This window comes from Lissotriton helveticus, chromosome 11 (genome assembly GCF_964261635.1).
Source record: "Lissotriton helveticus chromosome 11, aLisHel1.1, whole genome shotgun sequence".
In the NCBI taxonomy this organism is placed as follows: Eukaryota; Metazoa; Chordata; class Amphibia; order Caudata; family Salamandridae; genus Lissotriton; species Lissotriton helveticus.
Genome location: NC_136072.1, coordinates 1200019809 through 1200091897, shown reverse-complemented (window position 1 = coordinate 1200091897; position 72089 = coordinate 1200019809).

Sequence of the window (72089 nt, the reverse complement as noted above, 5' to 3'; positions counted from 1 at the left end):
ATCATTTCCAATTACTTTATTATCTTCAATTACGTCATGTTGTAAAGCCCTGCGCCACATGAAACCTGCTGTAGGTTTCATGTTGGCGTTCCGGCGCAGGGCGGGGGCGTTCCAGCGCAGGAAAGCCTCGTAAAAGTGATGCAGTGAAATCTGCAAGATTTCACACAGTCACTTTTAAGGCCATGCTGAGTCAAAACCCTGCACCTGCTTGAAGCAGGCATAAAGAGTGACGCAGCATGTTAGGCATAGGGCGCACCTGAGCATTGCTGGAGCCACGTCGCGCATGCGACATGACTCCAGCAATGTTCCACCTTTACGCCACAGGATGCAACACACATCACCCTATCCTTGCACCACAGTGCTCCGCGTTGTAAATGTGATGCATTTGTGGTGGGGCAGGGAGGGAATTGCGTGTCGCATCTGTTCTGGCGCATCCCTGCTGATTTGCAGAGATCCGCCAGAACTCGTAAATCTGCCCCAGAGTACTTACTTGCATGCGTTCACTTCAGGGCTGGAAGAGATACAGCTTTAGTTGCTTTATCATCATCATCATATTTTCCAAAACCATCATAGACTGAATGTACATGCAGAGAGAGAAGCCTTTGTTGTACCGTCTTTATGCAGTAGTCTGGTCAACCTTCTAATATCTTGCTCCTCTCCTCCCACTGCACACAACATCCCAATTTGAGTGACCAACTCTTTAGGTGTAGATCCATCTGAGGTAGCCTTTCAGGTTTAGAAGAGTGAGGCACTTGCATTTACCAGTGACTGGAGTTCCTTTTGAATATTAGGAACTCATCAGGGCTTCTAGGGTAACCTAGATATTTATTTATTAAAAACTGCAATATAAACGCATCATCATAAATCAGCTTTGGTACATTTATTCAGCCTTTATAAAAACAAGTGCAAATCATCAGAAGAGCAAAGGGGGTGACAAATGTCTATCTTGTATCCAAAGCCCCTCAGCTTGTGAAAGATTCTTCAAGCACTTGCATCTGACTCAAAAGGGATACTAGTAAAGACCGTGTGCCTCATTTATGAAAAGTGACCTACCGCTGCGAGAAAACAGCAATGCGTCACTTCTCAGTGTGCCCCCCTTGGGAGATGCTGGATGTGTCATATTTACAGTATGACGCATCATATCGCAAGGAGTTACAGATACGTCAGTATTTCTGAAGTATCTGTAGGTGCAAAAGTGACACATTGCTGGAGTGTTTCACAAAAGTGACGCAACTCCAGCAATGGGTCATTGCACATGGGCAAGCCCCATGAGACATGTGCCTGTGTCAGTCTTACGCCTGTTATGAGGATATTGACACATTTGTGTCTCATAGATTCCACTGCGTCACTTCTATGATCCTTTCTTGCATCAGAACGCTCACCCTGCATACGTTATACCTGGTGCAGGTATAATGTGGCGCAGGGGTTTACAAAGTGACGCATCTACTGAGGTTCTGTAATTCTCGAGTCTGACTCCATTTTGTTCTGTGCCACCATTTTGTGTTGCCCTCACGTAGGCCTGTAAAGGTAGCCTGGCGAACGAAGTGGCCTGGCCTTCTTAGCTCATGTATACATTACCTAGGTTTCTTTTTGACTCTGAAATGAACTGTAAGAAACTGACCTCTTCACCTGAAACTGACCTTGCAAAGCCAATTTCCCTGATCGATCTTTATCTGAGATTGCTAATCAATGTTCAGGACATCATTAACTTTTTAGTTTCCTTGCACATGCTTTATCTTGTTCAGCATCTGTTACTGTTTCTTTTTTTATGTTTCTTCATTACATGGGTTATGCTTTCAATTATAGGTTTGTCCGGCTTGTGGAGATTGAATTTGGGACATTCCTAATAATTAACTTTTGGTTTGGGATACTGTAAATTGAGTTTTTGCTATGTGATACTTTGTTTGAAAATGTATCTTATTGGCTAGAATTTTGTGCAGTGGGTGTACATTTATAATGTGAATATTGGATATAAAAGGAGACGTCTCGCCTTAGTAAAATGAGCGGTCTCCTGAGAATTTACACCGTGATGTATTTCTAGGATCACTGTTACTAGCTGCAGCTAATAAACTTGGTCTCTGATGCCATCCAGAAGTATTCCGTGTCTTTGAATACCAAGACAGGTGAACTCGAAGATCTTAGGCGTGTTACTGACACCGCTAGGTTAAACCCCGGTTCTTCAACTGGCACCCAACGTGGGGCGACTTCAGCGGTACTGGTCCAAGCCCGAAGATTGTGAGGAGCCCCGTGAGGAAAATCTGGAGGACGGCCGCCACTTCATTGACCCCTGCATGTCGATGTGGACCGAAGGTTTTTTCTGCGAGACTTCCCCTTTCCGATGGCTGCGAAGGACTGCTGCCCTGACTGTCGCCCTGTCTTGGACCCTCTTGTGATGATTTGTAAGGCGAGACGTTAGACGGTCTTCTGGTGGCGTGACAGACATTTTAGTTAAGTATAAGTGGGTCGCTCCCACGACTTTGTTGTTTCTTGGTTTTGATTCGGCCATTACAATAGTCGAAGCCGAGGGGTTTGTATATTTACGAGTGTATCATTTTTGATAACCCCTTGAAGTTTGAAGCAAGACTAGCGAGCTAAAGATGCCTGGTTTTGGCAAAATTAGGAAATGGTTTTGTTGTAGTTTTAATAAGGATTCCCGATTGGAGGACTCGTATCCGATACCTCAGGTTGGAACTCCAACCTATGAGCTCTATTCAAAGCATGGTGTGGGTCCCATTACCTTTAACGAAGTATGGGTCCGTTATACAAGGAAAGATGGTGTTTTACGATGGCCCCAACATGGTAGTTTTGAATCAGATGTTTTAGATAACCTAGAAGTTGCGCTATTTAAGAAGAAAGCCCGGCCGGCGATGTTTGACTGTTTCCGCCTTTGGCGTAAGGAAGCCAACAGCGAGAAATTTAGCAAGTTAAGAGAGATAGGAAGGAAAGGAATATGTTGGTAATGCAAGCTGCTAGGCAGTTTAAGGAAGATGAAGAAGATCGTGCGATTGAAGTGTCAGATAGACAACATTGCATGGCCATTGACAAATGTTACCCGGCTTTGCCACCTCCCCTTTCAAATGTGACTGAAGACCCTGAAAAGGATCCTTTGATGTCACATTTACTGAGATTACCACCCCCTTATGTGCAGGGTGATACTGCACCTCCGTTACCTCCAGTTGTTGCACCCCTTGTTGTCATTCAACCCCCTGCTGTTGTTCAGCCATCTGTTGCTTCACAGGTGGTTCTTCCTACCGCGGTGCAGCCCCCTCCAGGGCCGCCAGCTTTGTACCAGCCTTGCCTCAAACTCCTTTGCCTTACACTACTTTATCTTCGACTTCTCTTATTTCTGTCCCTACGTCTCTCTTGCCTCAAAACACTTTGTCTCCTGTCCTCATGTCAACTTCTTCTGCTCGGCAACGAATGACTAAGCCTGTCACTAGTCTTTTGTCTCCTTTCTTTGGGTCACTGAATATGACCCCTGTTTCTGAACGTAAGCAGAGACGTAGTCAGCTTCCTGGTCCCGAAGAGCGGGCAGTGTTAGATCTTCTTGCTCGTAGATGGGTTTCGAATGCCTCCAAGTACGGTCCACAAGTGGTTATGGATATCTTCCTACAGTGGGAGGCACCAAAACAAAGGTATGTTTTTGATGTCATGTGTACCTTCCTTCGTCAGGAGTGGGAAGATAATCAGTTGGGTTCAATTCCACTGGAATTGATTAATGTTCAGTCTGAATTTGCTAAAGGAACGATAGTGGGTTCAGATGTTGAGGTAGCGGTAGAGACACTACTCACTTTTAGGTCTAGACTTCCACCTCAGTTATTGTTCGAACCTGACCCTTCTGTTATGAGAAAAGTGAAGCAGTATCCTATGAGAGAGGTCCCCCCTGTATGGAGAGAGGCAGTTGTGGCTGATGCCGCTCATGGTATTGTGGCTGCACCGGCTCATTTTCAGCGAGTGTGGGTGCATGTCCCTTGGAAGAGAGCTGAGGTCCTGGCTCTTAAGCAGACCTTGCCTGACCCCTGTAAAAATCCTGCCGGTTATTACAAGGAATTGTCTCAGACAGTTGATGCATGTGTTATGAATTTAGCTGACATAGATATGTTGATGGGTAATGTAGTTCCTCAACCCTTGTGGGCGAACATCTGTCAAGAGGATCACGCGCCAGAGTTATAAGATATGTGGGTTAAAATTACTGCTGCAGATGGTCGGCAGGTAGGAGATGCCAAACCTGAACCCTTAGTTGCAGAACTACCTGGTAGAATTATTAATTTAATGAAAACTATGATGCCTCCTTTGCGGGTGAATTGGGACAAGTTAGCAGCATGCAAACAAAAGAAAGATGAGAGTGTGTCTGATTTCTTCACTAGGTTTGAGGAAACATTCTTTGATCATAGTGGTCAGGACATGAGTACAGAAGGTGGTCAGAGGTTGTTTGTAGATAAGTTTCTTTTTTAATTTACTTCCTGAACTTTCTACTAAGTTAAAAGATTCTGAGAGTTCATGGGCTGTTTCTTCTTCGGCCCAAATATTGGCTACTGCACAATACTATGAGAATAGACATAAAGATGAGAAGGATAAGGTAGAGAAGAAGACTAGAGAATTAAAAACAAAAGTTCTTCTGCAGCAGGCTTATCCGCCTCGCCCTAATCAGCGTCAGTTTCAGCAAACCCCACAGTTTCAAAAACTGTTGCAGAAGCCTGAGTCTTTTGCTTTGCGACTCCCGCTAGGCCCTAATAAGTGTGTTTATTGTAAAGAGGAAGGTCACTTCAAGAAGATTTGCCCGATCTTGCTACAGCGTGTGAATGGTATGTCTGGTCTGAGAGGTCGTGGTGGTTTCCAACAAGTACCTGGGGTAGGGGACGTGGTACGTTTTCCCAGAATGAACGTTCCTTTTCCCCTCAGAATTCTATAAATTATTTTGACCAACAGAATGTTCTGACCGTCCAGTCCGCTCAGTACTACACTGATGATTATTATGTTGGAAGTGAGAGTGCTGGTTTTAATGATAGTTAGGACAGCCATGGCCAAAGGGAGGGAGTATTGTCAGTTCCAGTAGACCAGAGTGGACCTTATGTTGAAGTGATTACATCAGGTGTGGCAGAACATTTTCTTTTGGATACTGGTGCAGCAAAGAGTTCTATCATGCACTCTAAACTCCCTGGCGCACCCTTGTCTGGCTTGACTAATGTTTCGGTAGGATTTTCTGGCGCCCCAGTTCGTAACCCGGTTTCTTGTCCTTTGCCCCTTTCTATTGGTCCTTGTGAATTGGAGGCTCCCCTTATTCTAACGACTGGCTGTGGCGAGAATTTGTTGGGTTTGGACTTATTGAAAAGATTGCATGCACCATTACATTGTTCTCCTTTGGGAGTACATCTTACGGTGGGTAAGAAAGTGATTTCCCCGATGTATCTGTCTAAGGATCGCCTTCCACTGGAACTGCGTTCTCTCCCTGATACACTTTGGGCTACAGGTCCTAATGATGTTGGTCTTTTGCAGATTCCACCCTACGTTGTTACCCTTAAGTCGAATGCTAAATTACCTCGCATTCCTCAGTTCAAAATATCCAGTGATGGTGAAAGAGCTCTTTTAGCGATTATCTATGATTTGGTTGAGAAAGGTATGGTTGAAGAAACGAGAGGCAGTGTGTGTAATAGTCCTGTTCTGCCTGTCCTTAAGCGTACTGACTCTTCTCAGCCACCTCTGTATCGGTTTGTGATCGACCTTCGAGAGGTCAATAAGATTGTTGTGCCACAGTTTCCTGTTGTTCCAGACATTACTGCTTTATTGACTATGATCCCTGCGTCAGCTGCTTGGTTTTCTGTTATTGATCTGAAAAACGCTTTCTTCAGTATTCCGATTGCTGAGGAAAGTAGGGATATTTTTGGCTTCTCTTTAGGAGGCCGAAGTTTCCGGTTTAAACACGCTCCTCAAGGTTATTGTGAGAGTCCCTCCATTTATAGTCAGGCTTTGAAAACTCAGCTTGATACTTTTGCATTGCCTTCTGGTGCTACTCTTATCCAGTATGTTGATGATCTGTTGGTTGCTGCTGATGATGAAGAGATTTGTAAAGAAGTTACTCTTTCTTTGTTGTGACACCTGTCTGACCTTCATCATAAAGTGTCACTTTTGAAGTTGCAGTATTGCCGACAAGAAGTGACCTACTTAGGTCATCTCTTGTCGAAGGAGGGAAGACGATTGACCCCAGAGCGTATTCAAGCGAATGACCAAATGACTGTGCCATGCACACAGAGAGAGGTGCGTGCCTTCTTAGGTATCACCTCATATTGTAGACAGTGGATTCCAAATTTTTCTTTGCTGGCGAAACCTTTGTTGGCACTTACTCTTAAGGACACACCACACCCTCTTCCTTGGTCTGACGAATGTCAGAAGAGTTTTTCTGAATTGCGTGATGCATTGTGTTCTGCTCCGGTGTTGGGTACCCCCGACTATAGTAAACCTTTTACACTTTCTGTACACGAGAGAGAAGGTTGTGCGTTATCAGTATTGACGCAACAATTTGGAGACAAGCAGCGCCCATGTGCGTATTTTTCAGCCACTTTAGATCCGGTAGCTAGGGCGTTGCCTAGTTGTCTAAGAGCTACAGCAGCAGTGGCTGTTTCTATTCGACAGTCTGCTGGTTTGGTATTGGATAATACATTGATTGTGATGGTTCCACATGCAGTGGATACCCTATTGAACAGAACAAAGACTCAACATCTTACCAGTGCACGTTTGTCAGGTTATGAGTTGACGCTTTTGGCTAGCCATGTGCACAGCAAGCGGTGCAACACATTGAATCCAGCTACATTGTTGCCAATTTTTGTAGAGACAGATGCTCAGGAACAGCATGACTGTTCTCCGGACAGAGGAGGAAACAAAGGGTAGAGTTGATCTGAAAGATACTCCTCTTTCGAATCCTGATGGTACCCTATGGGTAGATGGTTCGTGCTTTAAGCTTCCGAATGGAGAGACGACTGCAGCATATTCTGTCACAACTTTGCACACAATTGTTGAAACAGCACGTATTGCACAGAATTCAGCACAGGCAGCGGAGTTGATAGCATTGACTAGAGCGTGTGTGTTATCAAAAGGAAAGAGAGTGAATGTTTTTACGGATAGCCAATACGCATTTGGCGTGGCTCATAGCTTTGGTCGGTTGTGGAAAGAGAGAGGATTTCTTACTTCCCATGGTACGAAAATTCAGCATGGACAATTAGTGAGTGAACTTCTTGAATCACTTACTTTGCCGACTCAAATTGCGATAGTAAAGTGTAGTGCGAATAAGAAGGTTACGGATGATGTGGGTCGAGGGAATGCATTTGCAGATGAAGTAGCGAGAGAAACAGCGAAAGATGTGACGAGTCGGATGTATGTTGCAGGTCCTGCCAGATGGGTTGTGGAAGGAGGAATGTGTGAAGATACAACAGAAAGTGTGAAGATGATTCAGGCAGAAGGTACTGAGAAAGAATTGAGTATGTGGAGAGAGAGTACGGGAATGTTGGATCCGACAGGTTGTTGGGTTGAGTTGTCAGAGCACCGGTGATGGTTGTTGCCGGATGCATATGTGCTCCCGGTGGTTACTATGGCTCATGGGCTGGCTCACATTAGTTCAAAAGGGATATGTAAGTTGTTGGCTCCGGTATGGCAGAATGGTGGAATTCCTAAATGTGCTGAGAATTTGGTCAAACATTGCATGATTTGCTTGATGCATAATCCTGTAAAGGGAACACCAACTCCAGCGGGTCATTTTGCTCCTCCAACGTATCCGTTCGAGGTGTTGCAGATAGACTACATTCATATGGAAAGATGTAATAACTTGAAGTATGTTCTTGTGGTTGTTTGTGCCTTTTCCAGATGGATAGAGGCCTACCCCCTAAAGGATAATACTGCCTTGTCTACAGCCAAGGTTTTGCTGAAAGAATTCTTTCCCAGATATGGTTTGCCGAGGATGGTATGGAGTGATAATAGAAGTGAATTTGTGGGTCAGATTATGAAGAAAGTATGTGCGGGTCTGGGTATTAAACAGAAATTTCACACTGTGAATCACCCCCAGTCAGCAGGCCTGGTCGAGTGCTATAATGGCACTCTGAAGCTGAAGTTGGCCAAGGTGCAAGCGAGCTCTGGTCTTACATGGCCCGATGCCTTAGCATTGGCACTTTTGTCCACGAGAACGAAAGTACATTTTCGCGTGGGACTTAGCCCATACGAGATTGTTTTTGGACGCCCGGCGAATGTCTGGGGTGTGCCGAGGCCTAAGAAGTACAGTGATATCGAGTACCCTATGTTGGTTAACTACTTACATGATTTGACTGCTAAATTGCGTGTTCTTCATCAACAGGTCCATGACACTTTGCCTTCAGTTTCTGTAGACGCAGGCCACACGATTCAACCTGGCGACTGGATTCTAACCAGGAATTTCCAGAGGTCAAAGAACTTGGAAGCAAGATGAACCGGTCCATACCAAGTCCTGTCATCAACTCGGACTGCTATTAAGGTGTTCGGCAAGAAAAACTGGGTACATAGAACCCATTGCAAAAAGATACCTTTGCCCTTACCGTACGATAAGTGGGTCCGGGAAGGTGTAGCCGATTCCGAGAGTGAAAGGGTTCCAAGATTTGTACCTTTTAGCGATGCACATCTGGAATGGACTCAGTCAGAACGTGCGGATAATGAAGTTTTGCAAGAAGCTGTGCCGCCGTGTTTGAGACTTGATACTACGTATCCACAGACACTCTTTCAGGATCAAACTGCGCCTGGTAAAGAACGCTACAACTTAAGGTCTAAAAAGGACAAATAAAATCAGATTTTTTTTGTGAATTACACTCTTTCAGACAAAAGACTATTTTTCTTTTTCTTTTTTGAACCACCATCCGGGTTCAGCTGCAGGGTCGCGGTATAAGACTTAAGGGCCGTGTTTGAGACTTGATACTACGTATCCACAGACACTCTTTCAGGATCAAACTGCGCCTGGTAAAGAACGCTACAACTTAAGGTCTAAAAAGGACAAATAAAATCAGATTTTTTTTGTGAATTACACTCTTTCAGACAAAAGACTATTTTTCTTTTTCTTTTTTGAACCACCATCCGGGTTCAGCTGCAGGGTCGCGGTATAAGACTTAAGGGGTGGCCCGCGTATTGACGAAAGGTCTGCAGTTCTAGGGACGTCTAGGACGCCTGGACGCACACTTGAGTGAAGAAGGAAAATTGCCGCGAGCAGCACGTTAGAGGATGGAGTCTGTTGTAACTGAAAGAGATGTTGAGAGAATAGATCTTAAGACAAGATCATGTACATTGATATATAGCAAATGTTTTATAATATTGTGCTTTTTGATGTTTTTAAGTATCACATTAGCTTGTGTGGGTTGGATTGTCTATGTTACACAACAGACATCTGCACCCACCTCCCAACCTATGCTTTCTTTCACTACTGTTTCTTTGCATCAGTTTTATACGTTGCCTGAAAATGAACAAACAAGGAGATCAGAATTTGTCAACAACTCGTTCATACAGTTGTTGCATCAGCATCTGTTAGTAGTAAATACCACTAATTGTTGGGTTTGTGGTCTTATGCCTCATACAACAGATAAAGGTATGCCATATTTGGTTTTGCCTTTTTCTTTTAATGGGTCTGTGTGGGCTTTTCAGACCATGTTTATCTATGCAAATGAGGTACGCCCCTTACGTTCCCTTAAAGATAACTCCAGCAATAGTACCTTAATAAGGGGAATAGTAGCTATGATCCGAGATATTGATGCATATAATACTATCCCTAAGGATGAGGTGCAGGCTTATGTTGGTTGGAACGTGACTGGATATAGTACCAGCTTGACAGAGAAGGAGAGACAAAAAAGGGATCCCCCTATTTGGATTGTACCCCACCAAGGCCATTTTTGTCTGCAGGGTACTGGTCGAAATCCGAAAGCTCAGCTAGGTAAGAGTGTGTGTGCTCAAACCTATGTCTATTCATCCCGGACTTCTCCACCATTTGTGCCAGCTAAAGGCACATATTTTGTTTGTCATGACAGAGCCTACACATGATTGCCACCTGATTTTTCAGGAACATGTTATGTGGTGTTTTTGCTTCCCCCTACATACACTACTGCTTCAGACTATCATAGAACGAGATAGGGTAGAGGTGTCTTCAATAAGGAAGATACTGCAGCACACGAAGTAGGAGATTTCTTCAAGGGCTTCCTGCCCTTTTGGGGTCTTATGATCAATAGTAGGCATATTCGACAGCTCGTCCGCGTTGTTGAAGCTACTATTAATGAGACAGCAGGTGCTCTTAGTAATGTTACAGCTGAGCTTCAAGCGGACCGCCTTATGACTTTGCAGAACCGTATGGTATTAGACAGCATACTTGCAGATCGAGGAGGAGTATGTAAATTGATTGGATATAGTTGCTGTGTTTACATACCAGATAATGCCCCTACAGTGTACCAAGCCATCTCTAGGTTGCATAAGATCTCTGAGTCTATCCATGTAGATGAAGGAGACTGGTCATTGACGGGATGGTTTTGGGGACTGCTGTGGGGATGGAAGATTTTGACATTCCTTGGTATGGTTTTAGCCATCCTTTTCTCTTGTTGTCTTTGCATCCAGTGTGGTCCTGCCATTTGTAGTCTTTGTGCTACTATGTGTGTTCGGAGACCTGTCCCGAGAGAAGTAGAGAATAATAAAATGATGCTACAGCAACACTTTGATGACCTAATGAATATTGATATAGACCTAGATTCAGATTAACATGAGTCTTAGGTTATTGCCTACGTAATGGCAAAAGGAGGGTCTGAGGTTCTGTAATTCTCGAGTCTGACTCCATTTTGTTCTGTGCCACCATTTTGTGTTGCCCTCACGTAGGCCTGTAAAGGTAGCCTGGCGAACGAAGTGGCCTGGACTTCTTAGTTCATGTACACATTAACTAGGTTTCTTTTTGACTCTGAAATTAACTGTAAGAAACTGACCTCTTCACCTGAAACTGACCTCGCAAAGCCAATTTCCCTGATCGATCTTTATCTGAGATTGCCAATCAATGTTCAGGACATCGTTAACTTTTTAGTTTCCTTGCGCGTGCTGTATCTTGTTCAGCATCTGTTACTGTTTCTTATTTTATGTTTCTTCATTACATGGGTTATGCTTTCAATTATAGGTTTGTCCGGCTTGTGGAGATTGAATTTGGGACATTCCTAATAATTAACTTTTGGGTTGGGATACTGTAAATTGAGTTTTTGCTATGTGATACTTTGTTTGAAAATGTATCTTATTGGCTAGAATTTTGTGCAGTGGGTGTACATTTATAATGAGAATATTGGATATAAAAGGAGACGTCTCACCTTAATAAAATGAGCAGTCTCCTGAGAATTTACACCGTGATGTATTTCTAGGATCACTGTTACTAGCTGCAGCTAATTAACTTGGTCTCTGACGCCATCCAGAAGTATTCTGTGTCTTTGAATACCAAGACAGGTGAACTCGAAGATCTTAGGCGTGCCCCTGACGCCGCTGGGTTAAACCCCGGTTCTTCACTACCTAGATGCGTCACTTTGTAAATATGGTGCAACAAGGAACATTTTTTACGCTACTGGTGCGTCACAAAAAGTGACGCACCAGCGCCGTAAAAGTGACACAAGGGCTCATAAATAAGCCCCATGCAGTACAACATCTGGTGGAAGACTGTTTGAGTAGTTGAGGCTGAGGCGTAAGGACATCTCGTAATGTCTTGCAGGACTGCAATCTTGTGAAAGACTTTTCAAGCCGTTGCTTCTGAGGTAAGGGGGGTGTCTAACAACCTCTTGAGGTCCTGCAGATTTCTGGAAGACTTTTCAAGGCTTGACAAGGCACCTGGAGATCATTCGAGGCTGCGGCAGGCATCGCGCCAAAAGAGAGAAAAAGGAAAAAAAATGAGAAATAGTCAAATTAGCCCCAAAACACAATGAAAATTGCATTCAGTCTGAGTAGGTTAATACGTGGAAATTTACATTTAATTTCACTGCAGTAAATCCTGCATTATTATGCTGACATTTCCTGATATTTTACTGATTGCTTCCCACTGCGCTGCTCCAACACTACCCTTCCTATCCCTCCTTCTTTCCACTTCGACTGCTGGATGAACAGCAAAGAATCTCTCGCTTGCTCCACGGGATGAAATATTTGGGACCGACCGACCTTTAAAGAGAACTTTTGGTTTTGATTGCTTGACAAGGCCTGCGGGAGCGCCCACTTGGTGAAAATCACTGATCAAACGCTTGAATTTCTTCCTGGGGCGTGCTGAAAATGCAGACATAGCGGAAGAAACATTTTTTAAAAACTCTGCAATTTATTAGAATTTATCTTTTATGGTGTTCGAGAGAATACGCTCCTTAAGGGAGAGTAAGACCTGGGGGGAAACACACGGGGCCTCATTTATGAGGCTGTGCGTCACTTTTACGCCGCTGGTGCATCACTTTTTGTGATGCACCAGTAGCGTAAAAAATGCACCTTATTGCGCCATATTTACAAAGTGATGCATCTAGGTAGATGCGTCATTTGTAAACCCCTGCGCCACATTATACCTGCACCAGATATAATGTATGCAAGGGGGGCGTATTGACGCAAGAAAGCCTCGTAATAGTGACGCAGTGAAATCTAGGACGCAAATGCATCAATTTCTTATGCCTGCCTCACAGCAGGCGTAAGACTGACGCAGGTCCTTTCACACGAGGCTTGCCCCATGAGAAAGGAAACATTGCTGGAGTTGCGTCACTTTTGTGACACACTCCAGCAATGCGTCACTTTTGCGCCTTCAGACACGTCGGAAATACTGACGTATCTGTAACTCCTTGCGCCATGATGCTTCATACTGTAAATATGACGCATCATTGGTGTCGCAAGGAGGGCGCAGTGAAAAGTGACGCATCGCTGTTTTCACGCAGCGATGCGTCACTTTTCATAAATGAGGCCCACGGAGCGGGCGGTGGGGCGGTGGGGCGGAGGGGGCGGGAGGGAGCCTAGGACGGGTCGGGCTCCAGGGTCGATGGGGGTAGGGCACGGGGGAAGGTTGTAGTTGGTAGGGGGAAATTGTAAAATGTGCATCTGGGGTAAAAAAAAAGGAAAATATGCAGCAGACAGGAGGGCACAGAAATGCACCCTGCAGTGTCTTGTAATAGGTTAAGAATCGTATCATGATGTGAATGGCTCAAATAATAGATTGAAATGCCAAGGCTTGTTAGCCTGGTTCAGATCTTTAAATGCAGATATAACTCTTTTGCAGGAGACGCGCTGAAAAGATAAAGGCCGTCAGCCTGGCATTCCCTCGTGCATCCGACACACATATCTTGCCTCGTCTCAGGGGGTGCAGCCGTCCAGTCTGAGGTCCCAGGAGGAGATGGATTTGGGTAATATACTAATAGGGAAGGAAGTGTGTGATCTAATAAGCTAATATGGGTCCTCTGAGACCCCCTCCCCTTCCATATCCCTCATTCTCTTTTCCTACAGGAGATGCGCCATCGAATAGCAGGTGGGGATTTCAATTTAATTCAGGATTTGTTCCTAGTCAGCTCTCGCTTAAATACGCGTCAAAAAAGAAGCCTAAATCTATATGTGCCCTACAAACTCGAATCCATAACTTTGCTCTGATTGGCCCTTGGCGGGCTCATGACGAGTCAACACGTCAATATACATACCACTCAAATCAGCGCGGCACCGCCTCACGTATAGATTTTTTTCTAATATCACATTAGTCTTGTGGGAAGAGGCTGTGTTTTTGAATAATGCATGTTCTGATCACTCACTGATTAGCCTAGTAGTACCAAGACGGAGCTTCAATAAACCCCCCTGACAGATGACCCCTGGGTCACGCGCCTCTGAGGTCAGGCTCTCCCCTCCCTGGCCGCTCCAAGACAGGATGAGACCGTGCAGCCCTTAAAATTAATCGAGAGTTTGGACGAAGCCAAAAAACACACACACAGACCCCAGAAAAATACACAGATGGCTTCAGCTGGAGCGAAGGAACCTCAAACCTCCTGAAGAGATTTGAGAAATGTGAGTTTATAGGAAAAATCTCTTTTTTAAAATGTATACTTTTCAAATACACAAACAGTACCTCAAGAAGTCATCTTGATATCCATGCATAAGCATTCCATAGGTCACATTGGTTCAATACACAGGGTGGATGAGGACAGTTTATATTAGAACATGGAGGGTGCAGCATAGCACGTGTTCCAGTCTCCCTGCTGGGACCCCAGAGATGCTGTTAGAGGCCCCCAGCTGTCTTTGGGGCTCGAGCCTGTGGGGGCTCCTCAGCGTGGCACCCCACTGGTCAGGGCGGTACGCCACGCCTGGGAGCCCGCGTTCCCCCCCCCCCCCCCCTCCCCCCACAGTTTCATCCTCAGCTGTGGCTGGCAGCTTTAGAGGTGGAGATCTGTGCCTGGGTGTAATTGGTCTCACTGATTCATCCTCAGCTGTGGCTGGCAGCTTCAGAGGTAGAGATCTGTTTCCGGGTGGAAATGGTCTCACTGATTCATCCTCAGCTGTGGCTGGCAGCTTCAGAGGTGGAGATTTGATTCCGGGTGGAAATGGTCTCACTGATTCATCCTCAGCTGTGGCTGGCAGCATCAGAGGTGGAGATCTGTTTCCGGGTGGAAATAGTCTCACTGATTCATCCTCAGCTGTGGCTGGCAGCTTCAGAGGTGGAGATCTGTGCCTGGGTGGAAATAGTCTCACTGATTCATCCTCAGCTGTGGCTGGCAGCTTCAGAGGTGGAGATCTGTTTCCGGTTGGAAATGGTCTCACAGATTCATCCTCAGCTGGGGCTGGCAGCTTCAGAGGTAGAGATCTGTTTCCGGTTGGAAATAGTCTCACCGATTCATCCTCAGCTGGGACTCGCAGCATCAGAGGTGGAGATCTGTGTCTGGGTGGAAATGGTGTCACTGATTCATCCTCAGCTGGGGCTGGAAGCATCAGAGGTGAGGGTCTGTGTCCGGGTGGATATGGTTTCACAGATTCATCCTCCAGGCTGTGGGATCTTCAGAGTCCACTAATTCATAGCATCTTTGAAGAAAGTATCAAAAGTAAGTGCCTGTTTTATGTTCATGTTACATAACATTTACAGTGGAAAATACCCACTGAAAATGGATCCGGAATCCACAGTAATCATAAAACATGCAATGAAAAATCAAGACGTGGTCTCAACGCCACAGTCATTCCCCTAACAACTGGGACAAGTTAATGAGACAGTGACATTCTCAGCAGACAGCTACTAAATTGCATGAAAAAGAGATGAAAGCCTAATTGACTGTGTGCAAAGTGTTACTTAATTCACTCAAAGGTTCCAGAAATATGAAGCAGTGAATTAAAATGCTAATGACATCCTTTCCATCCACCAAGATGGAGGGGTTTCTGGACTGATGGGGGCTCCAGGTCACCAGGCTGATGTTACGAGATCTGAAAATGATAATCATGAACCCCTCTGCCTGTGGCCAGAGGACTGCAATGAAGCTTGATTTTGTCTCATTCCATGCCTGTATCTGCCCTCAGGTTTTTGCGTTGGAAATGGGGAACAGCAGCATTTGAAACAATCCAAAAATGACCATTTCTTATCACTCACTGGACACCAATGGAGTAGATTATCAGTTAAAAAGCAGGGAGGCAAAAGTTGAATGTTCATCTTTGGTTAAAGCAAAATCAAGTTTCCATCCCTGATAATGTAGAAAATCTATACTAATGTAATAAAGAGAGCCCAAACCTTTGAGGAGGGTAATCTCAGGAACCACATCACCAATCACAACACCCAATACAGCATTGGAAAGGACAGGTGCAGCAGATGGACATAGGCTATGCAGCTGCCCACCATATACATTAGAAACGTAAAAGAACCTTACCAGCAAAGTAGTCCCTTGTGGGCGTTCTGCTCCGGGCGTTGTGCTGGGGGCATGTGCATACAGCGATGGACGCGGCATTCCGACATTAAAACGGCATTCCGAAAAACAAAGCCTTCACACTACTTCCTTGTGGGCGTGTGCGTTCTGCTGGGGGCGTGGCCATACAGCGATGGGCAAGGCATTCGCGCAGCATTCGGGGAAAATGGGCCGCAAATTCTGGATACGTTATGGAGCCGCCACACACCATAACAGATTGCTACGGTGCTAAGGCGGGGGCTGAGGTGAGTCAGCGCACCAGCGGTGCTCAGGCGGGGGCTGAGGAGAGTCGGCATACCAGAGGTGCTCAGACGGGGGCTGAGGAGAGTGGGCGTACCAGCGGGGATAAAAAAAACCAAAAAACAGGCTGCTCTTTCATACACGCGCAGCATCGCGTGCACGCTCTTACGCACTGAACTCTCAAGAGGCTGAGGAGAGTCAGCGTAACAGCGGGGATACCCGTACAACGAAACGGGCGTGGCTTTCAGAACCGCGGAATTCACTCGGCGCCACATAAATTAGGATTTACTATTACAAACATTGCACACATTACATTTCATCCCCGGACAACGTCGGGACGGGCTTCTAGTATATGTATAAACTGAAAACCACACAGTTGCAACTGTGTAGTTATACTTAGATCAGTCACCATAGAAAGAAAGTTTTTTTCTTTGCTAATAAATTTAGAGCTTTTGATAAATCTTCACTAAATTTTCCCAAGAAAAGATCACCCACCTCTGCACCTTCATGGAAATGTACAGGGTGACCTATTGGGCATGAGAAAAAGGGGCGGTTCCCAAAATCATCTTCCCATGCAACTTCCCATAGCAAATGTACACACAACAGACAAAATGGCAGAACTGAATTACACCAACTTTGCCAGAAATCTAGACCTTTACCCGGAAAACGTGCACTTTGTGATTTGGTGCAAATGTGTTCAGGAGTTTTTGAGAATTGGCTGCCTCAAATTACAAATATGTTTGGCAGCCATTTTTGGTTGGGGAAACTCAGCCCCAAGTCCTAGAAAAAATAACAAAAGGATGGCAGGATAGGGTTAGAGATAACCTGAGCCCTAGGCCTTGTGGCAGAGTCCCAGAGGGATTCCTTTGAGGGGGATAAACTGATTTATTTAACCCATAAAGCGTGCTTTTTTGATTTTGTGTAAATCCATTCAATTATTTTGAAGAAAGAAAGGTTCAAAATCTACAAACATATTGGGAGTTGGTTGAAATAAAAAAAAATAACCGAGGGGCTTTTTTGGAGTGAGTGCCCTTACTTGCTGGCCACAACATGAACAGAAATGTTGTAGAGACCATTACAGGACTCCTAGGCATGATCCCGTATCCTAAAAATGTTTTTATAGAATAACATAAGAGGGCAGGGATACCCTGACCCTCTGCCCATGTGATGTCATCAATGATGTAATTCTTAGATATTATCAGTGATATCATCAGTGATGTCATTTAACGTATTGTAAATGATGTAAAACATAAGGTCATAAAGAGTGCATGGTGGGGGTACAAGTTATAGTTGGCTCATTAAAAAATAACGCATGAATTTGAGACATGTTCAGCTAACTTTATATATATATATCCCTGCCCTATGTGGGACAAAGGCCGGTGCCTCGGCCGAAACACCTTCATGTTGGCTAAGACCTTGAATTAAAATCTCAGAAGTCTATACGCTGGTATCCTGTGCTGTGTCAGAGCCTGTCAGTATTCATGGATGGGTCTTTGTGGTAATATATACACACACATATATATATATATATATATATATATGATATATATATAATATATATATATATATATATATATATATATATATATATATATATATATTTATTTATTTTCTGTAACTTCACTTCATGTCCGTGAAGTTCTTGAAATTGATCATACTTCCATGTGAAGTCCTCAAACCTTCATATTTTATATTTCATTCAATAGTTTTTCTTGGACTGCCGGCTCTGGTCTATCTTATCTTGCTTTAATGCCCATGCATTACTGAGGAATTATCATGATTCCATGCAAGTTACTCAGTTCTTCACTTCTGATTCTTGATTTATTTCAGTAGTTCTTATCAAACCTCCTCAAAGTGCCAGGTGCAGTTCATCAATATAATCCAGTCTAAACCTGTCTTGGCTTGCACCTTTTAATATATCAACATGACTTAATATACCTTCTCTCATTCAACATGCATGTCTTTTACAGATCATTTAGAGATCTTCCTTCCTGTGGTCGACAGTCCTAATCCATTGATCTCAAACTATACATCATTTTAAAGATGTGTAAAGAGTTCTTCATCCTTGTTATAACCCCAGGGATCCCCTCTTTCCATTTTATAATCACTCTTGACTCAGCTTTTGCAATTTTAACTTTTGATTCTCACATCTCTTTAATTTTGTAATATATTGGATTCCAAAGTAACTCATATCTGTTGTATTGTTCCCAGCATGCCTTTACCAAAAGTGTCTGGCAATTGGGTAGCTGAAATCCTTTTTTTTATGGCTCTCATATTTTGCAGAATTCTTAGTTTCACTTTGTCCATCATACTTCCTTCATATTGTTTCTTACATGGATAACGAAGTACATGGACTACATGATCTGAATTGCATGTTATGTGACCTATGACTTGCTAGTTTGAAGGTAATTGTATTTATTCAATCTTTACATACCTTACATGCCCAATACTTCCAGAACCTATTCCTTTTGTTTTTCCTTAGCCATTTATGTGCCTCCTTGTAGAATGGTCGTAATTCCCTGTAGGGACAGGTGTGGCGCAGTGGCTAGAGTGGCTGACTCCAGAGTGTGGTGCTCACGGTTTGATCCCTGCACCGGCGGCAGCTCAGATCAGCATCATGTGACTCTGGGCAACAGTTTACTTAACCCCTTGGCCGCCGTGGCGCTGGGGGGTGGGGGGTTTGCGTGGCTCCGCCATGCTCGTGATGTAACCACTCCGTCTCAAGCCATGGAAGCGCTGTGCACATGAAGGAGTGGTTCCGTCATGGCCCCGCCCTCTCATCAATTCAGCCGCGCAGGCGCGGAATTGATGCCACGTAGGCGGCGTGGCGGGGGTGTGACGGAACCACTACGTCATGAGCACAACGCGTCCATGGCTCGTGACGGCACGGAACGGGTTAATCTTCCGATGGCTCCCAGTGACTTGAAACCCTTCAGGGGGTGATACATTTGTGCTTTATAAATTATTTTAAGGTTAGCATATCAGTTAATGGTGATATTTAGTTATATTAACATTTCTTCAGTCATCTCTGAATACCCAAACTGGCTCATGGATCTGAATCGTACGAAGTGGTTGCTGCATTTATGCATCTGTATGTTGGATTGAGGTGTATAATGCTACTATATCTATAGTGGTCATTAGGTAATTATTCTCCAAAGGTACCTCATTTATTCTAGATAAAAAATCTGCTGAATCTTGTATAGGTGACAGCAATGTGGTGACGTAATTGAAGTGGACTAAGCCTATATAGCTATATTTATTGTCCTATAGTGACCCAATCAAACACCCTATTGATCTGCCCAGTGGGCTTTCCCTGTGATTGTGGATCCTTGGTAAGAAATATATGTCTGAGGTGATGATGTCATTTCTTAAGTAGTGGTATTCCTCATGGTCCTTTCCATTCCAGCATCTTAGTTGTATTTTGTGGGGATGCTTTTGGTTGGATATGAATTCAACCTCCCATAATGTACAGGATTCTCCAGCTGTCTTTTGGTTTCTCTGACATATAACTCTCTATCTAGAAGCTCAATGTTTCCACCCTTATTGGATGCCTTTATAACTAAACTTTTATTGTTATCTAGTGCTTTGAGAACATTCCATTCTCTGGAGGCCATATTCTGCTTTTCTGCTTTACTCATATTTGATGTTCTACTTCTAAGAGCCTCAATTATTATTTCCTGAAAGGGTTCCTTTTTGTTTCCCGCCAGTAATTGTGGAAACACTTTATTTAGGTTTGCAACCACTTGTTTGGGTCACATATGTGTCTTATCATCTTTTGTGGCATATTTCAAAGTCTGGTAAGACTTCACTCTTCTCCATTTGCTCTTCTAGTGTAAGTAGTGCAGCTAGGCATGGAATCACCGTAATCTCCAAGTTACACATCTCTGACACTTTCGTTTCAGTTTTAGCTCTTGGATATTTTGTAAAATGTTTAATCAATTTTAATTTTCTTGTGAATTTGTAGACATCTATTCTGTACGTTTTTTCATTCATTTCCACATCTGGGCAAAATGAGAGTCCTTAATTTAATAGACTTCATTATCTTCAATTACTTCCTGACTTTATTATCTTCATTTACTTCCAATTACTTTATTATCTTCAATTACGTCATGTTGTAAAGTCCTGCACCACATGAAACCTGCTGTAGGTTTCATGTGGGCGTTCTGGCGCAGGGTGGGCGTTTCATCGCAGGAACGCCTCGTAAAAGTGACGCAGTGAAATCTGCAAGATTTCACTCAGTCACTTTTAAGACCATGCTGAGTTAAAACCCTGTGCCTGCTTGAAGCAGGCGTAAGGAGTGACGCAGCATGTTAGGCATAGGGCGCCCCTGAGCATTGCTGGAGCCACGTCACGCTTGCGACACAACTCCAGCAATGCGCCGCCCTTACGCCACAGAATGCAACACACATCACCCTATCCTTGCACCATGGTGTGCTGCATTGTAAATGTGATGCATCAGTGGAGGCACAGGGAGGGAATTGCGTGTCGCATCTGTCTGGAGCATCGCTGCTGATTTGCAGAGATGCGCCAGAACTTGTAAATCTGCCCCAGAGTACTTACTTGCATGCGTTCACTTCAGGGCTGGAAGAGACACAGCTTTAGTTGTTTTATCATCATCATCATATTTTCCAAAACCATAATAGACTGAATGTAAGTGTAGAGAGAGAAAACTTTGTTCTACCGTCTTTATCCAGTGGAATGGTCAAACTTCTGTCATATCTTGCTCCCATCCTCCCCTCCCACTGCACACAACATTCACACTTTGAGTGACCAACTCTTTTGGTGCAGACCCATCTGAGGTAGCCTTTCAGATTGAGAAGAGTGAGGCCCTTGTATTTACCAGTGACTGATATTCCTTTTGAATATTAGGAACTCATCAGGGCTTCTAGAGCAACCTAGATATTTATTTATTAAAAACTGCAATGTAACCACATCATCATAAACCAGCTTTGTATTTATTCAGCCTTTATAAAAACAAGTGCAAATCATCAGAAGAGCAAAGGGGGTGTGTTAGACCTGTCAGCCCTAGGGTGGTCTTTCCCTGTGTTTTTTTTTGCCCTTGCCTCATTTTTCCAACCATCTTTTTGTTGGCCCTTAGGTCTTCGGGCACCTTTTTCATGGCTAATCCATGTTAGGGTACAGGTGCTCTCTACTTCAAACGGCTGCCACTGGCCCCTGCTACTGCAGCGTGGTCTTTTTAGTGTAGCACCCTAGTTGCCAGGAGCAGGCTGGATCCCCATACAATGTTGCAATGCCAGCCACCCATCCCCTGTCCATAGGTAGAGTGGGGAAGCTCCTGGAACCTTCCAGAAGAAAGGCGGAGCTGATTTTTGCCACCTTAGAGAGTGGTCACCTGACCTGGGCATACTTAAGCAAGGGAGGGAACTTTTTCTAGTCAGTTGGGGCATCACTGACCTGGGGAACCCACGCAGGAGTTTTAGGCGGAAGGGCCTATGCTACTGGGAGTGACAGGATCTAGGTGCTGCCTCTTAAGCTGGGTGAGGTGTCCAAAGCTAGCCCCCTGATCTGGCCCAGCGGTAGGGAACCCCAGGGTCCATCTGCAGTGACTGAGGAAAACTCATCAAGCCTTCAACTCAAACCCCCCCCCCTCTTCAAGAAACAAACATCTAAGGGCGCAGAACCATCCAAGCGCCAAGAAGAATACTTTCCTGTGAGCAGAGACTGCTGGGGGATCGACCAGGTACTGGACTGTGCTGCCCTGCGCACCCCCCTGCCTGCAGTGGGCCCTCCTTGCCCCACTGGTCTCCCCCTGACTGAACTGCTTTACCACCCATCCTGCCTGCAGTCCTTGCCAAGCTGTGTGGAAAGCGCTATAATCTGCTCCCTTTGTGCCCCAGCGCTGTTCTGACTGAGCAAGTGGCATTCCTGACTGGAATTCTTCATCAGCGCTGTAGCCTGACCCCCTCACTCTCAAGCACTGTGTCAGCGACTGCCTGCCTGTCAAGTCCTGCTGTAAAAGTACCCCTCAAGCGCTTGACTGCCCTCACGCTGAAGCCCCCGCATGAGCGCTGTCTGAAACTGCCCCCTAGCGCTTTGGGAACTGAGCGCGCTAGCCTGGGGTGACTCACCGCTGCGGCCCGGAGCCGTTGGCGCCCTCCTGTAGCGCCTAGAAGTCCCCTCTGGTGGCCGCGGCGTTGGCGCCAGTATTGCATCCTCCTCGGCGGCCCCCGTGTTCCAGGAGAGGGCCACCGGAATCCTCCACAGGCCGCGCTGGGCCGAAGTCACCCTGCCTCTCTGTGCCCCGGTGACCCGGTGGGCCCTGCGCTGTCATCAAACCTCCTCGGCGGCCCCCGTATGCCAGGAGAGGGCCGCCGCATTGAGTACACCAGGCCGCACTAGGCCTGAAGCCTCCCCCTGCCTGCAGCACATGACGGGGGACTCCGGCCTCGTCATTGGCCACGCCCCCACCAAGCTGCGCAGCCATTGGCTGCCCAGATCGAGCCTTCTGCATCAAGGCCCGGCACCCGGGGAAGCGGCTACTCTTCGCGGAGGGGGCCGTGGAGTCCTGAAGCCCCCCTCCGACCGGCCGCCCCGAGCGCCGATGCCCCACAGCTGTCCACTTTCCCTGCGTCGGGCCGAGAGAGGCCACGGGAGGGCCGGAGCCCCTCTCGCCTGCCGCAGCACCTCTGCAAGGGCCCTGATCAGGCCGAAAAACACAAGGTAACCCCCGGGGAGGAGGGCGATAGGCCGGCTAAGGCCCGAGGTCGCCCCTCCCCCGGGGTGAACTGAGACTGGGCCCCGTTGGCCCCCCCTTAATGTGCCTCGAGAATCGGGAGGCTTGGGGACAGACACTTACCCCACGGCATTGTTCTGCCTGCCAGTTTCCGGCCTGTAGTGCTCATGGATGCGCCAATATTTACAAGCCTGCTAATGGAATGGTGATCTTTTTCAGGGTACTGAATTCCTTGCAGGGGCGGGCTTCTACAGTTCCCGATGGGCCCGGATTGTGGTACATATTGATCAATTCTAATGTTACTCTGATGGTCTGATTTTGGTCGCAAGACTGTTGATATTTACAAGAGGAAATGCTTATGATTGCTTCCTGCAGGTTAATCCATGGTTTATGAAACTACCTTCCAGTCTGCTGGAAAGTTTAACGCGACAGGCTGTGTTCTTTGGAGTTTTCTGCTACACTGAAAGCACTTAATGAAATGTTTTACCAACTTATAGGAAATGCATTTTGAAAGGCGTTCATGAAATGTTTTAATGTGGTATTTTAAAGTAATGCTGATGATTTGCTAATGCATTATTTGCTTTGATCTAAAGCCTACATAAAAGATCTTGATTTTCAAACACAACTAATGGTGTGGTCTCCATTATTGCGCCCACTTCGTGTCTCATTGGATGCGTGTGTTGAGTAGCTGCTTTACACGTAACCCTCTGGCTGCCTTCCTGCTCGAGCCAAGCTACCCCCCAGAGAACTGGTGGTCCCAGTTGTTACAGGGTGACACATGTCTATCTTGTATCCAAAGCCCCTCAGCTTGTGAAAGATTCTTCAAGCACCAGTATCTGGCTCAAGAGGGATACTAGTAAAGTCCGTGTGCCTCATTTATGAAAAGTGACGCATTGCTGCGTGAAAACAGCGATGCGTCACTTTTCACTGCGCCCTCCTTGCAACCCCAATGATGCGTCATATTTACAGTATGACGCATCATGTTGCAAGGAGTTACAGATACGTCAGTATTTCTGACGTATCTGTAGGTGCAAAAGTGACGCATTGCTAGAGAGTGTCACAAAAGTGACGCAACTCCAGCAATGGGTCATTGCACATGGGGCAAGCCCCATGAGACATGTGCCTGCGTCAGTCTTACGCCTGCTATGAGGATATTGACGCATTTGTGTCTGATAGATTTCACTGCGTCACTTCTATGACCCTTTCTTGCGTCAGAACGCCCCCTTGCATACGTTATACCTGGCGCAGGTATAATGTGGCGCAGGGGGTTACAAAGTGACGCATCTACCTAGATGCAACACTTTGTAAATATGGTGCGACATGGCACATTTTTTACGCCGCTGGTGCGTCACAAAAAGTGACGCACCAGTGGCACAAAAGTGACACAAGGCCTCATAAATAAGCCCCATGCAGTGCAACAGCTGGTGGAAGACTGGTCAAGTTGTTGAGTGAGGAGTAAGGACATCTCGTAATGTCTTGCAGGACTGCAATCTTGGGAAAGACTTTTCAGGCCGTTGCTTCTGAGGTAAGGGGGGTGTCTAACAACCTCTTGAGGGACTGCAGCTTTCTGGAAGACTTTTCAAGCCTTGACAGGGCACCTGGAGATCATTCGAGGCTGCGGCAGGCATCGCGCCAAAAGAGAGAAAAAGGAAAAAAAAAGAGAGAAATTGTCAAATTAGCCCCCAAACACAATGAAAATTGCATTCAGTCTGAGTAGGTTAATACGTGGAAATTTACATTTAATTTCACTGCAGTAAATCCTGCATTATTATGCCGACATTTCCTGATATTTTACTGATTGCTTCCCACTGCGCTGCTCCAACTCTACCCTTCCTATCCCTCCTTCTTTCCACCTCGACTGCTGGATGAACAGCAAAGAATCTCTGTCTCGATCCACGGGATGAAATATTTGGGACCGACCTTTAAAGAGAACTTTTGGTTTTGATTGCCGGACAATGCCTGCGGGAGCGCCCACTTGGGGAAAATCACTGATCAGACGCTTGAATTTCTTCCTGGGGCGTGCTGACAATGCAGACATAGCGGAAGAAACATTTTTTAAAAACTCTGCAATTTATTAGAATTTATCTTTTATGGTGTTAGCGAGAATATGGGGACATATTATCAAGAAAGGGCGATACTTTATCACTGCTTTTATCGGCAGAAAACTGCCGCTAAAGCGGCGATAATGGGCTTGATAATATGCCCTTGTGTTAACACCAGAACCTGGACTGCTATGGGAATTCACAAGGACATATTATCAAGCCCATTATCACCACTTTAGCGGCAGTTTCCTGTCGATAAAAGTGGAGATAATGTATCGCCCTTTCTTGATAATATGGCCCTTGATCCTTAATGGGAGAGTAAGACCCGGGGAGCCACACGGAGGGGGCGGGAGGGAGCCTAGGACCGGTCGGCTCCAGGGTAGAAGGGGGTGGGGCACGGGGGAAGGTTGTAGATGGTGGGGAGCACATGTGGAGTGTGCAAGTGGGGTAAAAAAAAAGGGAAAAAATGCAGCAGACAGGAGGGCCCAGAAATGCACCTTGCAGTGTCTTGTAATAGGTTTGGAATCGTATCATGCCATGTGAATGGCTCAAATAATAGATTGGATTGCCAAGGCTTGTTAGCCTGGTTCAGATCATTAAATGCAGATATAGCTCTTTTGCAGGAGACGCGCTGAAAAGATAAAGGCCGTCAGCCTGGCATTCCCTCGTGCATCCGACACACATATCTTGCCTCGTCTCAGGGGGGGCAGCCGTCCAGGTCCCAGGGGTAGATGGACTTAGGGTAATATACTAATAGGGAATAGGGAAGGAAGTGTGTGATCTAATAAGCTATTATGGGTCCTCTGAGACCCCCTCCCCTTCCACGAGCCCCTTTCTCTTTTCCAACAGGAGATGCGCCTTCGAATAGGAGGTGGGGATTTCAATTTAATTCAGGATTTGTTCCTAGACAGCTCTCACTTTAATAAGAGTCAAACGAAGCCTAAATCTATATGTGCCCTACAAACTCGAATCCATTACATTGCTCTGATTGGCCCTTGGCGGCCTCATGACGAGTCAACACGTCAATATACATACCACTCAAATCAGCACGGCACCGCCTCACGTATAGATTTTTTTCTAATATCACATTAGTCTTGTGGGAAGAGGCAGGTATTTTGAATAATGCATTTTCTGATCACTCACTGATTAGCCTGGTGGTACCAAGACGGAGTTTCAATAAACCCCCCTGACAGATACATGACCCCTGGGTCACGCGCCTCTGAGGTCAGGCTATCCCCTCCCTGTCCGCTCCGAGACAGGAGGAGCCCGTGCAGCCCTTAACATTAATCGAGAGTTTGGAGGAAGCCAAAAAACATGTCCACAGACCCCAGAAAAGACACAGACGGCTTTAGCTGCAGCGAAGGATACGTTTCTGGAACATCAAACCTCCTGGAGAGATATGAGAAAAGTGAGTTTATAGGAAAATGCTCTTTTTAAAATGTATACTTTTCAAATACACAAACAGTACCTCAAGAAGTCATCATGATATCCTTACATAAGCATTCCATTGATCAGATTGGTTCAAAACACAGGGTGGATGATGACAGGTTCACATTAGAACAAGGGGGGTGCAGCATAGCACAGCACGTGTTCTAGTCTCCCTCCTGGGTCCGCAGGGGTGTTGTAAGAGGCCCACAGCTGTCTTTGGGGCTCGAGCCTGAGGGGGCTCCTCAGCGTGGCACCCCACTGGTCAGGGCGAGTGTGAGGGGGCAGGGACCAGTGTGAGTGGGGCAGGGACCAGTGTGAGTGAAGCAGGGACCAGTGTGAGGGGGGTAGAGACCAGTGTGAGGGGGCAGGGACCAGTGTGAGGGGGGCAGGGGCCAGTGTGAGGGGGCAGGGACCAGTGTGAGTGGGGCAGGGACCAGTGTGAGGGGGCAGGGACCAGTGTGAGTGAAGCAGGGACCAGTGTGAGGGGGGTACAGACCAGTGTGAGGGGGCAGGGACCAGTGTGAGGGGGGCAGGGGCCAGTGTGAGGGGGCAGGGACCAGTGTGAGTGGGGCAGGGACCAGTGTGAGGGGGCAGGGACCAGTGTGAGTGAAGCAGGGACCAGTGTGAGGGGGGTAGAGACCAGTGTGAGGGGGCAGGGACCAGTGTGAGGGGGGCAGGGGCCAGTGTGAGGGGGCAGGGACCAGTGTGAGTGGGGCAGGGACCAGTGTGAGGGGGCAGGGACCAGTGTGAGTGGGGCAGGGACCAGTGTGAGTGGGGCAGGGACCAGTGAGAGTGGGGCAGGGACCAGTGAGAGTGGGGCAGGGACCAGTGTGAGGGGACAGGGACCAGTGTGAGTGCGGCAGGGACCAGTGAGAGTGGGGCAGGGACCAGTGTGAGGGGGCAGGGGCCAGTGTGAGGGGGCAGGGACCAGTGTTAGTGGGGCAGGGACCAGTGTGAGTGGGGCAGGGACCAGTGTGAGGGGGGTAGAGACCAGTGTGAGGGGGCAGGGACCAGTGTGAGGGGGCAGGGGCCAGTGTGAGTGGGGCAGGGACCAGTGTGAGTGGGGTAGGGACCAGTGTGAGTGGGGCAGGGAGCAGTGTGAGGGGGCAGGGGCCAGTGTGAGTGGGGCAGGGACCAGTGTGAGTGGGGCAGGGGCCAGTGTGAGTGGGGCAGGGACCAGTGTGGGTGGGGCAGGGACCAGTGTGAGTGCGGCAGGGACCAGTGTGAGTGGGCAGAGACCAGTGTGAGTGGGGCGGGGACCAGTGTGAGTGGGTCAAGGACCAGTGTGAGTGGGGCAGGGACCAGTGTGAGGGGGGTAGAGACCAGTGTGAGGGGGCAGGGGCCAGTGTGAGTGGGGCAGGGGCCAGTGTGAGTGGGGCAGGGACCAGTGTGAGTGGGGCAGGGACCAGTGGGAGTTGGGCAGGGACCAGTGTGGGAAGGGCACAGGCCAGTGTGAGTGGGGCAAGGACCAGTGTGAGTGGGGCAGAGACCAGTGTGAGTGGGGCAGGGACCAGTGTGAGGGGGCAGGGGCCAGTGTGAGTGGGGCAGGGGCCAGTGTCAGTGGGGCAGGGACCAGAGTGAGTGGGGCAGGGACCGGTGTGAGTGGGGTATGGATCAGTGTGAGTGGGGCAGGGACCAGTGTGAGGGGGGTAGAGACCAGTGTGAGTGGGGCAGGGACCAGTGTGAGTGGGGCAGGGAGCAGTGTGAGTGGGGCAGGGGCCAGTGTGAGTGGGGCAGGGACCAGTGTGGGTGGGGCAGGGACCAGTGTGAGTGGGGCAGGGACCAGTGTGAGGGGGGTAGAGACCAGTGTGAGGGGGCAGGGGCCAGTGTGAGTGGGGCAGGGGCCAGTGTGAGTGGGGCAGGGACCAGTGTGAGTGGGGCAGGGACCAGTGTGAGTGGGGCAGGGACCAGTATGAGTGGGGCAGGGACCAGTGGGAGTTGGGCAGGGACCAGTGTGGGAAGGGCACAGGCCAGTGTGAGTGGGGCAAGGACCAGTGTGAGTGGGGCAGAGACCAGTGTGAGTGGGGCAGGGACCAGTGTGAGGGGGCAGGGGCCAGTGTGAGTGGGGCAGGGGCCAGTGTGAGTGGGGCAGGGACCAGTGTGAGGGGGCAGGGGCCAGTGTGAGTGGGGCAGGGGCCAGTGTGAGTGAGAAGGGGACCAGTGTGAGGGGGCAGGGACCAGTGTGAGTGAGAAGGGGACCAGTGTGAGGGGGCAGGGACCAGTGTGAGTGGGGCAGGGACCAGTGTGAGTGGTGCAGAGACCTGTGTGAGTGGGGCAGAGACCAGTGTGAGGGGGCAGGGACCAGTGTGAGGGGGCAGGGACCAGTGTGAGTGGGGCAGGGACCAGTGTGAGGGGGCAGGGACCAGTGTGAGTGGGGCAGGGACCAGTGTGAGGGGGCAGGGGCCAGTGTGAGCGGGGCAGGGGCCAGTGTGAGTGGGGCAGGGACCAGTGTGAGGGGGCAGGGACCAGTGTGAGTGGGAAGGGGACCAGTGTGAGGGGGCAGGGACCAGTGTGAGGGGGTGGGGACCAGTGTGAGTGAGGCAGGGACCAGTGTGAGTGGTGCAGAGACCTGTGTGAGTGGGGCAGAGACCAGTGTGAGGGGGCAGGGGCCAGTGTGAGTGGGGCAGGGACCAGTGTGAGTGAGGCAGGGGCCAGTGTGAGTGGGGCAGGGACCAGTGTGTGTGGGGCAGGGACCAGTGTGAGTGGGGCAGGGACCAGTGTGAGGGGACAGGGACCAGTGTGAGGGGGCAGGGACCAGTGTGAGGGGGCAGAGACCAGTGTGAGGGGGCAGGGACCAGTGTGAGGGGGCAGGGACCAGTGTGAGGGGGCAGGGACCAGTGTGAGTGGGGCAGAGACCAGTGTGAGGGGGCAGGGACCAGTGTGAGGGGGCAGGGACCAGTGTGAGTGAGGCAGGGACCAGTGTGAGGGGGGCAGGGACCGGTGTAAGGGGGGCAGGGACCAGTGTGAGTGGGGCAGGGACCAGTGTGAGGGGGCAGGGACCAGTGTGAGGGGGCAGGGACCAGGGTGTGTGGGGCAGGGACCACTGTGAGGTGGGAGGGACCGGTGTGAGTGAGACAGGGACCAGTGTGAGGGGGCAGGGACCAGGGTGTGTGGGGCAGGGACCAGTGGGAGTTGGGCAGGGACCAGTGTGAGGGGGGTAGAGACCAGTGTGAGGGGGCAGGGACCAGTGTGAGTGGGGCAGGGACCAGTGGGAGTTGGGCAGGGACCAGTGTGGGAAGGGCACAGGCCAGTGTGGGTGGGGCAGGGGCCAGTGTGAGGGGGGCAGGGACCAGTGTGAGGGGGGCAGGCACCAGTGTGAGTAGGGCAGGGACCAGTGTGAGGGGGGCAGGGACCAGTGTGAGTGAGGCAGGGACCAGTGTGAGGTGGGAGGGACCGGTGTGAGTGAGACAGGGACCAGTGTGAGGGGGCAGGGACCAGTGGGAGTTGGGCAGGGACCAGTGTGAGGGGGGTAGAGACCAGTGTGAGTGGGGCAGGGACCAGTGTGAGGGGGCAGGGACCAGTGTGAGGGGGCAGGGACCAGGGTGTGTGGGGCAGGGACCACTGTGAGGTGGGAGGGACCGGTGTGAGTGAGACAGGGACCAGTGTGAGGGGGCAGGGACCAGGGTGTGTGGGGCAGGGACCAGTGGGAGTTGGGCAGGGACCAGTGTGAGGGGGGTAGAGACCAGTGTGAGGGGGCAGGGACCAGTGTGAGTGGGGCAGGGACCAGTGGGAGTGGAGCAGGGACCAGTGTGAGTGGGGCAGTGACCAGTGTGAGGGTGGCAGGGACCAGTGAAAGTGCGGCAGGGCCCAGTGTTAGTGGGGCAGGGACCAGTGTGAGTGGGGCAGGGACCAGTGTGAGTGGGGCAGGGACCAGTGTGAGTGGGCAGAGACCAGTGTGAGAAGGGCACAGACCAGTGTGAGTGCGGCAGGGACCAGTGAGAGTGGGGCAGAAACCAGCGGGAGTGGGGCAGGGACCAGTGTTAGTGGGGAAGAAACCAGTGAAAGTGGGGCAGGGACGAGTGTGAGTGGGGCAGGGACCAGTGTGACTGGGGCAGGGACCAGTGTGATTGGGTAGAGACCAGTGTGAGTGGGCGGAAACCAGTGTGAGTTGGGCACAGACCAGTGTGAGTGGGGCAGGGACCAGTGTGAGTGGGGCACAGACCAGTGTGAGTGGGGCAGACACCAGTGTGAGGGGACAGGGACCAGTGTGAGGGGGCAGGGACCAGTGTGATGGACCAGTGTGAGTGCGGCAGGGACCAGTGTGAGTGGGGCGGGGACCAGTGTGGGGGGGCAGGGACCAGTGTGAGTGGGGCAGGGACCAGTGTGAGTGTGGCAGGGACCAGTGTGAGTGGGGCAGAAACCAGTGTGAGTGGGGCAGGGACCAGTGTGAGTGGGGCAGGAAACAGTTAGATTAGGGCAGGGACCAGTGTGAGTGCGGCAGGGACCAATGTGAATGGGGTAGAGACGAGTGTGAGTGGGGCAGGGACCACTGTGAGTGGGGCAGGGACCAGTGTGAGTGGGGCAGAGACCAGTGTGAGTGGGGCAGGGACCAGTGTGAGTGGGGCAGGGACCGGTGTGAGTGGGGCAGGGACCGGTGTGAGTGGGGCAGGGACCAGTGTGGGAAGGGCAGAGACCAGTGTGAGTGGGGCAGGGACCAGTGTGAGTGGGTTAGGGACTAGTGTGAGTGCGGCAGGGGCCAGTGTGAGTGGGCAGAGACCAGTGTGGGAAGGGCACAGACCAGTGTGAGTGGGGCAGGGACCAGTGTGAGTGGGGTAGGGACCAGTGTGAGTGCGGCAGGGACCAGTGAGAGTGGGGCAGAAACCAGCGGGAGTGGGACAGGGACCAGTGTGAGTGGGGAAGAGACCAGTGAAAGTGGGGCAGGGACGAGTGTGAGTGGGGCAGGGACCAGTGTGAGTGAAACAGGGACCAGTGTGAGCGGGGCAGGGACCGGTGTGAGTGGGGCAGGGACCAGTGTGAGTGGGCAGAGACCTGTGTGGGAAGGGCACAGGCCAGTGTGAGTGGGGCAGGGACCAGTGTGAGTGGGGTAGGGACCAGTGTGAGTGCGGCAGGGACCAGTGAGAGTGGGGCAGAAACCAGCGGGAGTGGGACAGGGACCAGTGTTAGTGGGGAAGAAACCAGTGAAAGTGGGGCAGGGACGAGTGTGAGTGGGGCAGGGACGAGTGTGAGGGGGCAGGGACGAGTGTGAGTGGGGCAGGGACCAGTGTGATTGGGTAGAGACCAGTGTGAGTGGGCAGAAACCAGTGTGAGTTGGGCACAGACCAGTGTGAGTGGGGCAGGGACCAGTGTGAGTGGGGTAGGGACCAGTGTGAGTGCGGCAGGGGCCAGTGTGAGTGGGCAGAGACCAGTGTGGGAAGGGCACAGACCAGTGTGAGTGGGGCAGGGACCAGTGTGAGTGGGGTGGGGACCAGTGTGAGTGCGGCAGGGACCAGTGAGAGTGGGGCAGAAACCAGCGGGAGTGGGACAGGGACCAGTGTGAGTGGGGAAGAGACCAGTGAAAGTGGGGCAGGGACGAGTGTGAGTGGGGCAGGGACCAGTGTGAGTGAAACAGGGACCAGTGTGAGCGGGGCAGGGACCAGTGTGAGTGGGGCAGGGACCAGTGTGAGGGGGGCAGGGACCAGTGTGAGTGGGGCACAGACCAGTGTGAGTGGGGCAGGGACCAGTGTGAGTGGGGTAGGGACCAGTGTGAGTGCGGCGGGGACCAGTGAGAGTGGGGCAGAAACCAGCGGGAGTGAGGCGGGGACCAGTGAGAGTGGGGAAGAAACCAGTGAAAGTGGGGCAGGGACGAGTGTGAGTGGGGCAGGGACCAGTGTGAGTGGGGCAGGGACCAGTGTGATTGGGTAGAGACCAGTGTGAGTGGGCAGAAACCAGTGTGAGTTGGGCACAGACCAGTGTGAGTGGGGCAGGGACCAGTGTGAGTGGGGTAGGGACCAGTGTGAGTGCGGCACGGACCAGTGTGAGTGGGGCAGACACCAGTGTGAGGGGACAGGGACCAGTGTGAGGGGGCAGGGACCAGTGTGATGGACCAGTGTGAGTGCGGCAGGGACCAGTGCGAGTGGGGCGGGGACCAGTGTGGGGGGGCAGGGACCAGTGTGAGTGGGGCAGGGACCAGTGTGAGTGTGGCAGGGACCAGTGTGAGTGGGGCAGAAACCAGTGTGAGTGGGGCAGGGACCAGTGTGAGTGGGGCAGGAACCAGTTAGATTAGGGCAGGGACCAGTGTGAGTGGGGCAGGGACCAATGTGAATGGGGTAGAGACGAGTGTGAGTGGGGCAGGGACCACTGTGAGTGGGGCAGGGACCAGTGTGAGTGGGGCAGAGACCAGTGTGAGTGGAGCAGGGACCAGTGTGAGTGGGGCACAGACCAGTGTGAGTGGGGCAGGGACCAGTGTGAGTGGGGCAGGGGCCAGTGTGAGTGGGGCAGGGACCGGTGTGAGTGGGGTAGGGATCAGTGTGAGTGGGGCAGGGACCAGTGTGAGTGGGGGAGGGGCCAGTGTGAATGGGGCAGGGACCAGTGTGAGTGGGGCAGGGACCAGTTTGAGTGGGGCAGGGACCAGTGTGAGTTGGGCACAGAACAGTGTGAGTGGGGCAGGGACCAGAGTGTGTGGGGCAGGGATCAGTGTGAGTGGGGCAGGGACCAGTGTGAGTGGGGTAGGGACTAGTTTGAGTGGGGCAGGGACCAGTGTGAGTGGGGCAAGGACCAGTGTGAGTGGGGCAGAGACCAGTGTGAGTGGGGCAGGGACCAGTGTGAGTGGGCAGGGCCCAGTAAGAGGGGGCAGGGCCCAGTGTAAGGGGGCAGGGACCAGTGTGAGTGGGGCAGGGACCAGTGTGAGTGAGGAAGGGACCTGTGTGATTGGGGCAGGGACCAGTGTGAGTGGGGCAGTGACCAGTGTGAGGGTGGCAGGGACCAGTGTAAGTGCGGCAGGGCTCAGTGTTAGTGGGGCAGGGACCAGTGTGAGTGGGGCAGGGACCAATGTGAGTGGGGCAGAGACCAGTGTGAGTGGGGCAGGGACCAGTGTGAGTGGGGCAGGGACCAATGTGAGTGGGGTAGGGACTAGTGTGAGTTGGGCAGGGACCACTGTGAGTGGGGCAGGGACCAGTGTGAGTGGGACAGAGACCAGTGTGAGTGGGGCACAGACCAGTGTGAGTGGGGCAGGGACCAGTGTGAGTGGGGAGGGGCCAGTGTGAGTGGGGCAGGGACCAGTGTGAGTGGGGCAGGGACCAGTTTGAGTGGGGCAGGGACCAGTGTGAATTGGGCACAGAACAGTGTGAGTGGGGCAGGGACCAGAGTGTGTGGGGCAAGGATCAGTTTGAGTGGGGCAGGGACCAGTGTGAGTGGGGTAGGGACTAGTTTGAGTGGGGCAGGGACCAGTGTGAGTGGGGCAAGGGCCAGTGTGAGTGGGCCAGAGACCAGTGTGAGTGGGGCAGGGACCAGTGTGAGGGGGCAGGGCCCATTGAGAGGGGGCAGGGCCCAGTGTGAGGGGGCAGGGACCAGTGTGAGTGGGGCAGGGACCAGTGTGAGTGGGGCAGGGACCAGTGTGAGTGAGGAAGGGACCAGTGTGACTGGGTCAGGGACCAGCGTGAGGGGGGTGGGACCAGGGTTAGTCGGGCAGGGACCTGTGTTATTGGGGCAGGGACCAGTGTGAGTGCGACAGGGACCAGTGTGAGTGGGGCAGGGACCAGTGTGAGTGGGGCAGTGACCAGTGTGAGGGTGGCAGGGACCAGTGAAAGTGCGGCAGGGCCCAGTGTTAGTGGGGCAGGGACCAGTGTGAGTGGGGCAGGGACCAGTGTGAGTGGGGCAGGGACCAGTGTGAGTGGGCATAGACCAGTGTGAGAAGGGCACAGACCAGTGTGAGTGCGGCAGGGACCAGTGAGAGTGGGGCAGAAACCAGCGGGAGTGGGGCAGGGACCAGTGTTAGTGGGGAAGAAACCAGTGAAAGTGGGGCAGGGACGAGTGTGAGTGGGGCAGGGACCAGTGTGACTGGGGCAGGGACCAGTGTGATTGGGTAGAGACCAGTGTGAGTGGGCAGAAACCAGTGTGAGTTGGGCACAGACCAGTGTGAGTGGGGCAGGGACCAGTGTGAGTGGGGTAGGGACCAGTGTGAGTGCGGCACGGACCAGTGTGAGTGGGGCAGACACCAGTGTGAGGGGACAGGGACCAGTGTGAGGGGGCAGGGACCAGTGTGATGGACCAGTGTGAGTGCGGCAGGGACCAGTGTGAGTGGGGCGGGGACCAGTGTGGGGGGCAGGGACCAGTGTGAGTGGGGCAGGGACCAGTGTGAGTGTGGCAGGGACCAGTGTGAGTGGGGCAGAAACCAGTGTGAGTGGGGCAGGGACCAGTGTGAGTGGGGCAGGAACCAGTTAGATTAGGGCAGGGACCAGAGTGAGTGGGGCAGGGACCAATGTGAATGGGGTAGAGACGAGTGTGAGTGGGGCAGGGACCACTGTGAGTGGGGCAGGGACCAGTGTGAGTGGGGCAGAGACCAGTGTGAGTGGGGCAGGGACCGGTGTGAGTGGGGCAGGGACCGGTGTGAGTGGGGCAGGGATCAGTGTGGGAAGGGCACAGACCAGTGTGAGTGGGGCAGGGACCAGTGTGAGTGGGTTAGGGACCAGTGTGAGTGCGGCAGGGGCCAGTGTGAGTGGGCAGAGACCAGTGTGGGAAGGGCACAGACCAGTGTGAGTGGGGCAGGGACCAGTGTGAGTGGGGTAGGGACCAGTGTGAGTGCGGCAGGGACCAGTGAGAGTGGGGCAGAAACCAGCGGGAGTGGGACAGGGACCAGTGTGAGTGGGGAAGAGACCAGTGAAAGTGGGGCAGGGACGAGTGTGAGTGGGGCAGGGACCAGTGTGAGTGAAACAGGGACCAGTGTGAGCGGGGCAGGGACCGGTGTGAGTGGGGCAGGGACCAGTGTGAGTGGGGCAGGGACCAGTGTGAGTGGGCAGAGACCTGTGTGGGAAGGGCACAGGCCAGTGTGAGTGGGGCAGGGACCAGTGTGAGTGGGGTAGGGACCAGTGTGAGTGCGGCAGGGACCAGTGTTAGTGGGGAAGAAACCAGTGAAAGTGGGGCAGGGACGAGTGTGAGTGGGGCAGGGACCAGTGTGAGTGGGGCAGGGACCAGTGTGATTGGGTAGAGACCAGTGTGAGTGGGCAGAAACCAGTGTGAGTTGGGCACAGACCAGTGTGAGTGGGGCAGGGACCAGTGTGAGTGGGGTAGGGACCAGTGTGAGTGCGGCATGGACCAGTGTGAGTGGGGCAGACACCAGTGTGAGGGGACAGGGACCAGTGTGAGGGGGCAGGGACCAGTGTGATGGACCAGTGTGAGTGCGGCAGGGACCAGTGTGAGTGGGGCAGGTACCAGTGTAGGTCGGGCAGGGACCAGTGTGAGTGGGGCAGAAACCAGTGTGAGTGGGGCAGGGACCAGTGTGAGTGGGGCAGGAACCAGTTAGATTAGGGCAGGGACCAGTGTGAGTGCGGCAGGGACCAATGTGAATGGGGTAGAGACGAGTGTGAGTGGGGCAGGGACCACTGTGAGTGGGGCAGGGACCAGTGTGAGTGGGGCAGAGACCAGTGTGAGTGGAGCAGGGACCAGTGTGAGTGGGGCACAGACCAGTGTGAGTGGGGCAGGGACCAGTGTGGGAAGGGCACAGACCAGTGTGAGTGGGGCAGGGACCAGTGTGAGTGGGGTGGGGACCAGTGTGAGTGCGGCAGGGACCAGTGAGAGTGGGGCAGAAACCAGCGGGAGTGGGACAGGGACCAGTGTGAGTGGGGAAGAGACCAGTGAAAGTGGGGCAGGGACGAGTGTGAGTGGGGCAGGGACCAGTGTGAGTGAAACAGGGACCAGTGTGAGCGGGGCAGGGACCAGTGTGAGTGGGGCAGGGACCAGTGTGAGGGGGGCAGGGACCAGTGTGAGTGGGGCACAGACCAGTGTGAGTGGGGCAGGGACCAGTGTGAGTGGGGTAGGGACCAGTGTGAGTGCGGCAGGGACCAGTGAGAGTGGGGCAGAAACCAGCGGGAGTGAGGCAGGGACCAGTGTTAGTGGGGAAGAAACCAGTGAAAGTGGGGCAGGGACGAGTGTGAGTGGGGCAGGGACCAGTGTGAGTGGGGCAGGGACCAGTGTGATTGGGTAGAGACCAGTGTGAGTGGGCAGAAACCAGTGTGAGTTGGGCACAGACCAGTGTGAGTGGGGCAGGGACCAGTGTGAGTGGGGTAGGGACCAGTGTGAGTGCGGCACGGACCAGTGTGAGTGGGGCAGACACCAGTGTGAGGGGACAGGGACCAGTGTGAGTCGGCAGGGACCAGTGTGATGGACCAGTGTGAGTGCGGCAGGGACCAGTGTGAGTGGGGCAGGTACCAGTGTAGGTCGGGCAGGGACCAGTGTGAGTGGGGCAGAAACCAGTGTGAGTGGGGCAGGGACCAGTGTGAGTGGGGCAGGAACCAGTTAGATTAGGGCAGGGACCAGTGTGAGTGCGGCAGGGACCAATGTGAATGGGGTAGAGACGAGTGTGAGTGGGGCAGGGACCACTGTGAGTGGGGCAGGGACCAGTGTGAGTGGGGCAGAGACCAGTGTGAGTGGAGCAGGGACCAGTGTGAGTGGGGCACAGACCAGTGTGAGTGGGGCAGGGACCAGTGTGAGTGGGGTATGGATCAGTGTGAGTGGGGCAGGGACCAGTGTGAGTGGGGCACAGACCAGTGTGAGTGGGGCAGGGACCGGTGTGAGTGGGGTAGGGATCAGTGTGAGTGGGGCAGGGACCAGTGTGAGTGGGGGAGGGGCCAGTGTGAATGGGGCAGGGACCAGTGTGAGTGGGGCAGGGACCAGTTTGAGTGGGGCAGGGACCAGTGTGAGTTGGGCACAGAACAGTGTGAGTGGGGCAGGGACCAGAGTGTGTGGGGCAGGGATCAGTGTGAGTGGGGCAGGGACCAGTGTGAGTGGGGTAGGGACTAGTTTGAGTGGGGCAGGGACCAGTGTGAGTGGGGCAAGGACCAGTGTGAGTGGGGCAGAGACCAGTGTGAGTGGGGCAGGGACCAGTGTGAGGGGGCAGGGCCCAGTAAGAGGGGGCAGGGCCCAGTGTAAGGGGGCAGGGACCAGTGTGAGTGGGGCAGGGACCAGTGTGAGTGGGGCAGGGACCAGTGTGAGTGAGGAAGGGACAAGTGTGAGTGGGTCAGGGACCAGCGTGAGTGGGGCAGGAACCTGTGTGATTGGGGCAGGGACCAGTGTGAGTGGGGCAGTGACCAGTGTGAGGGTGGCAGGGACCAGTGTAAGTGCGGCAGGGCCCAGTGTTAGTGGGGCAGGGACCAGTGTGAGTGGGGCAGGGACCAATGTGAGTGGGGCAGAGACCAGTGTGAGTGGGGCAGGGACCAGTGTGAGTGGGGCAGGGACCAATGTGAGTGGGGTAGGGACTAGTGTGAGTTGGGCAGGGACCACTGTGAGTGGGGCAGGGACCAGTGTGAGTGGGACAGAGACCAGTGTGAGTGGGGCACAGACCAGTGTGAGTGGGGCAGGGACCAGTGTGAGTGGGGAGGGGCCAGTGTGAGTGGGGCAGGGACCAGTGTGAGTGGGGCAGGGACCAGTTTGAGTGGGGCAGGGACCAGTGTGAATTGGGCACAGAACAGTGTGAGTGGGGCAGGGACCAGAGTGTGTGGGGCAGGGATCAGTTTGAGTGGGGCAGGGACCAGTGTGAGTGGGGTAGGGACTAGTTTGAGTGGGGCAGGGACCAGTGTGAGTGGGGCAAGGGCCAGTGTGAGTGGGCCAGAGACCAGTGTGAGTGGGGCAGGGACCAGTGTGAGGGGGCAGGGCCCAGTGAGAGGGGGCAGGGCCCAGTGTGAGTGAGGAAGGGACCAGTGTGACTGGGTCAGGGACCAGCGTGAGGGGGGTGGGACCAGGGTTAGTCGGGCAGGGACCTGTGTGATTGGGGCAGGGACCAGTGTGAGTGCGACAGGGACCAGTGTGAGTGGGGCAGGGACCAGTGTGAGTGGGGCAGTGACCAGTGTGAGGGTGGCAGGGACCAGTGAAAGTGCGGCAGGGCCCAGTGTTAGTGGGGCAGGGACCAGTGTGAGTGGGGCAGGGACCAATGTGAGTGGGGCAGAGACCAGTGTGAATGGGGCAGGGACCAGTGTGAGTGGGGCAGAGACCGGTGTGAGTGGGGCAGGAACCGGTTAGAGTGGGGCAGGGACCAGTGTGAGTGGGGCAGGGACCAATGTGAGTGGGGTAGGGACTAGTGTGAGGGGGCAGGGCCCAGTGAGAGGGGGCAGGGCCCAGTGTGAGGGGGCAGGTACCAGTGTGAGTGGGGCAGGGACCAGTGTGAGTGGGGCAGGGAACACTGTGAGTGCGGCAGGGACCAGTGTGAGTGGGGCGGGGACCAGTGTGAGTGGGTCAAGGACTAGTGTGAGTGGGGCAGAGACCAGTGTGAGTGGGGCAGGGACCAGTGTGAGGGGGCAGGGCCCAGTGAGAGGGGGCAGGGCCCAGTGTGAGGGGGCAGGTACCAGTGTGAGTGGGGCAGGGACCAGTGTGAGTGGGGCAGGGACCAGTGTGAGTGAGGAAGGGACCAGTGTGAGTGGGTCAGGGACCAGCGTGAGGGGGGCAGGACCAGGGTTAGTCGGGGAGGGACCTGTGTGATTGGGGTAGGGACCAGTGTGAGTGCGACAGGTAAGCATGGGCGTAAAATCCGCTCCAATCGCGGATTTTCCGGATTTTCGGCAAATTCGCAATCCGCGAACGCTCGCGAATTTGTCGAAAATCCGTGAATTCGCTTGCGGCGGATTTTTTGCTTGGTTGCGGCGCGCGGCGTGGTGCACGGCGTTCACTTTCCGTCATTTAGCGTTTGCCGAGTTGTTTTTCTTTGCGAGTGACGCGCCATTTTAGATCTTGCTGCGTGTTCCCGCGGGAGTTTGGCACCCGCGAATACGTAATCGCGGCTTGCCACCTTGCACAGCACACCTCGCGAGAGTTCGCAATTGCGAACACGTAGTTGCGGCGGAAAGGAACAATCTCGCACTTGCGAAATAGAGATTTTGCAATTTCGCACAAGAAAATCACCAGCAAACAGGATAAACCTTCAGAAAATTATGATTTTTATCAGAATCACTCCTCAGGTTGACATTTGCATGGCCTTTTTTTTTGCAAGGAGTCCATTTTGGGGGGGGGGGGAGGAAGGAAGTGCCCCACAGTCTCCAACTTCCTGTTCTTGTCCAGCAGGCTCCTCCCAGTGCTTTGTCCATCTCCTGGTCACTTTCATTTGGATCTGGAGCTGGAAGGATTACTTTTTGTGGGTGCTGCTGGATATTTGGATTTGAGGCCTTTTTGACTGTCTTTGGATCACTTTTGGATTAGAAATCAACTTTCACAAGTAAGTTTGTTTGGGGCATTACAGTTGCTGCAAGTAAAATTTTGGAACTTTTTCAGAACATTAAATAAATTATATTGTGGGTAGCCACAGTATCCAGTAGGACCAGGGTTGGTTAGGGGTGCATGATACAACTGTTTTGTTGAATTTAAACACCATTGAGGCCATGGATGGGCTGGGATTGTGCTGATTTTTGTCCTTTTTTTGGGCCTGCTGGTGTGGCCCTTTGCCCAGGGGTGGTGAGTGTTGCATGGGCCTAGTCTTTCTGTGGGGTGTCTTCTTGAATTTAAACATAATTGAGGCCATGGATGGGCTGGGATTGTGCTTATTTTATTGTTTTTTGTCGTTTTTGGGGGGCTGCTGGTGTGGCCTTTTGCCCAGGGGTGGTGGTGCATGGACTGAGTGTGCCTGTGGTGTGGTCTCACTCTCTTTAATGTAAACATCATGGATGGCATTGGATTGTGGTGATTTCTGGCTGTTTTTCTGTTTTTTGGGGGTGTACTGTTGATGTGGACTGGCCATGTGGGTGGTGGTGGTGGCCATCTTGAGTGCTGGCTGGTACAGGCAACATGTGCTTGGGGTGTAAGGGGCCATTTTGAGGAGAGGCAGTGTCTGAGGCCTGCACTTATTTTGCCTACTTTTCATCCATTATGCCCAGGGGTAGTGAGTGTTGCATGGGCCTAGTGTTACTGAGGGGTGTCTTCTTGAATTTAAACACCATTGAGGCCATGGATGGCTGGGATTGTGCTGATTTTATTGTTTTTTGTCGTTTTTTTGGGCCTGCTGGTGTGGCCCTTTGCCCAGGGGTGGTGAGTGTTGCATGGGCCTAGTCTTTCTGTGGGGTGTCTTCTTGAATTTAAACATAATTGAGGCCATGGATGGGCTGGGATTGTGCCTATTTTATTGTTTTTTGTCGTTTTTGGGGGGCTGCTGGTGTGGCCTTTTGCCCAGGGGTGGTGGTGCATGGACTGAGTGTGCCTGTGGTGTGGTCTCACTCTCTTTAATGTAAACATCATGGATGGCATTGGATTGTGGTGATTTCTGGCTGTTTTTCTGTTTTTGGGGGGTGTACTGTTGATGTGGACTGGCCATGTGGGTGGTGGTGGTGGCCATCTTGAGTGCTGGCTGGTACAGGCAACATGTGCTTGGGGTGTAAGGGGCCATTTTGAGGAGAGGCAGTGTCTGAGGCCTGCACTTATTTTGCCTACTTTTCATCCATTATGCCCAGGGATAGTGAGTGTTGCATGGGCCTAGTGTTTCTGAGGGGTGTCTTCTTGAATTTAAACACCATTGAGGCCATGGATGGGCTGGGATTGTGCTGATTTTATTGTTTTTTGTCGTTTTTTTGGGCCTGCTGGTGTGGCCCTTTGCCCAGGGGTGGTGAGTGTTGCATGGGCCTAGTCTTTCTGTGGGGTGTCTTCTTGAATTTAAACATAATTGAGGCCATGGATGGGCTGGGATTGTGCTTATTTTATTGTTTTTTGTCGTTTTTGGGGGGCTGCTGGTGTGGCCTTTTGCTCAGGGGTGGTGGTGCATGGACTGAGTGTGCCTGTGGTGTGGTCTCACTCTCTTTAATGTAAACATCATGGATGGCATTGGATTGTGGTGATTTCTGGCTGTTTTTCTGTTTTTTGGGGGTGTACTGTTGATGTGGACTGGCCATGTGGGTGGTGGTGGTGGCCATCTTGAGTGCTGGCTGGTACAGGCAACATGTGCTTTGGGTGTAAGGGGCCATTTTGAGGAGAGGCAGTGTCTGAGGCCTGCACTTATTTTGCCTACTTTTCATCCATTATGCCCAGGGGTAGTGAGTGTTGCATGGGCCTAGTGTTTCTGAGGGGTGTCTTCTTGAATTTAAACACCATTGAGGCCATGGATGGGCTGGGATTGTGCTTATTTTATTGTTTTTTGTCGTTTTTGGGGGGCTGCTGGTGTGGCCTTTTGCCCAGGGGTGGTGGTGCATGGACTGAGTGTGCCTGTGGTGTGGTCTGGTCTCACTCTCTTTAATGTAAACATCATGGATGGCATTGGATTGTGGTGATTTCTGGCTGTTTTTCTGTTTTTTGGGGGTGTACTGTTGATGTGGACTGGCCATGTGGGTGGTGGTGGTGGCCATCTTGAGTGCTGGCTGGTACAGGCAACATGTGCTTGGGGTGTAAGGGGCCATTTTGAAGAGAGGCAGTGTCTGAGGCATGCACTTATTTTGCCTACTTTTCATCCATTATGCCCAGGGGTAGTGAGTGTTGCATACTTGCATGTCCCTAGTCTTTCTGTGGGGTGTCTTCAATGTAAACATCATGGATGGCATGGGATTGTGCTCATTTTTCTGTGTTTTGTCCATTTTTTGGGGTGTATAACTGAACTGATGTTCCTCTGTCTTCCATTGCTTTTAGGTGCACAAGAAGACTCAAGAGAACCACCAGTGCCAGGAAGAAGTCCTGCAGCGGTGTGTGTGTGCAGCATAACGTCACGCGACGTCACGTCTGGACACAGAACCCTCTGCAACTCGTGCAACTGCTGCCTGCTGACCTGCTCTGAAGAAGATGGCCCCAAAAAAAGTAACCCGTAGCTCCTCTAGCAAGAAAGGTGCCAGTAAGGAGCAGAAGAAGCAAGTTACCAAGGACACTGGTGTGCCGCCCGCCCCTTTTTTTGGGAGTAAAAAAAAAGTATGCCTGCAGCAGCAGCGGGATCTGCTGGGGACCAAGCTGGCAGCAGCACCCCCGCTCCATTGGGCTCAGTGCCACCACCACCACCACTCCAACTTAAGTCCAAGCCCTTGAGTGCTGCAGAGGCAGCCAGTATAGTTCTTCAATCACCATCGACCAGTGATGTTGGCTCATCGCAAGAAAGCAGCAGCAATGTCCCTCAATCAACACAGGTTGTTGTAGCTCATCTGACGAGTGTTGAACAACCACAGCCGCAACAACAATCACATGTGCAAGTACAAGCCCAAGTACATGTGGAAGGAGAGGCAGCGCAAGGAGATGCGCAAGCAGAGGTGCATGGAGGGTCACAAGTGGCCACAATAGTTGTTCCTCCCGAAGTAGGGGCACATCAGGAAATCGACAATCAAGGCGAGGTATCATTTGAGGAAGCCACTCCTCCTGATGATCCTTCATTGTCTTCCACACCCCTAGCAAGGAAGAGATCAAGGGTGGTGTCTACATCTTCTTCAAGCACACCTCCTTCTGATGATACGGATCAAACTTGGGAACCAGCACCACAGCCGTCTGAGAGTGAGGCACACCATGATCCGACAAAGGTAGTTATGCGTAAAAGGAAGCTCGTCCAAAGTCTCAGAGTTATGGAGTGTGATGAGGCTCAACAAGAAGTGGCGGATACTGCTGCTGATGAAGACTCTGCCAACGACGACCCAGTCATCATAAAGGTCACTGCAGCCCCAGCGGGCATGCAGCAAACAGACATTTTGACCCTAGCCCGAAGAGCTGCTGAGCGTGATGATGATGATGATGTTGTCGATGAGGAGGCAGTGGAAACACCACAATCATTGGAGTTAAGTAGTACACCAACTCGTCCCGCTTCCATATTTATTTCTGGCAAGAAGAGACCTCCGTCAACCTCGACCTTAATTAGTGGCGGTGAAAGTGCAAAACGTACAAAAGTTGGGCAATCCAGATCCTCCACTTCATCTGGCATTAGCTTCATGACCACCACCACCACCAGTATCGCCGCCTCCTCCAGGTCCCACAGACACTTCAAGTCCCCAGTTTGGGACTTCTTTACTGTTTGTCCAAAAAATCCAAAGTTTGCCATTTGTACCATTTGTAAGCAAGCAGTTAGTCGTGGTAAGCCAGGTACCAACTATGGTACCGGAGGCCAGAGAGGTCATCTTAGGAGACAGCACACTGTCAAATGGTTTGCACACCTAGATGCGATCAAGAAAGGCCGAATTCAAGGAAACGTTGATGTTTCATCTGATGATGACGAGGAGGAAGAAGACGTGTCAAACACTTCCCTTACACCCAGTACCCCTGTCAGCAGCACACCCAATGTGAGGCACACTAAGAGTGTTGGAGCGACTGAGACACCAACGCACAAAAGTTCACCAGCGAGCAAAATTGGGTCAACGAAGTCATTATCAGCCCGTAAATGCTTGGTCCAGGGCAACATTAGAACAATGCTTACTTCAGACGTGCCATATGAACGCAACCACCCACTGACGCGTCTGTATAACACTAAGCTGGATAAAATGCTAGCTGTGGACCTTCTACCTTTTTCTTTTGTAGAAGCGGTAGGTTTTCTAGAATTAGTGGCAACGCTCTGCCCTAAATGGAAGGTTCCGAGCCGGTTCTATTTTGCCAGAGTTGCGGTTCCAGCACTACATGAAGATGTGCTGGAGGCGATTGGGGCAGCTTTGCAGAAGAGTGCTGTTCACACAATACATCTGACAACAGACATGTGGACCAGTGGCGCAGGCGCTGATTACATGTGCATCACTGCACACTGGGTCTCTTTTTCAGGTGTTAAAGCAAAGCTAAACGCAGGTGTTGACCCGGACCAAGTTTTTAAAGCTGCTCGGAAACATGCAACACTAGCCATGTTTGGCTTGGAGAAAAGTCACACAGCAGAAAACCTTTTGGAAGAGTTTAACAAAAAGGTCTTGAAAATGCTATCCCCCCAAAAACGCATGATTGGTTATGTTTCCACGGATAATGGCGCCAATGTAGTTAAGGCCATGTGGAAGGGTGACTATTTTAGAGTGCCGTGTTTGGCGCACTGTATCAACCTGGTAGTTCAAAAATTCTTGAGTGATAAACACAGTCCAGCGTTCGAGGTAATGGCCACCTGCCGCAAAATGTGCAACCATTTCGGCCATTCTTTTAAGGCCCGGAAGCATCTGAGGAGACTGCTACTTGAACGTCAAATGCCAGTGAAAGCACTCATCCAGGAGGTGGCAACACGTTGGAACTCAACCTTCTACATGCTTGAGCGTCCTTATGAGCAGTATACGGTACTCGATCACTATTTCTTCACAGAGGGTACATCTCAGAAGGAGGACATGCGGTTGGGTGCGGCGCAATGGGACATAGTTAAAAGCCTGACAGACATGCTTCGTCCTTTTGAGTTCTTCACGCGTGCAGTCAGCCAGGAGGACTGTAATTTGGGAAAAGCTATCCCATTGTTGTGCATGCTGGAGCACCAACTGATGGCGGTGTCTTCTGAGTTTGAAAAAGATGAAAAAAAAAAGACCATTTTATTTTGTCTGAGAAATTATTAGAGCGCCTACGTGGTGATGAACGTCTTAAAAACATCAAGTCAGAACAGCATTACATTTGTGCTACTATTCTGGATCCACGCTACAAAAAGGCACTGGCAGGCGAAGCATTCTTTCCTTTTGCTGATGCAGATGTTCAAAAGTACAAACATTGGTTAGCCTTGTCAGCCAAGAGGTTTGAAAAAGAACGGCAGGTTATTGAAGGAGAAGACAGTACATCAGCATCAGCATCAGCAGGCCATCCCCAGTCACAAGAATCCACTTCTGCACCTGTGGCTGGGGCACAAGTGACCTCTCAACCGTTAAAGGCAACTGGATCATCTGCACCACACACAACAGTATCAGTGGCTGTTGTAGAGGATTGGCTAAGTTTGCTTGGGTATGGTTCTCGAAAAAGTTTCAAAGGTACAGCAAAAAGTAAGCAAAGTGGAGGAACCGTTGATGACCTTGAGCCGATGGTGCAGGACTATATGAATGACTCAACAGAGGTCTTTCTTAATGATGAGCCATTGCAGTATTGGCATGGCAAAAAACAATTGTGGCCACAGCTCTCCAACCTGGCTATAAACTATTTGTCTTACCCACTCGCAAGTGTGTCTTCTGAATGTGTTTTCAGTGCTGCTGGTGGCATTGTAACTCCCAAACGGAGCCGCCTCTCGCCCAAAAATGTGGAGCGGCTGACAATGATCAAGATGAATCAGCACCTCATACCACCAGATTACAAAGTACGAGAAAGCACGCCGCATGAAGACGAGGAGGACGGCAACGTAGATGAGGGGATTTGTTCTCTGTTCGGTGGCACTGACCTCATCCAGCCTGAATTCGCAGAGTATGATGACGAAATCTTCTTCTTATTCCCTGACACCGAGCCCTGAAAATGAGACAATGAATCAAGAACTTTCTTTTTCGTCCTTATTCACTTTTATTCCTGTTTGTCTCTCTTTCTTTGGTTTGCACAGTTAATTTAATTCAAACTTTAATCACCTAATCCCAAAAACAAGACCATCAGCAGAACTGTCTTCACTTGTTTGCTTATTGATTTGAAGGTGCCGCAGTCTACATTCCTCAGGTTCACAAGTTCTGAAGAACATCCTCCTCTATCCTCCTCCTCCAGACTGCGATTTCCCTCAAAGCAGAGTGCTGGATTACGCCCAATGAAGAAAGACTTAGCACTTGTGGGGGTGTTGTACTTCTTTGCGGGTGAGTTGACGGACTTGGGCCCATTGCTGTGAAGCTCTAATAATGGACAAAAGTGTTTTGGACCAAATATGAGGTGGAAACTTCTTGCCGTTTTTGCTGACTTGCTTGCCTTTGGGGTGCTCTTTGGCGGGGTTCCGGGTGTTTGTGGGTGATTTTTGGTGTCTGGGAGCACTGCTGCGACAATCTAATCTTGATTGCATTTGCTTTTCAGGAAATCCGTGGTGGAAAACAGGAGTTATGATGATTGATGATGATGACCTAGCTGCACAACGCCGCGTTTGGACCGAAGGCCGAGAGATATTGTAAGTATGAGATTTAGCTTTTTCGCTGTTTGGGGGTGTTGTCGGGTGGTTTTTTCCGGGTGGGTTGGTTGGCGGGTCTTGCCTGGGGCATTCCTGGGAAGGTCTAATACCGTATAGAAGTGTTTTGGACAAAATCCTTAAGGAACAGCCTTTTTTTTGCTATTTCTTCTGTCATCTTGCTCAATGTAGCGTTTTGGGGGGCTTCCTGCTGTTCGTGGGTGGGTTGCGGCCGGGGTCTCTGTCGAAGCACTGCTGCGACAATCTAATCTTGATTGCATTTGCTTTTCAGGAAATCCGTGGTGGAAAACAGGAGTTATGATGATTGATGATGATGACCTAGCTGCACAGCGCCGCGTTTGGACCGAAGGCCGAGAGATATTGTAAGTATGAGATTTAGCTTTTTCGCTGTTTGGGGGTGTTGTCGGGTGGTTTTTTCCGGGTGGGTTGGTTGGCGGGTCTTGCCTGGGGCATTCCTGGGAAGGTCTAATACCGGATAGAAGTGTTTTGGACAAAATCCTGAAGGAAACACCAGTTTTGGCACTTTTTGTAAGTTAGGGTTCGTTAGGGTTAGCCCTAGCAGCAGGATTGCATGTGTTTCGGGGGGTTCTATTACAACGCAGTTCTGGTGTTGTAGAGCACTGTTGGAGCGATGCTGGCTATGGATACTTTTGCTTGCTTGCAAGTGGTTTGAATACAATCCACGGTCTGTATTTGGGCCTACTGTTACTTTCAAAGTACGTTTTGTAACCATTTTTCTGCTAGGCATCGTTTTTGGAGATCTGATTGGGGTTCTTCTACATTTTTGCGACTGGCTTTAGTAAGGGTCTTGGTGGGAGCATTGCTGGGAAGGTCAAATTTTGTTCTAAAACACAGTTTACAGTACACCTACCTTGAGGGGAAAGATCCGCTATAATATTTTGGCCATACTTATTTATCCTTAAAAAGGTGACTCAGACAGAGCACGCAATTTCAAAAATATTGTACTGTCTATTAGGGAAATCAAAGTGTCACTTTTTGAACCACACAGCGTACATACCTTTTATTTATTTATCAGTGGTATTGTAATAGCACTTCCTGTTTTCCGTTCAATAATTACAGGCCGGGTTTCAGTCAACATCCGCCAGGCAGGCAGTGGACAGGGTGTCTTCTGTCAGTGGTCACCAACATTGATGGACGAAGCGTCAGCTGGAATGGAGGAGTGCCGCCAATAAGAGGAATTGTTTGCTGCATGCAACTTACTTACCAAATTCAACAGGACAACTCCAACAACATACGCAATACAGATCCAGTATCCATTGTTTTATTCTATGAGTGTGACTGCATGTGCTTAGCTTTAGTTTGTAACCAAAGATTGTCTTTATCTTCAATTATTGTTTGTCCATGCTCTGCTTTTTTTTTCTTCTCTCAACAAAACCTACCCAAAAAGAAACCCCCATTCCCATCCATTTTACAAACCCTAACCCTCTTCCCCCGGGCTGTGTTGTTTTGCTTGATGTCTGACTAAAATGACATCAATAATTCCACACACTTGCTGGGGAGGATAAGGTCATAGCAACAGGCTGGTGATGGAATACGAGGATATCTTCTAGACTTACTCAGCTTCAGTACTATATCTTCTAGTAGTAGTAGCCAATGTCAAATAAATTCAACGCAAGTACTAGTTATACTTGCAAGCAAATACTTTACCATTTGTTAGGCTACATTATGGCACTGTTCTGTCTGTCACCTGCTATATTCTCGATCGTACCGTAACCGTTGTAATGCTACAGTAAGGACAAACAAGGTTTCGTTTTCTTTTTTTCCATAGGCATGCAACTGCCACTGTGTCACACCACTAGTACCACCGCAATGAGGAAATGTCACCCGCCCAGGATTGACAACGTTAATCCCCATTTCACGTGGAGCCAGCCCTGGGCCTAGCCCTAATTTCTAACACAAATTACAGGTAAGATAAGCGTTTGGTGGGAGGTAGTATAATGGAGTATTATTTCGGAGTAGACAAGAGATTGACGGTTGTACTACTAAAGTCCTACGACTGTTCAGGAAAACAAAGTTACTGTTACACCCCCGCCCCCCACCCACCAGACTGAAAAGCAGTAAAAAACAGGTATGGTCAGATAAAGTTTAAAAATATATTTATGTAGCCCTAACAAAATAATCTCCCTCACCCACCCTAACCCCAACGATTGTCTTTGAAACGTCCCAAAACGATCCCAACTCCCAAATCCCACCCCCCAAAAGTCTATAAAAAATGGGCAAAGGACACTCCACTACTGGAGGGTGCTGGTGCTGGTGCATTTTGCGGCATGGGCATCATACTCCTTGCGGAGGGTGGCAAGCTCGGAGCGGAGGCCCTTAACCAAGTTCTTATACTTCAGGACCTCCTGCTCCAGGTTGGACATTCGGACTCGTAGGCGGCGTTGGCGTTCCTTGCAGCTCCTGTGGGGGCAGCTGGTATTTCTGTTGCTTGGCGGTGGCGGTTGTCTTTGTTAGCCCGGCTCGGTCCCGCTGGCTTAGTCACGGAGGAGGATGCAGTGGTCCCAGTCGAGGATGTTGTTGTTGCCCCGCTCGACTGCGTGTCCTCCTCCTCCTCCAGGGCCACCAGCCGCCGATATTCGGCGACAGTGGCCTCCAGCCTCCGTTGCCGGGCCATTCTAGCCTGCTCCCTCCGTGTTGTTGATTTGGAAGGAGCAACTATATGAAGAAAGAAAGACATAGTCTGTAACCAATGCTCCTTAGCATTAATAACAGAAAGTGATTGAGCCGAAAGTTGGGTCACAGTACAAGTAGCAAATTGAAAGCACAGTACATAACTATTGAGGACAGTATCTATGTAACCTCCCACTTCTGCATCCTTGCTCTAACATTAGTGGTAGTTTAATGAACAAATTCTACGACCACTATGGACTTACATTACAGTCGACTATGACAGTACACCAGTCTTATTCTTCTTCTTCTCTCTTGTTTAGGGAAATTGGTACGTTATCTTATGCAAGCCGGCAGAATGACATGGACAGCACAGTGAACTTGCACCCGAGAAAAAAAGTTGCACACCATGATGAGTGAGACAGACTTGCGTTACTGTACCGGTCCAGTACATGCAGGTGGTGAAGCTATTACTTTTCTATTACGGGTGGCACTGAGAATACTCTGTTACAAGGGCTACTGCTTAATTAATTTACCTTTCACCCTACAGTGCAAATGAGTACTAGAAAAGGAAAATGAAGAAGCTAACTAATCTGATTATCTATCACTTCACATGGGACGTATTTGATGACATATGGGATGACTTTAGGTGCTTTGCTTAATATTGAGTGAACAGTGATACACCCACACATGAATGACGTACTACAAGTAAACTAAAGTTATTAAGAGAGGTACGGAGTGTCCACCGTAATAACCAGATATATGCTGTGATTGCAGACGCAATACAAAGTACTGCTACTATTCATGGTAGTATTGGACACATTTACAATTTCTTTTCCTTGCCTTCCCTGCACTGGAACGGACGTGCGGGTGCGGTGGTACATGCTCTTCAAGGTAACACTTAGTTCATCTGGCGACCATCTACTCTCTCTAGATACACATGTGCTATCTAAGAGTCAGAGAATACCATGCTCCAGGCATCCATTCAGTCAAAGTATACGCACACATACAGTTTCTGTTTCACCCACCCAGGCTGCTGTCCTTCCACCCATCCTTGCTTCATCATTGACCCAGCCATGCACCATACCATATTCTTTCCTTCCCAGCCACCTCGGGGGCCAAGCAAACACATATCGTTCTTCTTTGCCAGCCATCATACAAGTTCGCGTCCCACTTACTTACACCCTTCTTTCGCTTTTCGTTCATCCCATCCATCACGTTCGTCTAAGAACTTATTGGGATTCTTCTCACCAAAAACTTCACAGCTAAGTCGAAGTACATTTCGAGGAGGCTACTACCTGGTTGATTTGTAATACACCCGTGCAGAAAGCACACTATGCAGTCTTCAATCTCAATAAGTAAGGAATATATAGCTTACCTGTTTCCGCCACCACCGTTTGAACCCCCACAGGACCGTCCGCCGGCTCTTGCACCGCCTCCTCCCCAGAGTCCTCCGAGTCCTCGCCCAACACAGCCACCTCCGCACTGGCCCCGTCACCAGATGTTACACCTACAAAGTACATTTAAGAATGTTAGAATACACCACTCACTACTATATAATATTTGGTCTAGGAGAAATGTTAAAAAAACTGAATACAATGTAATAATTTGTGACTGTCTACTCCAAAGTAAAAATGTCCCTTTTTCCAGGGAAGGCTGTTGTCTTGCTGCACTTTTATGCACAACTGATGAATGCTTGCTTTTGATTTTTAACACGCACCACTTTTTCTCCTAACAGACAGAAGCTTGACTCCTAAGAACACGACCAGGATCAAGTTCAAACCAGGTGAGAGCTCTGCTCGACCACAAGAAATGTGTCCAATTAATCGTCAGCACTAAACACTTTTCCGTTTTCAGTTAAATAGTTTTATGACAAAGTAGATTTTAATAAATGTGTTTACTTTTAATAAAGCTTTTAAACTTAAATAGACTCTGTGGTTTTTGTTCCTCCAGACTAGAGTGGATGAGCTAAAGGTTTTGGAATTTTTGCAAGCATGAGTGCCTCTGACACTTCTTGACTGTGCTGTGACTCCGTACTCTCTTGTCCTGCGTACGATAATCTAGAGATCATTGGGGATCAATAATCGGTGACTTCGGTAGCTGAATGACTCTGCCACACTATCTAGTCAGTAAGGAGACAGTGCATAGAGCTATTGCTGAATAGAATGGGAGTCCAATGGAATTGCCAAATGTCCAATCTTAGTTAGCTACACAGACAGACTAATAAGAATAGTCTAGTAATACCACAGGGAGTCATATTCGAGGCAGGATAAGAATTTATATCCAGTCTACAAGAAGATCAAAGACGATTTAGAAAAAATCGAATGAGGAACGCTAGGAAAAAATAGGTACTCTTTATTAAAATGTAAACTTACTGGGGCCAGCAAAGGAGCCCTCGCCTGCCCGATCCTGGCCTGCATCCTCAGCACCCTCCTCCTGTGTCCTCTTGCCCTTGGGGGGAGCTGATGTACAACATGAAAGAAAGAAAGACCAGAAAACATGGATGAGATTTTTCAACCAAATCAAACATTTCAAAAGAACAATAACAAAATATTTTGGAGAAATAGCAAATAGATAGACAACTATTCCACGGGATCTATCTCATGTGGTATACTACGTTATTCGTATTGCCTGATTTGCGGAACGTTGACTTAGAAAGTTCCTATGTAACTCAATAAACAGACTACTAAAGAGGTTTGCCTAGGCCTGGCACTGCAGGCAGCAGTCCGCAGCACGCGAAGTGACAGACAAAGTCCATCCTGCTTGCAGATCAGTGAATACTCAAACTATCAATCCACCCACCACCGCCACTATTTCTTCTTATAGCCATGTGTCTAAAGGAAGGACTGGACTTCAGTCTGTTGGGGCTGATTTAGAAGTCCCTTGCGGCTCATTTTCCTCCATTGTTGCGTGCCTTTTGTGACGCAGCGGCAGAACAAAAGACTCGCCATGGTGTTGGTGCGGCGTATATATTAAAAAAAAACACATATGGGCATATGGGCGATGCATCACGTTGAAAAGCCCTGCGCCATCAGGGGGCGTTCCGGCGCAAGGGAGGGCGTACCTGCGCAGGAACGAATCCTAAAAGTGGCTGAGGGAAATCTACAAGATGTCAATCAGTCACGTTTAGGACAATGATGCATGACTCAAACCCTGCGCGCTTGAAGCCGACGTACGGCTTGATGCAGCATTGGGGAGATAGGGTACCCCAGAGCATTGCTGGAGCTGCGCCATCGTTGGCACGCAACTCCAGCAATGCGCTGCCTTTACGGCACAGATGCGTAAGGCTTCTGTGACGTTTTGGGCCAATGGGTGGTGGTGGCATGGCACACAATTACTGCCGCATCCCTGCTACTTTGCAGGGATGCGCCGGTAATTGAAAATATGACCCTTAGTGTCTAGCATTACACAGTTCTTATCTTTACACTACACTCATACATAATTTCTCAGGCCAATGAAATGCTTCTGAACACAACATACAAAACAAAGAAGCATAGTAGCAAGCAAGGCTACTGAGAAGGAGAGCAGTGCACCTGAAATGCATAGAAGATTTTGAAATATAATTTACCTCAATGTAATCGGCAGCATTATTGCTCTTGGTAAAGAACAAAGATTTGCAAATAACAGAGCCGGATAAAACAGAGTACTACTACTAAATAGCTACTACTACTCACCAAGCCCGGGGACCTCTACGCCGAGCGCGTCCAGCAAGTCGCGCTCCCGGTCCATGACATCGGTCCAGCGGTGGGTGGCCTGGTTATATGTGCGCCGGACCCCAGAGATCTTGTACATGGCCCGGCACACCTTCTCCCACCGCTTGCGACGCTCCCGGATGCCATAGCCGGTCGCGATCTTGCCGCCTCCCAGGATCGTCTTGGGGAGGCGGCGCTGGACGTGGAAGATGAGTGTCGCCACTTCCTCCGCGCTGAAGATCTCCCGCGGCACCACTTGCTCCCCCCTCAAACGCCCGCACGGGAGCCGGGCACGGGGTGCGGGACCCTTCCCCTTCTCAGGGTGCTTCCCGGCTCCCTTTACCATGGTCTGGGCAGAAATACAGTTAAATGATAAACAAGAAATAGAATAGTGAAGAAGAAAAGAAAAGAGTTTAAAAAAGTAGTTTAAAAGTAACTAAAAGCAGCAGAAAACACAAAAATATAGAGCTAGAAAAATAGAGGGATAGATAATAAGTAAAATTAGATCAAATAAACTTCAAACAAGCAAAGGATGGCAGAGATTGAGAGAGGATAGAGAAAGCATGCCCAGAACCATAGCAATGAATGAGAAACAAGATGGCCGCGCCCGTTCACGACCGCGTGGGTAAGTTCGCGCGAGATTTTCCTCGCGAGCACGCGCGAAATTGTACTAGCGAGCAGCACACTTTGCGAGATTACACATAGCGGCCGGAAACGGAATTACGTCACGCAAACAAGATGGCCGCGCCCGTGTACGACCGATAGGGTAACTTGGCAAACGTATAGCTAGAAGCGCCTCGCGAACACACGCAAGATCACGCGAACATACACGTCGCAAAAAAAACAATTTTGTATTCGCACGCATTCGCGGCTTCCGAAATCGATCTCGCACGGATTCGCGCCCCAAAAAACACGCGAAATTGCAGAAAAAACGATTTTAGCTAAACTGAAAGCAATGAGCAGGTGCAAAAGTTCAAACTTAACATTAGTAACATTCAAGGTAGTGCTTCCTGAGGGGCCCCTCCAGAGTTTGCAACTATTCTATGACCCTGCTATGACCCAAACAGCAGGCTCATAGAATAGCTACAAGTAGACCATAAAGGTCCTGTGAAAAAAAATTTCACTGCAACAAAAAGCAAATTACAGATAAGGAAGGAAGCAGGTGCCAGCCAGACTGGAAGCTTCAAAATTACTGACACATTAATGACCCACAAATTAATTGATGGCAGTTGAAGAAGGGCAGGTGTGCTTGCTTTTTTCAACCACCATAATCTACAGTGATAAATAAACCTAATGGGTGGCAGTGAGGATGTACCAGAGGGTGGCATGGGTGTCCCAGAGGGTGGCAGTGGTGAAACAGAGGGTGCTGTGAACCTGTGATGATAAACCAGACGTAGAAACAACATAGTCGCGGCAGTTGCGAGCCGAAAAGTAAGTTCGCAATTGCGAACTTGTCCCAAAATCGGCGCGAACGCGCGCCAACACAAAAAACGGGAAAATCCGCAAATCCGCTAGAGTTCGCGTATCTTCGCGGATTGCGAATCCGTAAATCCGCAATTTCGCGTACGCGAGATCCGCTAGATCCGCCCATGCTTAGCGACAGGGACCAGTGTGAGTGGGGCAGGGACCAGTGTGAGTGCGGCAGGGCCCAGTGTTAGTGGGGCAGGGACCAGTGTGAGTGGGGCAGGGACCAATGGGAGTGGGGCAGAGACCAGTGTGGGTGGGGCAGGGACCAGTGTGAGTGGGGCAGAGACCGGTGTGAGTGGGGCAGGAACCAGTTAGAGTGGGGCAGGGACCAGTGTGAGTGGGGCAGGGACCAATGTGAGAGTGGGGTAGGGACTAGTGTGAGTTGGGAAGGGACCACTGTGAGTGGGGCAGGGACCGGTGTGAGTGGGGTATGGATCAGTGTGAGTGGGGCACAGACCAGTGTGAGTGGGGCAGGGACCGGTGTGAGTGGGGTATGGATCAGTGTGAGTGGGGCACAGACCAGTGTGAGTGGGGCAGGGACCGGTGTGAGTGGGGTATGGATCAGTGTGAGTGGGGCACAGACCAGTGTGAGTGGGGCAGGGATCAGTGTGAGTGGGGTATGGATCAGTGTGAGTGGGGCAGGGACCAGTGTGAGTGGGGCAGGGGCCAGTGTCAGTGGGGCAGGGACCAGAGTGAGTGGGGCAGGGACCGGTGTGAGTGGGGTATGGATCAGTGGGAGTGGGGCAGGGACCAGTGTGAGTGGGGCAGGGGCCAGTGTCAGTGGGGCAGGGACCAGAGTGAGTGGGGCAGGGACCGGTGTGAGTGGGGTATGGATCAGTGTGAGTGGGGCAGGGACCAGTGTGAGTGGGGCAGGGACCAGTGTGAGTGGGGCAGGGACCGGTGTGAGTGGGGTATGGATCAGTGTGAGTGGGGCAGGGACCAGTGTGAGTGGGGCAGGGACCAGAGTGAGCGGGGCAGGGACCGGTGTGAGTGGGGCAGGGACCAGTGTGAGTGGGGCAGGGACCAGTGTGAGTGGGCAGAGACCAGTGTGGGAAGGGCACAGACCAGTGTGAGTGGGGCAGGGACCAGTGTGAGTGGGGTAGGGACCAGTGTGAGTGCGGCAGGGACCAGTGAGAGTGGGGCAGAAACCAGCAGGAGTGGGGCAGGGACCAGTGTTAGTGGGGAAGAAACCAGTGAAAGTGGGGCAGGGACGAGTGTGAATGGGGCAGGGACCAGTGTGAGTGGGGCAGGGACCAGTGTGATTGGGTAGAGACCAGTGTGAGTGGGCAGAAACCAGTGTGAGTTGGGCACAGACCAGTGTGAGTGGGGCAGGGACCAGTGTGAGTGGGGTAGGGACCAGTGTGAGTGCGGCACGGACCAGTGTGAGTGGGGCAGACACCAGTGTGAGGGGACAGGGAGCAGTGTGAGTGGGGCAGGGACCAATGTGAGTGGGGTAGGGACTAGTGTGAGTTGGGCAGGGACCACTGTGAGTGGGGCAGGGACCAGTGTGAGTGGGACAGAGACCAGTGTGAGTGGGGCACAGACCAGTGTGAGTGTGGCAGGGACCAGTGTGAGTGGGGAGGGGCCAGTGTGAGTGGGGCAGGGACCAGTGTGAGTGGGGCAGGGACCAGTTTGAGTGGGGCAGGGACCAGTGTGAATTGGGCACAGAACAGTGTGAGTGGGGCAGGGACCAGAGTGTGTGGGGCAGGGATCAGTTTGAGTGGGGCAGGGACCAGTGTGAGTGGGGTAGGGACTAGTTTGAGTGGGGCAGGGACCAGTGTGAGTGGGGCAAGGGCCAGTGTGAGTGGGCCAGAGACCAGTGTGAGTGGGGCAGGGACCAGTGTGAGGGGGCAGGGCCCAGTGAGAGGGGCCAGGGCCCAGTGTGAGGGGGCAGGGACCAGTGTGAGTGGGGCAGGGACCAGTGTGAGTGAGGAAGGGACCAGTGTGACTGGGTAAGGGACCAGCGTGAGGGGGGTGGGACCAGGGTTAGTCGGGCAGGGACCTGTGTGATTGGGGCAGGGACCAGTGTGAGTGCGACAGGGACCAGTGTGAGTGGGGCAGGGACCAGTGTGAGTGGGGCAGTGACCAATGTGAGTGGGGTAGGGACTAGTGTGAGTTGGGCAGGGAACACTGTGAGTGTGGCAGGGACCAGTGTGAGTGGGGCGGGGACCAGTGTGAGTGGGTCAAGGACCAGTGTGAGTGGGGCAGAGACCAGTGTGAGTGGGGCAGGGACCAGTGTGAGGGGGCAGGGCCCAGTGAGAGGGGGCAGGGCCCAGTGTGAGGGGGCAGGGACCAGTGTGAGTGGGGCAGGGACCAGTGTGAGTGGGGCAGGGACTAGTGTGAGTGAGGAAGGGACCAGTGTGAGTGGGTCAGGGACCAGCGTGAGGGGGGCAGGACCAGGGTTAGTCGGGGAGGGACCTGTGTGATTGGGGTAGGGACCAGTGTGAGTGCGACAGGGACCAGTGTGAGTGGGGCAGGGACCAGTGTGAGTGCGGCAGGGCCCAGTGTTAGTGGGACAGGGACCAGTGTGAGTGGGGCAGGGACCAATGTGAGTGGGGCAGAGACCAGTGTGGGTGGGGCAGGGACCAGTGTGAGTGGGGCAGAGACCGGTGTGAGTGGGGCAGGAACCAGTTAGAGTGGGGCAGGGACCAGTGTGAGTGGGGCAGGGACCACTGTGAGTCGGGCAGGGACCGGTGTGAGTGGGGTATGGATCAGTGTGAGTGGGGCACAGACCAGTGTGAGTGGGGCAGGGACCGGTGTGAGTGGGGTATGGATCAGTGTGAGTGGGGCACAGACCAGTGTGAGTGGGGCAGGGACCGGTGTGAGTGGGGCACAGACCAGTGTGAATGGGGCAGGGATCAGTGTGAGTGGGGTATGGATCAGTGTGAGTGGGGCAGGGACCAGTGTGAGTGGGGCCGGGGCCAGTGTCAGTGGGGCAGGGACCAGAGTGAGTGGGGCAGGGACCGGTGTGAGTGGGGTATGGATCAGTGTGAGTGGGGCAGGGACCAGTGTGAGTGGGGCAGGGGCCAGTGTCAGTGGGGCAGGGGCCAGTGTCAGTGGGGCAGGGACCAGTGTGAGTGGGGAGGGACCAGTGTGAGTGGGGCAGGGACCAGGGTGAGTGGGGCAGAGACCGGTGTGAGTGGGGCAGGAACCAGTTAGAGTGGGGCAGGGACCAGTGTGAGTGGGGCAGGGACCAATGTGAGTGGGGTAGGGACCAGTGTGAGTGGGGCAGGGACCAGTGTGAGTGGGGCAGGGACCAGTGTGAGTGGGGCAGGGACCAGTGTGAGTGGGGCAGGGACCAGTGTGAGTGGGGCAGAGACCAGTGTGAGTGCGGCAGGGACCGGTGTGAGTGGGGCAGGGACCAGTGTGAGTGGGGCAGGGACCAGTGTGAGTGGGTCAGGGACCAGTGTGAGGTGGGAGGGACCGGTGTGAGTGAGGCAGGGACCAGTGTGAGTGGGGCAGGGACCAGCGTGAGGGGGGCAGGGACCAGTGTGAGTGCGGCAGGGACCAGTGTGAGTGGGGCGGGGACCAGTGTGAGTGGGTCAAGGACCAGTGTGAGTGCGGCAGGGACCAGTGTGAGTGGGGCAGGGACCAGTTTCAGTGGGGCAGAGACCAGTGTGAGTGGGGCAGGGACCAGTGTGAGGGGGCAGGGAGCACCTCATTCTATTCTCAAAAATTTGAGTGCTCCCAGCATAGCCGGTTCCTCCGGGAACCGTGGGTACAGGTCGCAGAGCGCGGCTCTAAGCCTACAATATAGGAAAGTCAGCATGGAGGGGGTATGTCGCCTCTAAGTGAATATCTGCGAAGCCTATTACATTCCCTGCCCGATGGGCATCTCTTAGAGTGTGCAGCTCCGCTACACCAAGAATAGTCAGTGAGGCTTGTTCTCTTGACACCGAGGTCTCCGGGTGATGCTCCAGTGGCAGTGCCGGTGCGTACAGAGGTGTTGTCTGTGCTCTTTTCCCTAGTGCTTTTCAGGCTTGTGTGGTGCAGTGTATAGTGTTTATCTCTCCTTTTTTGACCTCCATGCACTCGTTTGGGATCATGGCTGTTAGGGGTATGGGATGTGCAGCATCCGCTTCAACTGCTACATGTAGAAGGTATCTTGGGGCATGTTGCCAATAGTAGGCGTAATGCGCCTGTGCACATAGATAGTGTTGGACAGGCCACATGAAGGGCCGCTCTCCCCCGGCCCAACCAGGCCCGAACCAGCCACGCAAGTACCACACACCACCATTGCCCGTCCACCGTCCCCGCAGGGACCCCTACACTCGAACCTGTTGACCGCGTAGGCCGACCCACTACCGGCCTGCGCGCCCATCCTGGGCGCCATCTTGGACACTCCACCACGAGGCCGCCTGGCCCCCGATCAACCTCAACCCTGGGCCTGGCCAGGCCTCAGACATTCCGGCACCAACATCCACCCAGGAGGTGAGCGGGCTACTTGGTCAGTCAATGGGAGCAAGAGGTGTCGATGGCTCTCCCCCGCCAAGTGCCGCTCGCCCATCGCCTCTCCGGGCGCTGGCTCCACCCCCCTGCTGGGTGTCTGAACCCCCTCATCCCAGACCTCCCGACCTCCAAGTGCGAGGGTCCGGACATCAAAGCACACCAGCCCTATAACTGGGGCAGCTCCAGAGCAGGACGGGAGTTGTATCTTGGAGTCGAGAGACGCAAAGAAGAACTCATCCTGGACGGACTACTGGCGCTGCCGTAGCTCTGTCTTGTGCACCCTCGTCTTGCCTGCTGGCGCTGCCGCGGCTTTGGGAACCACCCTATCCTTCACAATCGTCGGGACCTGCTGGCGTGGCCGCGGACCGTTTGTAACCACCACCTTCATCGGGACCTGCTGGCTCTGCCGCGGACCGTCGTCTTCCTTCATCCATCTCGGGACCTGCTGGCTCCGCCGCGGCCCGTTCATCTACACCACCAAGCTCGAGGATTGAGAGCTATTTCCATCCTTTTGGTAACAAGACTGTCCCGCTACCCTTTTCCCAAACAGAGACCAGAATAGAGGGGACCCCTGAGTCCAGACCTCCTTGTACCATTCTACCGTACTTGAAGAATTGCCTATAAAATATCGTTGAACTTTATCATTGTGTGGTGTCCGTCTGTGGGGGGGAAGTTACTTGTCTGTACGATTCACTGGAGACGGCTCTCCCCGGAGACCTCTCCCCTTATCCTCGGCCGACCCTCCCGGTCCGTCTAACATTGGTGGCCAGCGACGGGATCCGAATCACCGCATAAACCGTACAGAGAGTAACTCACCCCACGGCGAATCACGATGTCAACTAAAGACAGCGGATCAACGGAGAAATTCCAGATGGAGAAATTGGACGAGTACAGCCATCGTGAACTTAAACAGTTCTGTATCGAATTAGGTATCGCTACCACCGGACTAAATACCAAAGATGACTTTAAGCAGGCCCTGGAATCTTGGGCAGAAACCGGGGCTGCCGGAACCCCCGATCAAGACATCGCAGCAAAAACCCCCATGGCCCCTGAAGAACGAAGAACGGGTCTCTCGCCAGACGAGATCCAGGAACGAGAAAGAACCCGACTACACGAGCTGGAAATGGCCCGGCTCAAAATGGACGTTGAACTAAAGTTGGCCGAACAGAAAATCAACTTAGAGCACCTGCGTCTCCGAGAAGAAAGAGAGGAGAAACAGAGACAAAGGGAGCTCGAGGAAAAGAAACTGGCTTATGAACATGAGCGGAAATTAGCTGAAATCGACCTACGCAAACAGAATAAAGAAACAGGGGTGCCCGAGCAACCCCACACTCCAGGGGCAACAGAGAAGAAGGTACACATCCCCAAGGATGTCGTTCGAGAATACTTCCGAGAGGACGACATCCAGCAATGGTTTAAGGCCTATGAAATCGCTATGACTGCACACCGGATCGATAGAAGCGATTGGGGGGCCGGTCTGTGGGGGAGATTCCTCAATGAGGGCCGCGACGCCCTGCTGCAACTCCCGGACCAGCAGATGACCTCCTATGACCATATGAAAGCTGCACTCCTCACCCGCTATGGCCTCACACCCGAGATGTACCGTCAGAGATTCCGAGACTGCACCCGCATCCCAGGTACAACTTGGGTGGACTATGTCAATTACTTTAGCCGAGCCTTCGAGGGCTGGATCAAAGGAAGCAAGGTCACAACCTACGAACAACTGTTCAATCTTATGGTATGGGAGCATCTGTCGAACAATTGCTTCATTGAACTTCGCCAGCACCTCCTCGACAGCAAGTTAACGGATCCCCGGCAGCTCGCAGCCGAAGCAGACCGGTGGGAGATCACCAGAGTGAGTCGAAATGGGTCCTGCGAACAGAACCGGAACAACAATGGTCAGCACCGTCCCCGAGGAGGTGGAGGCCAAGGACGCGGAAGAAGCAACGCTCCGGTCACCCCCACTACCAGCACCACCCCCCCGGCCAACCGGGGCAGCACCCCAGCGCGACCGGGACATCGAGCCAATGTTACCTGCCATCGATGTCAACGAGTCGGACACTATGCAAACGACCCAAACTGCCCCCAGTACCAGAGCCCAAGACCCCGCCAAGTAGCCGCTGCTGCTCTGGGGGAGGAACAGATCTCAGAGGAACAAGAAGAATATGAACAGGAACACCAAGAATGGGAGCCAGCCGCCATGGCTCTCGCCTGCCTAGGGGGGAGAGACATGGTCCCGCGGGTCCCCCTACCCGCTAATACCCAGAAGTACAGCCAATGGGTGGGCATCAATGGACGCCGGGCTGAAGCCCTTCGTGACACTGGGGCCAGTGTAACAGCCGTCCGCTGTCACCTGGTGACCCCCGAACAATACTTACCAAACATTCTCTGCCCTGTACGTTCAGCCGATAACTCAGAAAGTCTGTGTCGGATGGCCTGCGTCCCCTTCGAATGGGGAGGGGTCTCCGGCATGTTGAAGGTGACGGTCCGAGATGATGCCCCCGTAGACTGCCTCCTGGGGAATGACCTGGAAAGCTCTCCATGGGCAGCAGTCGAACGGAAAGAACACCTGGGGATGCTGGGCGTCCCGGACTGGGCGTGCGTCACCACCCGGTCCATGACCGCCCGTGCCAACACCCGCCCAGAGGAACTCGAATGGCCGGCGCCACCGCCTCCGGTCGCCCCCGCCGAAACCACCGACCGTGACGTCCCCCCCGAACCAGCTCAACCTCCAGACCTCGCTAACCTCGACCAGTGGCCTCAAGAGGGGGGGCCCACGCAAGAACAATTTCGCCAAGAACAAAAGACCTGTCCCTCCCTCGAGGGACTCCGCCAGCAAGCGCTAGCCCAAAGCGCAGGGGATACCTCCGGAACTCACTGGGTCTACTGGGACAATGATCTGCTGTACAGTGAGCAAAGAATCGCGGAGCTGGGGGCCAGCCGAGTCCTAGTGGTACCCCTCCGTTTTAGAGACTTTCTGCTAAACCTGGCCCACGATGTCCCCCTGGCAGGACACTTGGGTCAAGACAAAACCTATAGCCGCCTGGTGACCCACTTCTTCTGGCCCAAAATGAGGGACAATGTACACCAGCATTGCCGATCTTGCCCCACGTGCCAAGCCAGTGGGAGGAGCGGCCGCAAACTGAAAGCCCCCCTGCAACCTTTTCCCGTGGTCACCACCCCGTTCGAGAGGGTCGAAATCGATATCGTAGGGCCCCTGGACCCGCGCACAAAACAAGGCCATCGATTCATCCTGGTGCTAGTGGACCACGCCACCCGCTACCCGGAGGCTGTTCCCCTGCGGACTGTGACAGCCCCGGTAGTCGGCCGGGCTCTGATGGGGATCTTCTCCCGGGTGGGCTTCCCCCGGGAGGTCGTCAGTGACAGAGGCACGAACTTTATTTCGAAATATATGAAATCTCTCTGGCAACAGTGCGGGGTTACCTACCGGTTCACGACCCCCTATCACCCTCAAGGAAACGGACTCGTTGAGCGGTTCAACCGCACGCTCAAAGGGATGATCGGGGGGTTGGAAGAGCCCCTCCGTCGCCAGTGGGATGTGCTGCTGCCGTGCCTCCTCTTCGCATATCGAGAGGTTCCCCAGAAGTCCCTGGGCTTCAGCCCATTTGAACTACTATATGGACACCCCGTGCGCGGGCCGCTCAGCCTAGTTAAGGAAGGCTGGGAGATGCCCCCTCTAAAGAACCCACCAGATGTTTTCCGCTACCTCCTAACACTCCGCAACCAGACCCGGCGATTCCGAGAACTAGCAGAAGCCAACCTAGAGGCCAGTCAGGAGGACATGAAAAGGTGGTATGACCGGAATGCCTCCTCCATCGAATTTGAACCTGGGCAACAGGTATGGGTGATGTCCCCCACCGAACCCTGCGCCCTACAAGACAAGTGGACAGGGCCCTTCAAAGTGGTCGAGCGCAAGGGTCCGGCTACCTATCTCATCGACTTGGAATCTTCCCGGAACCCCCTCCGGGTCCTCCACGCTAACAGACTGAAACCGCACTTTGTACGGACAGAGCTCAGCCTCCTGATGGCCACAGACAATGGGGCTGAAGAGGACTCCGAGCCCCTCCCGGACCTCCTACGAACGCGGGAGAAAGACGGTTCCGTAGATGGGGTCCGACTCTCAGAGGCCCTCACCCGAGAGCAACACCAGGAGTGCCAAGTTCTCCTGTCACAATTCGCCAGCCTGTTCTCCCTCACCCCAGGTGTCACTTCCTGGTGTACGCACGATGTGGACACGGGGGACAGCCCCCCTATCCGCCACCGGGCCTACCGCGTGCCAGATCGGGTACGGGCCTGCATCCAGGAGGAAGTAGCCAAAATGCTCACGCTCGGGGTCATCGAGCCCTCAGACAGCCCCTGGGCCAGCCCTGTAGTACTGGTCCCCAAAGCAGCTGCCCCCGGCACCACACCAGAACTCCGGTTCTGCGTCGACTACCGGGGCTTGAATGCGGTCACCAGGACAGACGCACATCCCATCCCCCGGGCAGATGAACTAATCGACCGCATGGGAGCTGCCCGCTACCTCAGTATCTTCGACCTGACGGCGGGCTACTGGCAAATCGGCCTCACACCCCGGGCACAAGAACGTTCTGCCTTTTCCACTCCCGATGGCCATTACCATTTCACAGTCATGCCCTTCGGCATGAAGAATGCCCCAGCAACGTTCCAACGGCTCGTCAATCAGGTCCTGGCGGGGCTCGAAGGATTCAGCGCCGCCTACTTAGACGACATCGCTGTATACAGCAACCAGTGGTCCGAGCACCTCCACCACCTCCGAGCAGTGCTGCACGCCCTTCAGCAAGCTGGCCTCACGATCAAGGCCAGCAAATGTCAAATTGGGCAAGGGTCTGTAACCTACCTCGGGCACCAGGTGGGAAGCGGCCTGGTGGCCCCTCTGCAGCTAAAAATTGCCGCCATCCAGTCCTGGCAGCCCCCCACTACCCAGACCGAGGTACGAGCCTTCCTGGGCCTCACGGGCTATTACCGAAGGTTCGTGAAAGACTATGGTACTATCGTGAGGCCCCTCACAGAGCTCACGTCAAAAAATCAGCCCCAGAAAGTCAACTGGACCCCCGAGTGTCAAGCTGCATTTGAACAATTGAAAGCCGCCATGTGCTCCGCCCCTGTGCTCCAGGCCCCCGACTACAGCCGGGAGTTCATCGTCCAGACGGATGCCTCCGACCATGGCATTGGGGCAGTCCTGTCTCAAGTGAACACCGAAGGCCATGACCCGCCGGTGGCCTTCATCAGCCGGCGACTCCTACCACGGGAACAACGCTGGAGCACCATAGAGAGGGAGGCCTTCGCGGTGGTATGGGCCCTCAAGAAGCTCCGGCCCTACCTTTTTGGCACACCCTTTCGGGTACAGACCGACCACCGACCCCTGCAGTGGCTGATGCAGATGCGGGGGGAAAACCCGAAGTTACTACGCTGGTCCATCTCCCTACAAGGGATGGACTTCACAGTTGAACATCGGCCTGGGCCCGATCACGCCAACGCAGATGGCCTGTCCCGGTTCTTCCGCCTCGACGAGAAGAGTCCCCAAGAGAATGGGTAACTCTCCCCGCCTTCAGCTGGGGGGGACGCATGTTGGACAGGCCACATGAAGGGCCGCTCTCCCCCGGCCCAACCAGGCCCGAACCAGCCACGCAAGTACCACACACCACCATTGCCCGTCCACCGTCCCCGCAGGGACCCCTACACTCGAACCTGTTGACCGCGTAGGCCGACCCACTACCGGCCTGCGCGCCCATCCTGGGCGCCATCTTGGACACTCCACCACGAGGCCGCCTGGCCCCCGATCGACCTCAACCCTGGGCCTGGCCAGGCCTCAGACATTCCGGCACCAACATCCACCCAGGAGGTGAGCGGGCTACTTGGTCAGTCAATGGGAGCAAGAGGTGTCGATGGCTCTCCCCCGCCAAGTGCCGCTCGCCCATCGCCTCTCCGGGCGCTGGCTCCACCCCCCTGCTGGGTGTCTGAACCCCCTCATCCCGGACCTCCCGACCTCCAAGTGCGAGGGTCCGGACATCAAAGCACACCAGCCCTATAACTGGGGCAGCTCCAGAGCAGGACGGGAGTTGTATCTTGGAGTCGAGAGACGCAAAGAAGAACTCATCCTGGACGGACTACTGGCGCTGCCGTAGCTCTGTCTTGTGCACCCTCGTCTTGCCTGCTGGCGCTGCCGCGGCTTTGGGAACCACCCTATCCTTCACAATCGTCGGGACCTGCTGGCGTGGCCGCGGACCGTTTGTAACCACCACCTTCATCGGGACCTGCTGGCTCTGCCGCGGACCGTCGTCTTCCTTCATCCATCTCGGGACCTGCTGGCTCCGCCGCGGCCCGTTCATCTACACCACCAAGCTCGAGGATTGAGAGCTATTTCCATCCTTTTGGTAACAAGACTGTCCCGCTACCCTTTTCCCAAACAGAGACCAGAATAGAGGGGACCCCTGAGTCCAGACCTCCTTGTACCATTCTACCGTACTTGAAGAATTGCCTATAAAATATCGTTGAACTTTATCATTGTGTGGTGTCCGTCTGTGGGGGGGAAGTTACTTGTCTGTACGATTCACTGGAGACGGCTCTCCCCGGAGACCTCTCCCCTTATCCTCGGCCGACCCTCCCGGTCCGTCTAACAGATAGTAAAGTTTTAGATCCGGTACTGCAAAGACTCCTCGGGCATACGGTAATGTCTGGGTGTCCCATTTGTGTCTGGGCTGCTTCCCTGCCCACGCTAGCCTAATCAATTGTGAGCGTAATTGTGCAAAGAATGTTTGTGACAGGTATATAGGGATATTTGTGAACAGGTACAGAAATGTTGGTAATATTACCATTTCCAGTAGCGCTATCCTGTCAGCTAGCGACGGCGGGAGTCCGATCCATCTCGATACTTGCTCCCCAAGACGGGAAACAGCCTTACCATAGTGGTACTGCATAACTAAGTTTGGGTCCCTGTGTATCCATATCCCCAGGTATTTGACAGCCTCGTCACTCCACTCAAAAGGAAATTCTAGCATCTGTGGTGTTGTGCACTGTTATTTTTTTCATTATATATTTTTTTACAGAGTTTTATATAGCGCGATCTTGACCCGAATCAGGTATCACAGCGCTTTACATACCACCAGTTGCATTACATGAGGACACATTAATTTTTTTTGTTAGGCACAGGGAGATTATGGGGCATATTATCAAGGGGCTTTATCTCCGCTTTTTTGGCTTTAAAAGCCAAGAAAGCGGAGATAAAATGATCTCCCTATTACCTAGCTGTCGCTAACACCAGTTAGCAACAGCTAGTAGGAGATAGCTACCATATTGGGCCCCACTTTGCATGTCAGAGATATTTATCACTAATGACATGCAAAATGGGCGTGCCAAGATGTTAGCGACTGGAAGCAGTCGCTAACATAGCTATCTCCTATTACCAACTTTTGGAGATATTCGCGCTAAGCGCGAATATCTCCAAAAGCTAACACCTGCCCTGAGCAGTTCTTAGCCATGTTATCCAATGGGAGGTGGATAACATGGCTAAGAGCATTAGCTCGGTAATGCATGAATATCGCTGACTTTTCAGCGATATTCATGCATTGCGGCCGTTTTTTATCACATTTGCGATAAACCTTGGTAATACCAAGGTTTATCTGCGATAAAAATCACCGCAGCTCAGCGGTAAAATTTTCTCTCTAACCAAGCAATAGCGATAATTATCGCTATTGCTTGGTAATATGCCCCTTAGTGATTTGCCCACAATCACATGTTCAGCATCATTGTCAATACTAGAACCCAGTTCCCCAGATTCGAGGTTGGACGCCCCAGCCATTAGGCCAACTCCTCTCCCCAGGGAAAATAGTTGATTTTTACCAGTTTATGCGTAGGCCTGAGTGTCTTTCATAGCTAGTGTATTCTCTAGTAAGGCGTCCAAGTTAGCACGGGGATCTCTGACATATAGCACCATATTGTCCGCATTGAGCGAAATGGGCACTGGTGAAATCTTAGTGCAGTTTCAGCATGCCGCTGTCGCCAGAAGCATGCCAGGGGTTCCTGCACTATAGCAAATAGTAGAGGCAACAGTGGGCACCCTTGTCTTGCACCTCTGAATATTTCAAAGGCTTCTTATGTGCATTAATTCACCCATACACTGGCTGTAGGTTCAGAGTACAGCAGTCGCACCCATCGTATGTAGGCTGTTGGAACTCCCATACGACAGAATATCGCAAACGTAAAGCGCCATTGAATGGAGTCAAATGCTTGGGGAGTGTCTAGTAGGACTTCCACAGCTGGGTCCAACTGGTGCAGTATTGCAAATAAGATACACAGATTATGCGTAGTGGATCACTCCGCCAAGAAGCAAGCTTGATCGGGGAGGATCATGATCGGCAGCAGGAGTCTGAGCCATGCCGCCAGAGAGCTTCAAGGATCTTGGCATCCGTGGTTATGAGGGATAGTGGTCGGTTTGATTGACACTGCTGAGGGGCCTTGTTGCGTATCAACAGCGTGACAATAAGCGCCTCTCGGAACGTTGGGGGTAGACATTGTTTTTTATATGCTTCCTCATACATGGCGTGAAGGTGCGGGTTATCAGGGATCCATACACTTTGTAAAATTCATCAGGTAACCCATCATTCCCAAAAACTTTGCCATTTGGGACTTTGCTTATTGCCCCTTTTATTTTGTCTATGGTGAGCGGTTGCACCAGGAACTCCCTTCGCCCCTGGGAGAGCCACACCAATGCGATGTCCTCTAGGTAAGCATTGGTTTCGATATCCATGGCCGAGGGGTTGATTGACGTACATATTATTGTAAAAATTGGTAAAGGTTTTCGAGCGATTCGGCATGTCATGATGGGAGATGCCCTCACCTGTGGTCACTTCTACTTTATGCACTCATGCCCAGGGTTCTGCTATTTTATTGGCTAATGCACGGCCCGGTCTGCCCCCTTCACCATATATCTGAGCCCTCCTTCGACGGGACATGTGTTTAACCTCCTACTCCGCTAGGGGATCGTTTTCATTCAGCAAGGGGAGGCTGCCATGTTTTCCGCATCGGGCCATATCCCGGCTGTAGGTCCTGCTTCGTGCTCTTAAAATCTGCCGTAACTTGTTGGTATGGTGATCTTGGGTGTACGTGCAACATATTCCACTATTATGGGTGATCGATTGTCGTCCTGGTTTTGAATTCTTGACGGATTAGTGTCTCCGGCAAGCGGAGTTGCCCTAGTTTGTGGCCATCTTGCTGCGGGCTCACTAGTGCTCCCCATTTATAGGAAAATACTTACCCCCAGATGCATCAAGCATCCATTTTGCGATTCCTTATTAGCGTAATTTAAGGATTCGCTAATAAGGAATAGCAAAATGCCATGCATGAAGAACTCGCTTAAAAAATAGCAATTTCTTAAAATTACTTTATCAATTAAGGAATACCTCCCCATTCATTCCTATTGGCCCTGAGGCCCATGGGAATGAATGGGAAGACAATCTCAATTTGCAATTCTCAATTAGAGAATTGCAAATTGAGATTGCAGTTTCAAGGGTGGCAGGGTGTCAAAAGGACACCCTGTTGCACCCTGAAACCTGTATATAGGTATATTTTGCACACACATGCCCTAAGCGCATGTCTGTGTGTAAAATGGAACTTTGAAAAATGCACTTTAGTGCATTTTTCAAAGTTTTTGCAAATTACCATGAAGTTCAATTTCATGGTAATTTGCTCCCCTTATTAGCGAAATCGCTAAATTTTCAACTTTAATGCATTGCATTTAAGGAATCTCAATTTGAGATTCCTTAAATGCAATAGCAATTTAAGTAATCGCAAATTTGCGATTTCTTAAATTGCGATTTTTGCATTTGGGATGATGCATCCCAAATGCAAATATACCGGTGGCAAAGGGGCAGATACTGAGAATCTGCCCCTTTGCGAGCGGATTTTAGCTTGATGCATCTGGGCCTTAGTCCGGTCTTTGTAGTGCAGATCTAATGCCAACATCATTAAAACAATCCATGACCCTGTGATTAAAACAATTCGTACACAACCTTCTGAAGTGGCTCAGACGTTTCTTCAACATTATGCTTGAATATACTTGTAATTCCATGATAGCTGTATTGAAGTTATTAATGAATTACTAGGGGCATCCGATTTCCAACCCTGAACTTGGAGCAGGCTGACTCCATAACAATGCCAGTAACCCTGTTGGAAGTACAACTAGCGATTCAGTCACTACCTAACACTAAAGCTAGCAGAAAGGATGGATTACCCGTTGAAATATATATTGTGTTGTCGTAGTAACTGGCACCCTTTCGTGTCTGCCTCTTACTCATATCCTTCAGGGGTGTTCTCTACATAGCACCGTTGCCAATTCTATAGTGGTTAGTTTCCTAAAAATAATAGATCAGTGATCAACCAGAATTCATATCATCCCATAAGCCTCATCAACAGTCACTACAAATTATTTACTAAGATGATGGCAAACAGGATCTCATTAGTAAATCGTCAATCATTCATAGGGACCAAAATGTATTTCTACCCAGGAGTTTCATCTCCTCAAATACACATTTTCTGGTAAAAGCAATAGATTTTGTTTCCAAACAGAATGTTAAAGCCAACACTATAATGCTTGATGAGAAAAAGCATTCGATTTAGTCAAATGAAAATTGGTATTTGCAATTGTTCATAAATTTGCATTCCTGTCAAATGTTCTGCACCTGCTGAAAACATTGTATTCTAGGTCCAAAGTCCCTATGATTATTAATAACTCCCTGGCCGGGGATATAGTCATCAAATACGGCACTCGTCAAGGGTGCCTTGTAGGAAGCTGGCTCTGTATATACTACACCAACGTTTGTTATAGTGTGCACAGAGTCCAGTGGATCCCCAGAGGCTTACGGAGGCTCAAGTAGATAATACTAAAAGCTCTATTTGTGGTAGTGTGGTCGAGCAGTTAGGCTTATCAGAGGGTTTGTTAAGCATTTATTAAACACACTCAGGCAAGAAAGAATTACACACACTCAAAGACTGAATCCAGACCAATCGTTTTGTATAAAAATGTATTACTTTCTTATTTTATTTCCAGAACCAGTAACTCAGTTGCAGATAACAGTTTCAAAACGAGTATACTTTTCAAATGCAGTAGTAACAGGTTTGCAAGGCAGTAGAACATGCTTTACAGTAATAGAAATAGTTTCATTGAATCCGATTCGAACAGTAGAACTGTGCAATAGAAACAGATAGACCTTTGTATGCAATAGGTTTGTAGATGCATTGCAATCCTATGGAAGGAAAACAATGTCATGCATTAGCAGGTAAATACTCGACTTACAGTTTCAGTCTTCGATGTTTTGCACTACCACTGGGCAAGGGTCAGTTCATAAGATAGTTACTGCACCATCAGCGGCACCGGGGCGGCACAGATCAGGTCACTGGGCTCACTGTTAGTCAATGGAGACTGGGGTACCTCGAAGAGACATGGTTTGCAGGTAAGTACCTGTGGTTTCAGGGAACAGGTCCAGGGGGTTAAGATCAGCATGGAGGCACAAGGCAGCACTAAAGTTACACCAACAGCGGCACACAGGCGGTAGGGTGCAGGGTGGAAAATCAGTGTTGGGCGCCCGATGCATTTCAATAAGGAATCTCGGTCACACAAAGAGGCTGCAGGCTCAGGCCAGTAGGCTGGATGAAGGTGACCACCAGCTGGGCAGGTAAGTTGGAGAGTTGAGAGACACCTGGGCATCATTGGCTGGGCTCCCCAAAGTTCGGTGCGGAGGATGCAGGGGTGCTGTTGGTGTCAGATTTACATTCCCGTAGCCAATAGCAGTCGGGGGACTCTTCATATTGAGGCCGCATGCGACTTTGTGGGGCCAGGAGAGGTTCGCCACCCATGGAGATGATGTCAGGATCACTGGGGAGTCATCACAGGACAGGTAAGCCACTCAAACTCGTGCCCTAGGCCTGAGGTGGAAGAGTGTGGCTCAATGGTTAGAGCGGCAGACCCTGATGCAGAGTTCTGACCAGGGTTTGATTCCCGCCTCAGCGGGTCCTGGCTCAATTTCCTCGGACCTGTTTATTCTCGCCTCGGTGCCTATTCTAATCACGGGCCCCACGCTGCAACTCTGGGCAATAGCTTGCTTAGCCTCCACACCGGCCCCAACACCAACAGCGCTAAGGATGCCTGGCTTCACCCTGGGGGTGCCCAGGAGAGGACACTTCACAGGGAAAGCCAGGAGGGGTTCCACAGCGGTATGAGTATCAGCGCCAGGAAGCCGAATAGGTGACACCACAAGGTGACCGTCTGGTAACAGTGCGCTCTATAAGTACCATGACATTTACATTTGAGGTGCAGAGTGGGCAGGGTCGCAGATCCGCAGGGATTCAGGATCTTTGAAGATGGAGTTTCTTTCTGGACAGGGCCGCTGTCCTTGGAAGATATGAAGAATGGCAGTTTTTATGGGGTTCTTGGAAGTCGCTGGTCAAAGGACAGACGTTGTCTTCTTCGCAGGGTCTCTGAGCAAGAGACAGGGCTAGGGCCAAATCAGTAGTTGTCTTCCAGGCTCGGCTGCATGGCATCTTCTTCATACTTTTCTTCTTCGCCACTGGAATCTGAGAATCAAGGTTCAGACATGTCCCTAAATACTGAATTTAAGGGTTTTACATGGACTGGCAGAGGGTAGACGTTGGGCTACTTGCCTTTAGGGAGACTACACCCTTAGAATGTCCCCTCCCTTTTGGGAGGGGACATCCCCCTAACCTTATTTGGTCAAACCCTTCCATTCAAGATAGAGGATGTCTTAAGGAGGGGGTCATCTCGGTCCAGGGCACCTTAGGGGTGGTCCTGGCTGAGAAGGGACACACCTACTACTAATTTTACCACCAACCTTGCCGTCAAAAGTGGGGCTTGGCCAAGGGAGCAGGCATTTCTACTAGCTGGAGAGGCCCTGGCTAGCATATCAAAGGAAAGGAAGCCTTTGAGGCTCAATGCCCTGAGTGCTGTTCCTGCTTGGGGGTAGGTGAGAAGCACCTCCATCCCAAGCAGACTTTCACCTGGCCCACGAGAGCGCAAGGCCTCCCACCTCAGGGGTCAGAAAGATATCTGTATGTGCAGGCCAGTGCAGACCACCCAGCTGGACCCGAGGGAGTTGGTAGTTTTTCAGAGGGCATCTCTAAGATGAGTGCTTTTTGGAATAAATCCAACACCAACATCAGTGTGGGTTTATTACACTGAGGACTTTGATAACAAAGTCCTTAGCGTTCAATAAAGCCATCTTGGAGTTCTGGAGTTTGTAATGACAGACTCCCAGCCCATGTACTGAATATGATTCCTCCGCACGTGCAATGTCCGTGAATGGCAAAGACACTGTAGGGGCACATTGCACATGCAGCTGTGCCCTCACTTGTGGGATAGTGCAACCTGCCTTAGTGCTGTGAGGCCTGCCAGAGGGGTGACTT